Source organism: Moschus berezovskii, chromosome 1 (assembly GCF_049115385.1).
Source record: "Moschus berezovskii isolate FMDL1 chromosome 1, NW_MosBer_1.0, whole genome shotgun sequence".
Classification (NCBI taxonomy): domain Eukaryota; kingdom Metazoa; phylum Chordata; class Mammalia; order Artiodactyla; family Moschidae; genus Moschus; species Moschus berezovskii.
Window position 1 is genome coordinate 23,046,772 of NC_142460.1, and position 72,089 is coordinate 23,118,860.

General features: G+C 40.0%; 3 protein-coding genes across 3 annotated transcripts; all 3 read left to right on the forward strand.

Moving 5' to 3' along the window:
* The first annotated feature begins 21,950 nt into the window (after positions 1-21,950).
* On the forward strand, positions 21,951-22,214 carry KRTAP7-1 (keratin associated protein 7-1). Its single transcript, XM_088835539.1, has one exon. The coding sequence runs from the start codon at positions 21,951-21,953 to the stop codon at positions 22,212-22,214; it is 264 nt and encodes an 87-aa protein (XP_088691665.1).
* A 21,739-nt stretch (positions 22,215-43,953) lies between these two features.
* Positions 43,954-44,334, forward strand: LOC148778688 (keratin-associated protein 8-1). Its single transcript, XM_088835581.1, has one exon. It carries the CDS (start codon positions 43,968-43,970, stop codon positions 44,154-44,156), a length of 189 nt encoding a protein of 62 aa, XP_088691707.1. The 5' UTR covers positions 43,954-43,967; the 3' UTR covers positions 44,157-44,334.
* Positions 44,335-54,479: 10,145 nt separating this feature from the next.
* LOC148778689 (keratin-associated protein 8-1-like) lies at positions 54,480-54,671 on the forward strand. The gene has a single exon (XM_088835620.1). The coding sequence runs from the start codon at positions 54,480-54,482 to the stop codon at positions 54,669-54,671; it is 192 nt and encodes a 63-aa protein (XP_088691746.1).
* Positions 54,672-72,089: the final 17,418 nt, after the last annotated feature.

Here is a 72,089-nt window from a genome sequence, read left to right on the forward strand (position 1 = left end):
TCTGAAATGTTTTCTTACTTTTTTCTCCCAAGTTGCAAACATAAATGCAATTTTTTTCAGTCTATGTTCTTTATCTACATTTATCTTAGCCTAAATATTTTAATAAGAGTTATGTATCTAATTGAGTCAAAATAAAAGTACTTATTTAAATCAGATTCATTTGTTTCACATTGCTTTCAATTTACAGATTCGTTTTGTCTTTCAATTTAATATTTGAAATTTATTAAAATAGTTACATGATTTCAAGTTGCCTCAGTTCAGTTCAGTTCAGTTCAGTCGCTCAGTCGTGTCTGACTCTTTGCAACCCCATGAGCCGCAGCACACCAGGCCTCCCTGTCCATCACCAACTCCCGGAGTCCACCCAAACCCATGTCCATCGAGTCGGTGATGCCATCCAACCATCTCATTCTCTGTCATCCCCTTCTCCTCCTGCCCTCAATCTTTCCCAGCATCAGGGTCTTTTCCAATGAGTCAGTTCTTCGCATCAGGTGGCCAAAGTATTGGAGTTTCAGCTTCAGTATCAGTCCCTCCAATGAACACCCAGGACTGATCTCCTTCAGGATGGACTGGTTGTATCTCCTTGCAGTCCAAGGGATTCTCAAGAGTCTTCTCCAGCACCACAGTTCAAAAGCATCAATTCTTCAGTGCTCAGCTTTCTTTATAGTCCAACTCTCACATCCATACATTACTACTGGAAAAAGACTAGGCATGTTATAATGTTGCACAAGGTGATATGGCCCTTAATACTTGTGCTCCAAAAACTTAGATCTCTTTGTATATCAGCTCAGCATTCTTTCTATTCTGCTTCAACCCTGCTTAGGTTTACAGGATCCAGAATCAATAAGATTTCTTCCTTCACTGTAAACAGTGTCGCAAGCTACTAGGTGGCAGTGGTTGTTTAAAATGGATAAAAGTCAAGAATATTCTGTACTCATTGTACCTCTTTTCAGTTTGGTCACATTTGAAGACTCTTACATGTTTTAAAGCTTCATCTGAAAATCTAGCCAGATCTTTGTTTTCTATACGCCATTGTCTCAATTTCTCAGGTAAGGATATCTGAATTATATTTCACACTTCTAATTTTTTTATTATTATCCTGGATGCTGCTAAATACACATCATACAATGTACAGGGCAGCCTGCAACCAAAGAATGGGCTCCAAGTGTCCACAGTACCAAGGGTGAGAAACCCTGATCTAGAGGCTTGGTTAGACTTAGGCTGTTCCTTTTACTTTCTTCCCCCACTCCTGCCCTCCCCTCCCCTTTCCCAGTCACATAGATGTCTGTGGCTCATTTTCTACATTTCCTGCCAGACCTGGAATCAGTCATTTCCCTAGGAAATTCTTTCCTTTTAGTTCAAAATGGTGCTGAGAGCACACAATCTGAATGCTGTTTGCCCTCATTGCTACTGAGCTGTCATTGTAGACAATTTTAGTAGACAAAACCAGGAAGTTTGTGATTTTTAAGGAGAAAAACAGGCACTGATTTTCCACCCTGATATTTCTAATTTGAATTTATAGGATTTTATCTTACTTCTTTGGATTTAAGCTTCTCCAGCATCTTAAGCTGAAAATCTTTGCTTTTTATTTACATTATCTGATAGCTTTAATAGTTTCAGAATAACAGAACAAATGTTATTACTAACAATGAGATTATTGAATATGAATTTAAAGCTTTTTAAGCAATTTCTTTTCAGTTTAGGATTATTTTACCTCCAGGGATGTGCAGTACAAACTCTGTATGTTGAAAATTACTTGAAATAATTCATTGAGGGGTTACACCACCATCATGAGATGTAGTTAGATTCATTTGCTTCACATTGATTTCAATTTCCAGATTCCTTCTTTCTATTCAGTTTTTGAAATTTACTAAGTTCAGTTCAGTTCAGTTCAGTCGCTCAGTCGTGTCCGACTCTGCGACCCCATGAATCACAGCACGCCAGGCCTCCCTGTCCATCACCAACTCCTGGAATTCACTCAAACTCATGTCCACAGAGTTGGTGATGCCATCCAGCCATCTCATTCTCTGTCGTCCCCTTCTCCTCTCACTCCCAATTCTTCCCAGCATCAGAGTCTTTCCCAGTGAGTCAACTCTTCCCATGAGATGGCCAAAGTATTGGAGTTTCAGCTTTAGCATCAGTCCTTCCAATGAACACCCAGGATTGATCTCCTTTAGAATGGACTGGTTGGATCTCCTTGCAGTCCAAGGGACTCTCAAGAGTCTTCTCCAGCACCACAGTTCAAAAGCATCAATTCTTCAGCAATCAGCTTTCTTCACAGTCCAACTCTCACATCCATACATGACCACGGGAAAAACCATAGCCTTGACTAGATGGACCTTTGTTGGCAAAGTAATGTCTCTGCTTTTTAATATGCTATCTAGGTTGGTCATAACTTTCCTTCCAAGGAGTAAGCGTCTTTTAATTTCATGGCTGCAATCATTCAGATATATACATGAAGGTATATCCTATGCCCTGCATCCTGTTCTCCTTGTACTGGTAACTATTTTTACAAGTTTTTGATTTATTTTTCCACTCTTGTAAACATTATAAGCAAATGTGGGTAAATATTTGTTTGTGTGTGTGTGTGTTAGTCGCTCAGTCGTGTCTGACTCTTTGTGACCCCATGGACTGCAGCCCACCAGGCTCCTTTGTCCATGGGATTCTCCAGGCAAGAATACTGGAGTGGGTTGCCATTTCCTTCTCCAAAATACCTGTCTATGCCTTTTTCTTACCCAACGTGTAGCATGATGAAAATGTGCTGCACTGTGACACTCTTGCTTAGAAGTTCTAGATTAACTCCTTGTGAGCACACAGGGATCTTCTCCCAATCACTTTAGAGCTTCTTGACTTCAAAATTATATAGATGTAGCATAGTTTATTCAGCCTGTTTACTGTTGGTAAAAATGTGAGTTGTTTTCAACCATTTACCTTTAAAAATAGTGAGGCAATGAATAACTTGCCATTGAATCATCAAGACAGATACTTAAGAAGTATCTTAGTCAAAAAGCAAATGCATGTGAAATTTTCCTAGTCAGTGCCAAATTGCCCTTTCTGGGAACTGTGCCATTTTTCTTTTCTGATGGTGACATCATGAGTCAGTCACAGTATTAAACAAATACTTCTATGAAAGCTGCACAATGAAAGGCTACTCTCCTCTCCCCTACACGCCCACCCATCAATTCGGTTTTACCTAGATACCTCTGTTGCCCAATCTACTTGGCTTTTCTGAGATAGTCCAGTACCTCTCTCTCCCTCTGTTTCTTTTCTTCTCGGTGGCACATGTGGGATCTTAGTTCCACACACTCCCAGGGAGTCCCTTTTCTTTCATTTTTGTGTGCAGCATCTCTTGCTATCTTTATCTCCTTTCTTTGCACTAGAACCCAACCTTGGGGAACACAAGCATTTTTAAGCCACTGTTTTCTGCTAAAAGGCACAACAAAATCGTAAAACAAAATACAGAGTCACGTGATCTGACTCAAGCTTTTACCTTGATTTTTGTCCTAAGCTATTGCTTTATTGGACTCTTGCTTATTCTAGCACTTACTCTTATCATTTCACCCGTGCCTCTCAGATGGTACTTTGAACTCTGACAACATAAGAGCCGCATGACCCTGGATAAATTACTCCTCTTTTCCTCAGTGTCCTCAACTAAAATTTGGCATAATAGTAGATGGTGATTCCTCATCAGGATTTTGTGAAGATTATGAGAAATAATGCATGCAAAACACTTAGAGGAGAGGCAGATACATTAAGTATTAAATAAATAATAATTTTTGTTGTTATTCTTACCAACTCAATGGACACGAATTTGGACAGGGGAGACTGGTATACTGCAGTCCATGGGAATGCAGAGAGTTGGACATGACTGAGCAACTGAACAGCAACAACTTATTGGTGCTAATTATAATGTTAATAAGGACCAGCCAGTCAGAATAGTCCTTTCTGGATCTCTGGGAATTCCATAGATGTTCCAAGTGCAGTGGAAGGTATTGATGTCCAGAAGAAAGTATAATTTTTTAGAGGTTACAAAATCCAGGTCTTAAACTTGACCAGTGGTCATAATTTTATTTTTTCTTTTTCACAATAAAGTTTATTTAATGGCACCTGTGATCATAATTTTAGTTTATTTTTTTTTAACTTCTCTCTACTTTTCTTCTTTCCCAAGGAAATGGTGATATTAAGTGATATATCACTTCCTTGCATAAGGGAACAGTCTGAATTTTATGGGCTTTTATAAGGGTTTCACAAAGGGTTTTAAAATATTAATCCAATACTCAGACTCTTCATATAGGAATAGTTCTATTGTATAGTTCTATCTATCTATTCATAGATATATGCCATAAGAGAGTGCTCAGAAAAGAAAAGATGAAAATAGCCTATGGTTTTTCCCATGGTCATGTATGTATGTGAGAGTTGGACTGTGAAGAAAGCTGATCACCGAAGAATTGATGCATTTGAACTGTGGTGCTGGAGAAGACTCTTGAGAGTCCCTTGGACTGCAAGGAGATCCAACCAGTCCATTCTAAAGGAGATCAATCTTGGGTATTCATTGGAAGGACTGATGCTAAAGCTGAAACTCCAATACTTTGGCCACCTCATACGAAGAGGTGACTCACTGGAAAAGACTCTGATGCTGGGAGGGATTGGGGGCAGGAGGAGAAGCAGACGACAGAGAATTTGATGGCTGGATGGCATCACTGACTCGATGGACTTGAGTTTGAGTGAACTCCGGGAGTTGGTGATGGACAGGGAGGCCTGGCATGCTGTGATTCATGGGGTTGCAAAGAGTCGGACATGACTGAGTGACTGAACTGAACTGAACTGAAGAAACATTTGGGCAACTTGCCTGGAAGTAGTTAAAAATAATTGTGGTTTTATTGGTGAGAAGATGTCTCAATTCTCTGTTAGACCTGGGAAGGCAGTTTGGTTCTCTAGGCTTAACATGAATACTTTGTTTCTCTGTAGGTTCATTAATTCTACTATTACTGTTATTTCAAAGATAAAGCTTTTTATTGCTCTTGGCTGGACTCACTATTTCCTCTACTTTATAGAAAGGACAGTTTATTTACTTATAATTTTTATTTCTTTCATGATTATTGTCATGGCATCCTTCATCATGGCTTTTCCCATCTATTTTCATGACTCTTAGGTCTCCAGTCTGACTCCATCATCTCACTCTAAACCCAGATCGGAGAATTTACCTTCTGATGGCTCTTGGTGTTCTTAGGTATCAGCACGATTCATTCATCTCCTTTACCCACTGCCTCTGCAAACTCCTGAAAGTCTGTGACTATATCTTTAATCTTTATATTTTCAACAGTGACTGGGAAAGTACTTTCTACATAAAGGATACTGAATAGATATTTGTTGACTGTCTGAATAAATACATGGACTAATAAGATAAAAACTTTAAAAAGTACTTTTTCATGGTACTTTAGCTACAATCTTTATTTATTTACTTCTGGTTTTGAAGTTATCTCCAAATTTCTGACTTTCAAACTTCAGTTATATAGAGAACATTAAGCTTGATGTCAGGAAAATTCTTGTTTGATGCAATGGTTGTGCGCTGACAAAGGAGTATTCTATTGAGTCGTATATAAAATAATCAACAGAAGCACAGCAATCACTAAGAAGGCACTAGGGTCCACTGTTTTATGACATTTAGGAGCCCTGATGATATTTTAAATTCTTTATTTATTTAGTATTTATTTTAAATTGGTTTGCTTCTCTGCTTGGGAAATAGGAAACATATTCTTGGACGAACTGTGCCAACAGGCGCCTCTCATTTCTTTCCTAAAGCCTGTGTTATGTTCTTCTCTGATGAAACTGAGGAATGGAAAAATACAGGAAGTAATGATAGTCAAAGGCCGCATTAGAGTGATTGTTCTCCAACAATTGTTCTAGGACAATCTCTGCTCTAACAGATGGACTCGGAATTCAGAAACAGTGGAGATTCCCAGCTGGTGCAGTGGTAAAAGAATCTGTCTGCCAATGCAGAAGATGCACATGCGATCCCTGAGTCGGGAAGGTCCCCTGGAGGAGGAAATGGCAACCCACTGCAGTATTCTTGCCTGGAGATTCCCATGGACAGAGGAGCCTGGTGGGCTGCAGTGCAGGGGCTCTCAGAGTCAGACACGGCTGAGCGCACAGAGCACACAGTTAACGAGAATCGATGGGTTGCTGTTTTGGGAGCTAACAATCCCTGGTACCTCTCTGTTGGCCCCAGTCTACATTATCCCTGTGAAGATACTGGGACAAACAGAGCGGGGGTGGTTCAAAGTGAGATGACTCATGCACAGTGATGCAGGAACTGGACGCAGACCAAGACCCAGGCTTCTCTGAGCAGCGCCTGTTACGTTGACAGCCTGCAGAGGGCAGCAAGCTTTAGGACATGGCTCCCAAGACTGTTCGAGGTTGACGCTGTTTGGCTGCTATAAAGATGCTACAATATCGATTTCATTTAGAACTTTTTTTCTTTTGCTTTATTAATTAGTCCATTAGTATCAATTAATTAATATATTTAAAAATGCTTGTGAAAAAAATGCACCTTTTGTGCCAGATTCTGTGATTTGAATGTCTCAGCACGTAAAATTTACAATGCTTTTCTCATCCTCTTCTTTTACCTCCATTGACCCTTTGATCAGTAATTCCTTTGCTCACTTCTCTTGGGTCCTTTCTACTCTCCTGTAAGAATCAGCCACTTATGTCCAACTCCAGGAAGCCTCCCAGGATTTCCAGTCTTGTTTACTGCTTGTTTCTCTCTCTCTCTCTTTATATATATATATGTGAAAAAGGAAAGAGTTAGTTACTCAGTTGTGTCTATTTGTGACACTACGGACTGTAGCTTGCCAAGGTCCTCTGTCTATGAGATTCTCCAGACAAGAACACTGAAGTGGGAAGCCATTTCCTTCTCCAGGGGATCTTCCTGGGTAGAACCTCGGTCTCTTGCATTGCAGAAGATTCTTTACCGTCTAAGCCACCAGGGAAGCCCCCTCTCTCTCTGCCCTGCTGCTGCTGTTGCTTAGTCGCTTCAGTTGTGTCTGACTCTGTGTGACACCATGGACTGCAGCCTGCCAGGCTCCTCTGTCCATGGGATTCTCCAGGGAACAATACTGGAGTGATTTGCCATGCCCTCCTCCACAGGATCTTCCCAACCCAGGGACTGAACCTGGGTCTCCTGCATTGCAGGCAGATTCTTTACCACCAAGTCACCAGAGAAGTCCCTCTCTGTATATATGGTTGGCCAAAAAGTTTGTTTGATTTTTAAGTAAGAATAAAAGACACGTTCTTCATTTCCACCAAGAACTTTTTTGAAAAATGTATTCACTAACTGAATGAATTCTGGGGCCAAACCAATATATATGTATATATGTGTGTGTGTGTATATATATATATATATATATATTTAGCTTTCTCTCTTTCTACTCTGAAATTTCTCAAGGCCTGTTTCCAACTCCTTTTCTATTTTCCTTTGAATATCATTCAACAGTATGGCTTAAAATTTTGCCTCAAGGAGAATGAAGACTCATACAGCTTTATACTGCCTTATTACTTACATTATAGTGTGAAAATTTGGTAATACCATTAAATATTCTCCATAAATATAATTTGCAGTGGCTGTATAGTACTTACTAGAACCATTATAAAAAGTCCCTGCCAGAATTTAGTTCCAGGAAAAATGTCCATAAATGGAGTTGGGGAGAGGCAGCATAATATAGCGAAAATTACTATGGAAAGGGTATTGTAACAAATGACAGATGGAACACAGGCATCTACCTCCTGCTCCTTCACCACGTCCCTAGAAATAATGCAGAAAAGATAATTTCTTTTTTTTTTAACAATCCTGGAAAAATAAAAAAAGATTGATATCAGAGGAGAACAGGAATAAGGCATCTCGTAGAGATGGAAAGAATCTGCCTGTGGTACAGGAAACCCGGATTCGACCCCTGAGTCAGGAAGATCCCCTGGAGAAGGGACTGGCAACCCACTCCAGAGAATCCCATGGGCAGAGAAGCCTGGTGGGCTACGGGCCATGGGGTAACAAAGAGTCGGACACGACTGAGCCACTAGCAGTTTCGCTACAGTTTAAAGGTGGGAAGCAGAGAGGACTGGTCACATGCAGAACCATTGAAACAGGCGGGAGCAGTTGTGATAACCTGATGCAGTGGTGAGGAGGATAGTTATCTAGGAGCAAGTGGGTGAGCAGATATCTACCCTTTCTTCCTTGTGCCAAGCAGGGTGCAGAAGAGGAATTCACCTCAAATGTGAAGCAGTGAGTAGAGAGCAAACAGATAATGTCTCCTGGAGACTGGTGACGGTGGTGATGGAGAAATATGAGAGGATTTCAGATATATTTTGGAGAATTTTGGATCAGTGACAGATTGCATCTATGCTTCTGTGAATGCGTGTGTGCATGCGCGTTGGTATGTGAGGTGTACTAGTTTTCTCTTGATGTGTAACGACATCATCACGAACTTAGAGGTTCCAAAAAACATATATATATATTATCCCAGTTTCTGTGGGTTGGGATTCTGGGCACTGCTTCACTGAGATCTGTGTTTCAGTGTCTCATCTGAAAGCTTCAGCCAGAGTGCCTGCTGGGGCTGCAGCCTCACCTCAAGGCTCAAATGGAGAAGGATCCACTTCTGAGTTCACACCGTTGTTGGTGGAATTCAATTCCTTGTGGCTTATTGGACTGATGTTTCCCAGGTGGCTCAGATAGTAGTGTCTGCCTGCAATGTGGGAGACCCAGGTTCGATCCCTGGGTCGGGAAGATCCCCTGGAGAAGGAATGACTCCACTACCCTTGCCTGGAAAATCCCATGGACAGAGGAGCCTGGTGGGCTACAGTCCATGGTGTCACTGAGTCAGACACGACTGAGTCTGACTTTCACTTTCACTTTATTGGACAGAGGGTCTCCGTTTCTTTGGTTGGCTGCTGGCTGGAGTTCCCTGCCATGTGGGTCTGTGCAACGTGGTACTTGTATTTATCAAATCCAGGAAGCGAGAGAGCCGCTCACCAAGACAGACGTTACAATCTCATGTAATGTAATTACAGAAGAGGCATCCTGTCACTGTTGCTGTTCAGTCACTCGGTTGTGTCTGACTCTTAGAGACTGCATGGACTGCAGCACACCAGGATTCCATGTCCTTCAGCATCTCCCAGAATTTGCTCCAACTTCTGTCCATTGAGTCAGTGATGCCATCCACCCATCTCATCCTCTGTCTCCCCCTTCTCCTCCCACCTTCAATCTTTCCCAGCATCAGGGTCTTTTCCAATGAGTCAGCTCTTTGCATCAGGTGGCCAAAGTATTGGAGCTTCAGCTTCAGCATCAGTCCTTTCAATGAACATTCAGGACTGATTTCCTTTAGGATTGACTGGTTCATCTCCTTGCAGTCCAAGGGACTCTCAAGAGTCTTCTCCAGCACCACAGTTTGAAAGCAGCAGTTCCTTGGCACTCAGGGTTCTTTATGGTCCAACTCTCACATCCATACATGACTACTGGAAAAACCATAGCTTCAACTATACATAGTTTTGTTGGCAAAATGATGTATCTGCTTTATAATACACTACTGAGATTTGTCATAGCTTTCTTCCAATTCATTATAAGCAAGTCACAGATCCCACATGCTGAGAAGTATTTCTCAAGGGTGTGAATACCAATAGTCATGGATCACGGGGGAGAACTTAGGTCTGTTCATTATAGCAGGTAAGGTAGAGAAAAGGAATCAGTTTTTTCTTTTTCCTGAGAAATTGGTTCGTTTCAAGTCTCTAATAGACAAGGACTCAAAACTTCTTGATTTATGCATCAAGCAAAACTGATAATGTAACATTGGATATTTCACTTTCTTCCTTGGATCTCATTTTCTCTGTGTGTAAAATGAAGAGAGAGTTGGACCAATGTTTCTTCCAACTCTAACACTGAGGATTTATATATATATATGTATATATATACACACACATACATACGTACATGTGGATACACATATATATCACACAGCACATAAAAATATCGCATATATCTAACATACATATCACCAAAGCAGAAACTAATGCTTGATCGTTCTACCCTTCAAGCTTTATTTTGTCATCACTTTTCTCTCCTTCCTTGATCATCATCTGTAAGTAAGTAAATAAAGTTGCTCAGTCGTGTCCGACTCTTTGTGACCCCTTGGATGGTAGCCTACCAGGTTTCTCTGTCCGTGGGATTTCCCAGGCAAGAGTACTGGAGTGGGTTGCCATTTCCTTCTCCAGCATTTGTAAAGGATAGTCAATGTTTATTCATTAAAAAAAAAAATCACTGCTACAATTCTTAATCACTTGTGGTGCAGATTCTCCCCTTTCTTTTACTGAAATTTTTCTCTCAAATGTCATCAGCAAACTCTTTTTGCCAAATTCAGTGACATGATCCCAATCTCCATCCTCCTTGACTCTGTTTGCAATTAAGTAATATCAGCTTTTCTGACTTTAAAAGTCCCCACCTGTTATAGCACCTGTTAGCTTAGTTATCGGAGAAGGCAATGGCAAGCCACTCCAGTACTCTTGTCTAGAAAATCCCATGGATGGAGGAGCCTGGTGGGCTGCAGTCCATGGGGTCGCTAAGGGTCGGACATGACTGAGCAGCTTCACTCTCACTTTTCACTTTCACACATTGGAGAAGGAAATGGCAACCCACTCCAGTGTTCTTGCCTGGAGAATCCCAGGGACGGGGGAGCCTGGTGGGCTGCCGTCTATGGGGTCACACAGAGTTGGACACGACTGAAGTGACTTAGCAGCAGCAGCAGCAGCAGCTTAGTTATCTTGACTTCCCCACCACACTCCACCCCTCTGACTTCTGTTGGTCCTCATCCCCCTAAAAACCCCTGTGTCCCCAGTGTTCTGTTCTTTCTCTTGTTCTATCCAGTGGGTTTATTTACCAACACTGCTTGAAGTATTACTTTAAGAAAGATGAAACCTCGATCTTTGTATTACCTTCTTTCCTTTCAACAGAAGAACATTTTCCCCCAAATATTTATAATATCTTTGAGTGACCCCTCAAAATTAAACTCCTTCTCTTGATGTGCCTATGCCATTGCTAGACACACATTTTACCTAGGTACCAGAGGTAAGTCTTTGGTTTCCTGTCTTTCTTTCATAGATGACATTTTATTCATTGCTAAATAAATCCCATACATTCCTCCCCACCATGATGCCACTCAAATCTGCCTTATTCCCAATTTTATTTCCACAAGCGTCACTCAGAGGCTCAGTTTTTTTTTAATTGACAATTCTAATAGAATACTGATAGCTCTCCTCCACAGCTCTCTCCCACAATCCATTATTCACACTAAGCCAGTTCTAATCACACCATTTCCTCAATTAAATCCATTAGTAGCGGACTTTATCTCTTCCCACACCTGCCCTGCATGTAAGGCGATCTCTCCTCTAACTCTGGTATGGCTATGCTGGAAACTGCCTTAATTTCCCTCCATATGCTCTTTCCTCCATCTAAATGGATCAGCTCTCCAATCCCTAAACAAACATGTGCACTTCTGCGATGTCTTTGCTGATGCTGTTTCTTCATCCTGAATACCTTTTTATCTCTCCTTGTTCAAATCATACTCATCTTTCAATGCGCCCTCCTACAGCTCTCATTCATTCATTCATCTGTTCATTCATTGAAGAGATTCAATTCAGTTCAGTTCAGTTCAGTTGCTCAGTCGTGTCCGACTCTCTGCGACCCCATGAATCACAGCACGCCAGGCCTCCCTGTCCATCACCAACTCCCGGAGTTCACTCAAACTCATGTCCACAGAGTCAGTGATGCCATCCAGCCATCTCATTCTCTGTCGTCCCCTTCTCCTCCCGCCCCCAACATTTCCCAGCATCAGAGTTTTTTCCAGTGAGTCAACTCGTCGCATGAGGTGGCCAAAGTATTGCAGTTTCAGCTTTAGCATCAGTCCCTCCAATGAACATCCAGGATTGATCTCCTTTAGAATGGACTGGTTGGATCTTCTTGCAGTATAAGGGACTCTCAAGAGTCTTCTCCAACACCACAGTTCAAAAGCATCGATTCTGCGGCGATCAGCCTTCTTCACAGTCCAACTCTCACATCCATACATGACCACGGGAAAATCCATTGCCTTGACTAGACGGACCTTGGTTGGCAAAGTAATGTCTCTGCTTTTTAATATACTATCAAGGTTGGTCATAACTTTCCTTCCAAGGAGCAAGCGTCTTTTAATTTCATGGCTGCAATCAGCATCCGCAGTGATTTTGGAGCCCAAAAAAATAAAGTCTGACACTGTTTCCACTGTTTTTCCATCTATTTCCCATGAAGTGATGGGACCAGATGCCATGATCTTTGTTTTCTGAATGTTGAGCTTCAAACCAACCTTTTCACTCTCCTCCTTCACCTTCATCAAGAGGCTTTTGAGTTCCTCTTCACTTTCTGCCATAAGGGTAGTGTCATCTGCATATCTGAGGTTATTGATATTTCTCCCAGCAATCTTGATTCCAGCTTGTGAATCTTCCAGCCCAGCGTTCCTCATGATGTACTCTGCATATAAGTTAAATAAGCAAGGTGACAATATACAACCTTGACGTACACCTTTTCCTATTTGGAACCAGTCTGTTGTTCCATGTCCAGTTCTACCTGTTGCTTCCTGACCTGCATACAGGTTTCTCAAGAGGCAGGTCAGGTGGTCTGGGATTCCCATCTCTTTCAGAATGTTCCACAGTTTATTGTGATCGACACAGTCAAAGGCTTTGGCATAGTCAATGAAGCAGAAATAGATGTTTTTCTGAAACTCTCTTGCTTTCTCCATGATCCAGCGGATGTTGACAATTTGATCTCTGGTGCCTCTGCCTTTTCTAAAACCTGCTTGAACATCTGGGAGTTCACGGTTTACATATTGCTGAAGCCTGGCTTGGAGAATTTTGAGCATGACTTTACAAGCGTGTGAGATGAGGGCAATTGTGCGGTAGTTTGAGCATTCTTTGGCATTGCCTTTCTTTGGGATTGGAATGAAGACTGACCTCTTCCAGTCCTGTGGCCACTGCTGAGTTTTCCAAATCTGCTGGCATATTGAGTGCAGCACTTTCACAGCATCATCTTTCAAGACTTGAAATAGCTCAACTGGAATTCCATCACCTCCACTAGCTTTGTTCGTAGTGATGTTTTCTAAGGCCCACTTGACTTCACATTCCAAGATGTCCGGCTCTAGGTCAGTGATCACGTTATCGTGACTATCTTGGTCGTGAAGATCTTTTTTGTACAGTTCTTCTGTGTATTCCTGCCACCTCTTCTTAATATCTTCTGCTTCTGTTAGGTCCATACCATTTCTGTCCTTTATCGAGCCCATCTTTGAATGAAATGTTCCCTTGGAATCTCTAATTTTCTTGAAGAGGTCTCTTGTTTTTCCTAGTCTGTTGTTTTCCTCTATTTCTTTGCATTGATCGCTGAGGAAGTCTTTCTTATCTCTCCTTGCTATTCTTTGGAACTCTGCATTCAGATGCTTATATCTTTCCTTTTCTCCTTTGCTTTTCGCCTCTCTTCTTTTCACAGCTATTTGTAAGGCCTCCTCAGACAGCCATTTCGCTCTTTTGCATTTCTTTTCCATGGGGATGGTCTTGGTCCCTGTCTCCTGTATAATGTCACGAACCTCCGTCCAGAGTTCATCAGGCACTCTATCTATCAGATCTAGTCCCTTAAATCTATTTCTCACTTCCACTGTATAATCATAAGGGATTTGATTGAGGTCATATCTGAATGGTCTAGTGGTTTTCCCTGCTTTCTTCAATTTAAGTCTGAACTTCGCAATAAGGAGTTCATGATCTGAGCCACAGTCAGCTCCTGGTCTTGTTTTCGCTAACTGTATACAGCTTCTCCATCTTTGGTTGCAAAGAATATAATCAATCTGATTTCGGTGTTGACCATCTGGTGATGTCCATGTGTAGAGTCTTCTAAGAGATATTTATTGAGTTTCAACTGTGTATCAGCTATGCACAAGCAAGACAGACAGACAAAGAGAGGATTGACCACAGTGGCTGGATCATCAGAAAGGAGGAAAAGAAGTACGAAATGAGGTTGGAAACCAGGCCACGTCAGAAGTTTGAGCTTTTACTTGTCTTAGAGCAATAGGAAGTCACTGATGGGTTTCTAAGTAAAGTAAAGCACAATTTATTTTATCACATTAGCTGATGTGGAGGTACAGTAAAAGTGGGAAAAGGGAAACCAGAGGGGATGCTATGGCAGTTGTGCTGGGTAAAAATGGCAGTGGTTTGACTAGATGACAGCAGTCAGAATGGAAAGACATGTGTGGGTTTGATAGGTATTTGGAGGCAGCACTGACTTATTCTGATGGATAAAGGAGTTACATGAAAAAAGGAGTTAAGTTTTTGTTCTGAGCAATTAGATAGCAATATTATTTACTAAGGTGCAAAAGACTAGAGGAGGAATAGGTATGTGGGAGAAAATTAGGAATTCAAGTTTTAACATTTAAAATAATCATTCATATGCAAATAAATGTTCATGACAGCATTAATCATAATAGCCCAATACTGGAAAAAACTTAAGTCTCCAATCTTTTCTTATTGGTCAGTTGCTCAGTTAAGTTGGACTCTTTGTGACCCCATGGATTGCAGCACAACAGGCTTCCTTGTCCTTCACTATCTCCCAGAGTTTACTCAAATTCATGTCCATTGAGTAAATGATTCCATTCAACCATCTCATCTTTTGTCACCCTCTTCTCCTCCTGCCTTCAATCTTTCTCAGTGTCATGGTCTTTTTCAATGAGATGGCTCTTCACATCTCGTGGCTGAAGTATTGGAGCTTCAGCTTCAGCACCAATACTTCCAATGAATATTTAGGGTCTATTTCCTTTAGGATTGACTGGTCTGAACTTGTAGTCCAAGGGACTCTCAAGGGTCTTCTCCAACACCACAGTTCGAAAGCATCGGCGCTCAGCTTTCTTTAAAGTCCAACTCTCACATCCATACATGACTACTGGAAAAATCATAGCTTTGACTAGACAGAACTTTGTTGGCAAAGTAATGTCTCTGCTTTTTAATATGCATCCAAGGAGCAAGTGCTTTTCAATTTCATGGCTGCAGTCACCATCTGCAATGATTTTGGAACCCAAGAAAATAAAGTCTGTCACTGTTTCCATTGTTTCCCCATCTATTTGCCATGAAGTGATAGGACCAGGTGCCATGATCTTAGTTTTTTGAATGTTAAATTTTAAGCCAGCTTTTTCACTCTCCTCTTTCACCTTCATCCAGAGGCTCTTTAGTTCCTCATCACTTTCTGCCATTAGGGTAGTGTCATCTACATACCTAAGGTTATTGATATTTCTCCTGGCAACCTTGATTCCAGCTTGTGCTTCATCCAGTCTGGCATTTTGCACGATGTACTCTGCATATAAGTTAAATAAGCAGGGTGACAATATACAGCCTTGACATAGTCCTTCCCAATTTTGAACCAGTCTGTTGTTCCATGTCCAGTTCTAATTGTTGCTTCTTGACCTGCATGCAGGTTTCTCAGGAGGCAGTTAGGGTGGTTTGATATTCCCATCTCTTGAAGAATTTTCCACAGTTTGTTTTGTGCCACACAGTCAAAGGCTATGGCATAGTCAGTGAAACAGAAGTGGGTGTTTTTCTGGAATTCTCTTGCTTTTTCTATGATCCAGTGGATGTTGATCTCTGGTTCCCCTGAGGTTGCCATTAACCCCATTACAGAGATGCCTGGTGTGTGATCCACAAATTGGAGAACAATGATACTAAAGAAGTTCTCACACTGTTGTGAAAATTCTAGACCTCCCAACAGACTTCTCAACCTGGGGATCTGGCAAAGGGACTGAGAATCCCCAGGGAATCTGACTTTGAATGTCAGTGGGATTTGATTACTGAACTTCCACAGGACTGGAGAAACAGAGACTCTTGGAGGGCACGAACAAAACCTTGTGTGCACCAGGACCCAGGAGAAAGGAGCAGTGACCCCATAAGAGACTGAGCCAGACTTGTGTGTGTGTGTTTGGGAGTCTCCCGTGGAGACATGCATGAGTTGACAGTGGCCTGCTCTGGGTTCAGGGGTACTGACAGCAGCAGTCCTGGGAGGCATGGTGTGCTGGCATAAGCCCTTTTAGAGAAGCCTTACCCATCCTATACTTTTGTCTCAGGCCAAACTACAGGGAGGGAACACAGCCCCAGCCATCAGCAGAAAATTGGATTAAAGATTTACTGAGCATGGCCTTGCCCACCAGAGCAAGACTCAGTTTTTCCCAAAGTGAGTCCCTCCCATCAGGAAGCTTGCACAAACCTCTTATCTTCCTCCAACAGAGGGCAGACAGAATAAAAACCACAGTCACAGAAAACTAACCAAAATGTTCACATGGATTACAGCCTTGTTTAATTCAATGAAACTATGAGTCATGCCTTGTAGGACCACCCAAGACCAACGTGTCATGGCAGAGAGTTCTGACAAAAGACGGTCCACTGGAGAAGGGAATGGAAGCCACTTCAGCATTCTTGCCTTGAGAACCCCACAAACAGCATGAAACATCCATCTACTGAGGAATTAAGAAGATTATGATGTATCCATTCAATGAAATGCTACTTGACAATAACAAAGAATTAAATATTGATTCATGCTACAATATAGATGAACCCTGAAGACATTATGCTGAGAGAAAAAGGCCAGACCCAAAAGCCTGTAAATCAGTCAGTTCAGTTCAGTCGCTCAGTCGTGTCCGACTCTCCGCGACCCCATGAATCACAGCACGCCAGGCCTCCCTGTCCATCACCAACTCCCGGAGTTCACTCAAACTCATGTCCATCGAGGCGGTGATGCCATCCAGCCATCTCATTCTCCGTCGTCCCCTTCTCCTCCCGCCCCCAACCTTTCCCAGCATCAGAGTCTTTTCCAGTGAGTCAACTCGTCGCATGAGGTGGCCAAAGTTTTGCAGTTTCAGCTTTAGCATCAGTCCCTCCAATGAACATCCAGGATTGATCTCCTTTAGAATGGACTGGTTGGATCTCCTTGCAGTATAAGGGACTCTCAAGAGTCTTCTCCAACACCACAGTTCAAAAGCATCGATTCTTCTGCGATCAGCTTTCTTCACAGTCCAACTCTCACATCCATACACGACCACGGGAAAAACCATAGCCTTGACTAGACGGACCTTGGTTGGCAAAGTAATGTCTCTGCTTTTTAATATACTATCAAGGTTGGTCATAACTTTCCTTCCAAGGAGCAAGCGTCTTTTAATTTCATGGCTGCAATCAGCATCCGCAGTGATTTTGGAGCCCAAAAAAATAAAGTCTGACACTGTTTCCACTGTTTTTCCATCTATTTCCCATGAAGTGATGGGACCAGATGCCATGATCTTTGTTTTCTGAATGTTGAGCTTCAAGCCAACCTTTTCACTCTCCTCTTTCACTTTCATCAAGAGGCTTTTGAGTTCCTCTTCACTTTCTGCCATAACGGTAGTGTCATCTGCATATCTGAAGTTATTGATATTTCTCCCAGCAATCTTGATTCCAGCTTGTGAATCTTCCAGCCCAGCGTTCCTCATGATGTACTCTGCATATAAGTTAAATAAGCAAGGTGACAATATACAACCTTGACGTACACCTTTTCCTATTTGGAACCAGTCTGTTGTTCCATGTCCAGTTCTACCTGTTGCTTCCTGACCTGCATACAGGTTTCTCAAGAGGCAGGTCAGGTGGTCTGGGATTCCCATCTCTTTCAGAATGTTCCACAGTTTATTGTGATCGACACAGTCAAAGGCTTTGGCATAGTCAATGAAGCAGAAATAGATGTTTTTCTGAAACTCTCTTGCTTTCTCCATGATCCAGCGGATGTTGGCAATTTGATCTCTGGTGCCTCTGCCTTTTCTAAAACCTGCTTGAACATCTGGGAGTTCACGGTTTACATACTGCTGAAGCCTGGCTTGGAGAATTTTGAACATGACTTTACTAGCGTGTGAGATGAGGGCAATTGTGCGATAGTTTGAGCATTCTTTGGCATTGCCTTTCTTTGGGATTGGAATGAAGACTGACCTCTTCCAGTCCTGTGGCCACTGCTGAGTTTTCCAAATCTGCTGGCATATTGAGTGCAGCACTTTCACAGCATCATCTTTCAAGACTTGAAATAGCTCAACTGGAATTCCATCACCTCCACTAGCTTTGTTCGTAGTGATGCTTTCTAAGGCCCACTTGACTTCACATTCCAAGATGTCTGGCTCTAGGTCAGTGATCACGTTATCGTGACTATCTTGGTCGTGAAGATCTTTTTTGTACAGTTCTTCTGTGTATTCCTGCCATCTCTTCTTAATATCTTCTGCTTCTGTTAGGACCATACCATTTCTGTCTGTCCTTTTTCTGTCCTATTTAAGCCTGTAAATAGTAAGCTTAAATTTATTTGAAATGTCCAAAATAGGCAAATCATAGAGACAGAAGTTAGATTAGTGGTTGTGAATGAGAGTGACTTTTAATGATTATGGGATTTCTTTTTGAGGTGATGAAGTTGTTCTGAATTAAATAGTGGTTATGGTTGACAACTCTGTGAATATAAAAATCACCGAGTTATATACTTTAAAAGGGTGAAATTTGTCATATGTGTATTGTCTCCTGCCAATGCAGAAGACACAGGAGATGTGAGTTTGATCCCTGGGTTGGGAAGATCCCCTGGAGAAGAAAATGGTAATCCACCCCTATATTCTTGCCTGAAAAGTCCCATGGACAGAGGAGCCTGGTGGGCTACAGTTCAAAGGGTCCCAAGAAGTTACATGCAACTGTGCACGAGTGCTTAGAAAAGTGCATAGTAAGTCTTCTTACTATGTTATCTATGTTCTGTATTTCAGCAGAACCTAGCACGGAAAGAACCATGCATGAATATCTGTTATTACTAACATTTAAAATAAAAATATTGAATAACAATCAAATACATGGCTGAGAATTTTCTCTGGGAAAGTCTAAAAGGAGACAGGAAGGTAAAAGAAACATGCCAAAGAGTTTTTTTTTTTTTTTTTTTTAATTGGGGGTAACTATTCAGAGACCCACCCAGGTGGATATTACCACCTGGTAAAAGATGCCCGCACACATTGCTATTACTTCCATTTCCACTCAGGCGTATCCTAAGAAAAGAATCAGAACACAGGGGAACGGAAAAGACAAACTAAGGTTTTTTCCTTAATTATCACCCAGAGAGAAAGGAAATAGGCCACCTGTGGCTGACACTGAACCCGCTCATCAAAGAGAGAGAAGCAGCTCGGGGCAATTTCACACAGCCAAGCAAAAAGACAGATTCTTTGAGATCTCATTAAAGACCGGGTCCAGAATTTATCAGGATTATTTATTTATGAGACTCACCTTACATACTCTAGATTTCAAGGATCTTATGGTGGTAGTGGGAAAAGAGAGCTCTGGAAATCTGAATTTCAAACAAGTTCCTTAGGGTGTTCTGCCTGTTTACATTTGAGACACTAACTCCAGTCTGGTCGTTCAGACTAATTGAAATATCATTGCCACTTAGTGGCAGTAGATCCAAATTATAGGTTCAAATGTCACCGCATAGTTTTGTTGTTCAGTTGCTAAGTTGTGCCCGACTGTTTGAGACCCCATGGACTGCAGCATGCCAGGCTTCCGTGTCCTTCACGATCTCCCAGAGTTTGCTCAAACTCATGTCCATTGAAATGGAGATGCCATCCAACCATCTCATCCTCTGTCGTCCCCTTCTCCTCCTGCCCTCAATCTTTCCCACCATCAGTGTCTTTTCCATTGAGTCAGCTCTTTGCGTCAGGTAGCTGAAGTATTGGGGCTTCGGCTTCAGCGTCAGTACTTCCAATGAATATTCAGGGTTGATTTCCTTTAGGATTGACTTGTTTGATCTCCTTGCAGCCCAAGAGAGTCTCGAGAGTCTTCTCCAGCAGCACAATTCAAAAGCATCAATTCTTGGGCACTCGATCTTCCTTATGGTCCAGCTCTCACATCCATACATGTCATTACATGGTAGAATCAGCAGTTAAAAATTTCAAGCAACCACAAAATTGTCAAAATTTAATGAGAGCAGTCACCTTTGTCATCTACAACCTGCAGACATATTTTCCAGGTTTCTGGGATTAGCTTATGCAGAATTTATACCATTTGGACTCTTGTGGATGTAACCTCTATTTTTATTTATTCATTTTGTTAAAAACTGAATTTGAAAATAGACCTTATCTCTTTGATTTTAACTATAAATTCTCATAACATGCAGTTTTTAGAATTAAAAAAAAATGTCCAAAAATAAGTAATATGATCTGTAGGAAATTCTTCTGTCAAGGAACCTGACAGAAGAGGAATTTTAATACAGAAAATGTCTGGAATGATTAGTTTTGCTCTTTGGGCTCTATAGTTGTCCATTAAGGGGAGAATATGCAAAAGGAGTTGGTATCCAGGATGTTTTCTTTATCTATTTTCAGAGAATCTAGATCTTATAAAAACCAGTTCTTTTCTGAACATTTGAATTAGAATAAACTTAGCTTTGCTGATCTCAAATTCTTTCTGGTTTACTTTTGTCATGAGAAGTGGCCATACTTCTGCAAAATGGGAGCAGAAATAAGTGCTGCATCTTAAAACACAACTGGTATTACATAATAGATCATGGTATCAAAGCTTGTTTTACTAGGAGTGAATAAGAACAAAGCATGGTATAACACGACTTTAAATTGGGCACCATTCCACTCAGTGTGGCAACTTCACAACAAGACAGCTTGGCAATGTTCAACACGATTTACAACCAAAGATTGTGTGTTCCCCATGAAAAGAAAGCGTGTTAACGAGGATAATGCTCATAAATGAAATACATGAAAATTACAACCACTTTATCCATAGCTCTCCTATTATTTAGTGTTCTTTCAGCTTCTGTAAAAAGTCTTGTTCTGATGGATTTCTGTAGCAATGTTTAAAAAATTTTAAAAATTTGAGATGAAATTTACATAACATAAAGCAAGTCATTTTAATTGGGAGATAATTTTTTTCCAAGTTGTGTTGCTTTCTGCCTTACATAAATCAGCCATAAGTATACATACATCCCCTCCCTGCTGAACCTCCCTTCCCCTCATCCCTCTCCTTCTAAAGTGTTAGCGTTAGCCACTCAGTGGTGTCTGATTCTTTGTGACCCCTTGGACTATAGCCTGCCAGGCTCCTCTTTTCGTGGAATTCTCCAGGCAAGAATGCTGGAGTGGGTTGCTATTTCCTTCTCCAGGGGTTCTTCCGTACCCAGGGATTGAACCTGGGTCTCCTGCATTGCAGGCCGATTCTTTACTGTCGGAGCCACCAGGGAAGCCCATGTTGAGCTCCCCGTGTTACACAGCAACTTCCCTTCAGCTATCTATTTTACATATGCTACAAAATGCAAACACAAGATAAGCTGTTTTTAAAGTGAATAATCAGTGGTGATGCAATCACCACCTCTGGTTACAAATAATTTTCCTATTCCAGAAGAAACCCCATACCCATTAATATACCAATGTCTTTGAATGACATATGGAGATAATTTCAAGCTATAGAAGTGTTTACATTGTTGCCAAAGCTTTTTTCAGTTTAGCTGTGTCAGCTAGGAGGAGTTTATAATCAGACAATTTAAACAGCCTCACAGAATGCAATCAGAACAGTTGTTAAACCATGGGACACTGATGAAAAGAATTCAATTGCGTGTCAAGGAAGGCGCTGACTTTGAAGATACAACACATTCCTTTGCAAATAGAAAAGCCAACAAAAATGTGGGCAAAGAGTCTGTGGGTTGCTTTATGTGCATTTTATTAGCAATAATAGAATTATCTATGCAAATTTATGGCAAGATGTCTAGGCAAGCATGTCATGCCCACCAGCTTGAGGTATAAAAGGTCCCATGCAGGATGAGAACTTCATTCCTTCTTGGGTAACTTGCTCTTCTCATTCTATCCAAATCCTTCCCAACTCCTGCCACCATGACTCGTTTCTTCTGCTGCGGAAGCTACTTCCCAGGCTATCCTTCCTATGGAACCAATTTCCACAGGACCTTCAGAGCCACCCCCCTGAACTGCATTGTGCCCCTTGGCTCTCCCCTGAATTATGGTTATGGATGCAATGGCTACAGCTCCCTGGGCTACGGTTATGGTGGTAGCAACTTTGGCACCCTGGGCTGTGGCTCTGGGGGCAGCTTTTACAGGCCATGGGGCTCTGGCTCTGGCTTTGGCTACAGCACCTACTGATGGACCAGGACTCCAGATGACTACGGGACTCGTCCTCAATTCTCTGTGTGCAGAACAACCTGAAAAGCCATGACTGTCTTCCTGCCTCCAGAAACACTTGGGAGAGATACATCTTCCATGTTTCTGTGGTCTTCTTGCTGAGATCCTGATCTTTGATGTTGTTGAACAAGTCACCCAGGAATCAGATGCTGAGCTGATACTCATCTACAGCCAAAGCAAGATTTTGTATTTCTCTAACATACTTGAATTTTACTAATGAAGCAGACAGTCAGTCTCTTATGGTGGCTCTGCCCATGTATCATTAAATTCTGCATGAATATTAATGCTTTACTATTAAATGTTTGAGTAGGAAGGGGTTTTGCTGTTCATCACAATAAATCCAATTCATTCAGCACAAACATTTTTGTTCTGGTTTTATTGTGCCTTTTTGTTTGTTTGTTTTGCTCTCATCAACCAGTTTCAACCTGTGAGGGTGGACTTCAATCACGTCTTATTATGATTTCAGACTGTACACACAAATAGGGTGATGCCTAACAATTTTGTCCCTTTATGTTGAGATTTTCAATTTTTAAAAAAATTCTTTAAAAAGTCCTAAATTTAACCAGAATCAGATGACTCTTGAACAGTGTGGGAGGTTAATCCATGTACAATTTATGTTCAGCCCTTTGTATCTGAGATTTCTCTGCATCCATGGATTCAACCAACTGTGGAGTATGTAGCATTGTAGTGCTTACTACTAAAAAAATTCTGCATGTAAGTGGACTTTTGAAGTTCAAACCCACTTTATTCAAGAGTCAGTTGTATAGTCTGTACACTGCGATTGTTAGTGTTTCTCTATGCTGATTATAAATAGGAAATTTTCTTAGCTGTTGAGTGTTAAAAGAAAATTCTTTCCTCTTTTCATTATTGACACAATTCCATTTAGCTTCTTCCTCTTTTCCTGCTGTTTATAGAACTCATTATAGAGAGATTTAAACCCCATAAACTCTTGGAAAAATTTCCTTAAATGGAATGAGTTATGAAACTTTTTAAGACTTCCTAAGATTTGTTCAATAAAGGCAAGCCAGCAACTAAAATCACATAATACTTTTTTCCCTTTTTGATTGATAGGTTTTATTTTTCCCACCTTCTTCACTTCTGATTATATATGTAGGCATATTAAAAATGAAGTATTTATTATTTGGAATGATAGTTGCCCTCAAAAGCACTTGAAATGATATGTGATCTGCATTTAGAAAATGCTTCCTGAGAAAACTGCTCTGTTTGAATTAAAACTCATTCATTCATGCATAAAGTATTTATTGAACCCCTACCTGTCTCAGAAAAGATGTTCAATAATTGTTCGTTGACTTGTTAAATCTCTGCTTTATGGGTGTAAAATATTGTATAGTCCGATACAAGGTTCATTTAGTATGTATGAAGTTACTGGGCTCTGGTCACTCTGTTTAAAACTAGGTGGCTGTAAAAACCTGCCACGATCTCTGGACTGAGACACTCATTCAGGAGACACTCACCAAGAAGCTACAACACCACACACTGTCCTAAAATGTGGGGACAGAGATAAATAAAACATAATTCTGACTCTCAAGAGTTAAATATATTTTTGTTGTTGTTCAGTTGCAAAGACTTGTCTGACTCTTTGCGACCCCATGCACTGCAGCATGCCAGGCTCCTCTGTCCTTCACTATCTCCCGGAGGTTGTCCAAATTCATGTCCATTGAGTCTGTGATGCTATCTAACCAACTCATCCTCTGCCATTCCCTTTTCCTTTGGCCTTCAATCTTTCCCATCATCAGGGTCTTTCCCAATGAGTCAGTTCTTCGCATCAGGTGGCCAAAGTATTGGAGTCTCAGCTTCAGCATCAGTCCTTCCAATAAATATCCAGGACTGATTTCCTTTAGGATGGACTGGGTGGATTTCCTTGCAGTCCAAGGGACTCTGAAGAGTCTTCTCCAACACCACAGTTCTTCAGCACTTCAGCCTTCTTTATGGTCCAACTCTCATATCCATCCATGACTACTGGAAAAACCATAGCTTTTATTTTATGATAATTAATGTTATATTTGTGATCCACACAGTCAAAGGCTTTGGCATAGTCAATGAAGCAGAAATAGATGTTTTTCTGGAACTCTCTTGCTTTCTCCATGATCCAGCGGATGTTGGCAATTTGATCTCTGGTGCCTCTGCCTTTTCTAAAACCTGCTTGAACATCTGGGAGTTCATGGTTCACATATTGCTGAAGCCTGGCTTGGAGAATTTTGAGCATGACTTTACTAGCGTAGGAAAAGGAGTACGTCAAGGTTGTATATTGTCACCCTGCTTATTTAACTTATATGCAGAGTACATCATGAGGAACGCTGGGCTGGAAGAAGCACAAGCTGGAATCAAGATTGCTGGGAGAAATATCAACAACTTCAGATATGCAGATGACACCACCCTTATGGAAGAAAGTGAAGAGGAACTAAAAAGTCTCTTGACGAAAGTGAAAGAGGAGAGTGAATAGGTTGGCTTGAAGCTCAACATTCAGAAAACAAAGATCATGGCATCTGTTCCCATCACTTCATGGGAAATAGATGGGGAAACTGTGGAAACAGTGTCAGAGTTTATTGTTTTGGACTCCAAAATCACTGCAGATGCTGATTGCAGCCATGAAATTAAAAGACGCTTACTCCTTGGAAGGAAAGTTATGACCAACCTTGATAGTATATTAAAAACAGAGACATTATTTTGCCAACAAAGTTCCATCTAGTCAAGGCTATGGTTTTTCCAGTGGTCATGTATGGATGTGAGAGTTAGGCTGTGAAGAAAGTTGATCATCGAAGAATGGATGCTTTTGAACTGTGGTGTTGGAGAAGACTCTGGAGAGTCCCTTGTACTGCAAGGAGATCCAACCAGTCCGTTCTAAAGGAGATCAATCCTGGGTGTTCATTGAAAGGACTGATGCTAAAGCTGAAACTCCAATACTTTGGCCACCTCATGCGACTAGTTGACTCACTGGAAAAGACTCTGATGCCAGGAGGGATTGGGGGCCGGAGGAGAAGGGGATGACAGAGAATGAGATGGCTGGATGGCATCACCATCTCGATGGACATGAGTTTGAGTGAACTCCAGGAGTTGGTGATGGACAGGGAGGCCTGGTGTGCTGTGATTCATGGGGTCGCAAGAGTCGGACATGACTGAGCAACTGAACTGAACTGAACTGAATGTTATATTAATAAATGATTATCCAAAGACTCATTTTCTTCCAAGGAGCCAAAATAAGAGATAGCCTATAATAAGATATATATCCGTTGATTTTGGTTTATCCAACTTTCCTCATGATTAGATCCATACTTAACATTTTTTGGTACAAATGCCATAGAAGTAATGCTGAATCCTTTTCAGTGCATTGAATAAGAAGACACTTTATGTTGGTTCATGCAAATTTGGTTGTTTGGTTACTTTGATCACTTGATGAAAGTAGTTTCCTACAAGTTTCTTCACTGCAAATTTGCTGTTTTTCTCTTTGTAATTAATAATTAATTTGTGTTGAAACCTTGACTCTATGCAAATATTCTATTCCTTATCAAGTTTTCATCCACTGTTTTAGGATCCATTCACAATTTTTAAATTTTATACATCCTTCTACATTTATTGTTTGGCAATCTACTGTAAGAAAGAAATTTCTCTTCTCCCCATTTATTTTTGCTTGCTTATTTATTGCTATCAAAAGCTATATCAGTGTGGGCTTGAGGATTCTTATGTTACTCAATGTGTTACCATCCATTAATATTATTTTTTCATTAATAATATTATTAACTTTCACGCTCTAATTGCCCCAGATTTGGAGAGTGGGAACATCATCATTCTGACTCCTTTGTCCGTTAGAAATGGTTCCCATTGCTGTTTGATCAATGCTTTACTTTCTGACTCAATGAGATATTCCAGGCTCATCCTGAACTCTTCTGCTTCAATCAGTGGAGCACTAGATCCCTTTGGTAAAGACTGGTATTTAGAAAATATATATAGGTGTTAGGTGTACTCATTGCTATGGTATCATTCCTACATATGCTAATTTCTATCCTCCCATATTAAACCAGTTAATCTTAAATCAACCCTGGTCATTCATCAGAAGCTGAAGTTCCAATACTTTGGCCACCTGATGTGAAGAGCCAACTCATTGGAAAAGACCCTGATGCTGGGAAAGTTGGAGGGCTGGAGGAGAAGGGGAAGAAAGTGGATGAGATGGTTGGATGGCCTCACTGAATCAATGGGTATGAGTTTGAGCAAACTCTGACAGATGGTAGACAGGGAAGCCTGGCGTGCTGCAGTCCATGGGGTCACAGAGAGTTGGACACAACCTAATGGCTGAACAATGTGCAATAACATACGTGATAACAGTCATTGCTATGGTTGTTAATCATTCTTTCAGACTTAATAATGACACGCTGACAAGCTGCACTGGAGTTCTGGGTTTGGGGAAAGTCATTGACAGGAGGAATTCACATTAGGGTGAGAGAAGGATGACTTACCTTTAGGCTGAATGAGGTCTCCAAATGCCAGGGAGTAAAGGTCTCAAGTTTTGCTCTAAAGTTGAAATGACAAGTTGCCCTAGTACTCCCTTGTTCTTCAATGAGATTTTCATTTAACTACTTTATCTTTGTTTCATTCCCAAAGTTGCTTTTTTTTCCCCTAATATTCTGAGTCCCAATTCTCCCTGTGAATTTGAAGGGAAGGTCTGCTTAGTTTCACTTGCAGACTCCTCCTCTCATAGTCTCTGCCATGACTTTCTCCTTGCTTTTCCTTCATTTCTTTTCCATCATCCAGACATTTAGCTATCTCTCCTCCACTGATATTGTCCCCGCAATTCTCCTTGTCATTGTTGGCTTCCAACATTTGCTTTAATTTAATGGATTCTGGGGAAAAGGAGGGGAAGAAATCTGGTTCATCTGCCAACCTAAAAAATATAAAATCCTTAAAGAGTTATGGGAAGGGATTAAGAACAGCAATAACTACCTGTCTTCTTCTCCCGCAGTAACTATACAATAGATACAACAATAGATAATCTCACTATTTATTTGCATACACATTTTTTGAGATGGATTTCTTTATTGTGTTACTAAAGGGGAAACCAGTGTTGAAAATGTAGTGATTTGTTTGGGGTTACATCATTCATTTGTAAAGAAAAATGCCAAGCTATTGCTAGCCAATGGGCACCTGACTGTAAATCCATCCCTCCACTAGAAAACAAGTCATGTAGTATTTTAAAAATTATAGAACTCTTTCCCAGAAATATCCCTGCCTAATGCACTTATGCTATTAATAACTATATCTAACATAGTTATTATATTAGATATATATTGGATTTACATTTTGCAGAGTATGTCTGTAAAATTTTATTTAATTCTGACAATTATCTTGGGAGATGGGTATCATGAAAATATTGATGGAAATTAAGTAATTTTCCCAAATGGGAAAATATTTATCAACTGGGAGCTTTAAGCTTTGAGCCAAGGTATCAAACTGAGGTCTTCTGACTCCTTTCATGAACATTATTCTACCACTGATAACAAAGGCAAAACATTCATTATGTGTTTAGTGATTTGACCCTAATTGAGGTTATCAAGATCCTCCAGTATTTTCCTAAGCTTGTCAAATAAGTTTAATAAATATTATGCTTCATTCTTTAACTTGATACCAAGTTCTTGGATTTTCCCCATCTCAGTATCTCTAAGAAATGGTGGCAGATCTTCAATCCCCATTTCTGCATCATTCACACCCTTATCATTTCTTGCCTGGATTAAAACACCAGATGCCTGTCTGGTGTGCCAGGCAGAGTCTAGCCCACCTTCTACACTACAGATGAAATCGTCACTCAAAATGAAAATCTAATAACATGACTTTCTTCACAGACTCTGGCTATTTTGTGGTTACTTACAGATTTTGGGATAAAGATCAGTCAGTGGTACACAAGAACATCAGTTTCTCTAGTCTCATTTCCTACTTCATTATAACATGCTTCCCTGTCTCCTGCAAAGGGACATACTATAGCTCTTTGCTGTTTCTGCCCTAGTCTTCATCTAGCGAACTCCTACAGAGCCTTCAAAAGGACTTCCTCTACCCCAGGGGTCCTCCCTTGTTTCAGTTGGAAAGCTTCACCTCTGCTACAGTGCTCACACGGCTCTGCTCACTGACCGAGACCACCGGGAACACACTGCAATCAACAAAGTTGGGCTTATTAACTTATTGTGACAATGCAGATCATGCAGCATGACAAACTGTAGGATGTCTCAATAAGAGGGTGGAGGAGGGGCTTGTTCTAGGATTTGCACTGGAGGGATTCGATATTGGAGATGATTAAAGGAGTCAGGTGGCTTCCCAGGTTGCTCAGTGGCAAGAATTTGCCTGGCAATGCAGGAGACACAGGAGATGTGGGTTGGATTGTTGGGTCAGGAAGATCTCTTGGAGGAGGAAAGGGCAACCCACTCCAGTATTCTTGCCTGGGAAATCTCATGGACAGAGGAGCCTGGTGGGCTACAGTCCATGAGGTCACAAAGAGTCAAAACGCAACTGAGCGTGCATGTATACACACAAAATAGGCAGGGGTATCTTCTGGATTGGGTACCTTCTGCAACAAATTTTGACAAAGTTAGTGGTTTAAAAACAACATAAATTTACTCTTACAATTTTGGAGGTCAGAAGTTCCAAAATCAAGATGGTAGGACTGCATTCATTCTGGAGGCTTTAGAGAACAACCTAATTCCTTGCTTTTCCAGATTTAATAGGCTGCCCAGTTCCTTTGTTTGAGTCTTCTTCCTTTATCTTCAAAGGCAATAGCATTGCATTTTCAAATCTCACGCCCTGATTCTGACTCCCACCCTCCTATTTTGCTCTTTCACTTTAAGGATCCTGTTGATTATTGGAACGACCCAGATAATCCAGAATAATCTCCCTACCTCTAGGCTGGTGGATTAGCAGCCTCAATGCCCTCCTGTCATATAATGTAACATATTCACAGGTTCTGGAAATTGGGATAGTGGCATCACTGGGGTACATAGTCTACCTTCCACAGGAAACAGACTTAATTCTATGGTTGGGTATTTTAACAAAACTTTTATCGAAGAAATGGAAAAATGCTGAAGCTGTCATTGGTAAAAAGGGCAGCAGTCACTGTAAATGATGTTTAGTCACTTTTTTTGGTTTGAATAGTGTTCTTGTTTTCATCTGTTTTTGGGTGTGAATACACAGTGGTTTTGTTTTTGTCTCTCTCCATCTCTCACTGCCTGACCCTGTCTTATTTGATGCTCTTTCTGAAGACTGTGTGTGGGGAGCAGGGAATGCTCTGGTTTACCATTTGTGTTTTCCGGGTTGCTGTTTATCTTTCTCACCATCATTAGTTGGCAGGTCAGATTCCCTCATTGTGGCCTGTATGTTGTAAGGTTTTTGAGAGAAAGCCCCATGCTTTACTCAATGCTCTATTGCCAGTGCTGTATCCCAGACACTTGATAAATATTTGTTGAATTAATAAAATTATTTAAAGCCTTAGAGAAAAAGCCCACTCCCTTTCCATTTAGAATATGGTCAGCAGACAATAAACATGGAAATCCTCTGGAAACGTCTTCAGAATGCACGGTCATGGGCCTTCCTTGTCAGAATCGTACTCTGCACACAGACAAGATCTGCAGGTGATTTGTGTGCTTGTAAAATTTAAGTATTGGGTGGGGGGACTTCCCTGATGGTTCAGTGATTAAGAATCTGCCTGCAATGCAGGGATGGGAGTTCCATCCCTGGTTGGGGAACTAAGATACCCCCTGCCAAGTGGTGACTAAGCCTGAGAGCTGCAAACCCTGAGCCTGCGTTCTGCAGCAAAAGATCATGCCTGATACACTGAAGAGCCTCATGCCACAAGTAAGACCCAATGCAGCCAGAACAAATAAGCAAATATATAAATCCAAACAAAAATAAATAAAAAATTGGTATAAAAAGATTTGAGTATTGGTCAAGTCTGGTTAATTCTTTATCCCAAAAGAAGGAGAGAAGGAGACATTCCTCACTGTTGATATTTTAAAGTGTTGATGAGACGGTATTAACATTTTCAGCAACAAGGAAAAGTTAAAAAATTATTTTCCCATACTTTTGTTCTATTTTTTTTTAATTACTACTTACAGAAAAACTAGTTCCCTTTTCTTCTTTTTATTTCTATTGAGGATAGAGAAATAGCTCTTAAAATTAAAGCAGGAGAGCTTTCTACTACATAAATAAATGGAAATATTTCTTATTTCTATGGCCTGCCAGGCAGAGACTGCTCAGAATGTTCTATGACTCCAGAGTATGTTGAGTATGGTTGTCTCAAAAATACCCTGTTATTCCTCAGACACCGATTCCTTTTCAGTGACTTGCCTCTGAGGCTCCTATTATCTTTGACAATGATAATCGAGTTAGAGTGTCCTGTTCTGTTTTCTTCACTTTCAATCATCCTCCTCTTTTAATAGCCTGCTTTACACATATGCCTCACTGTTTCCATTCTGAATCTTTTTTGTCCTATGCTCTTGGTTGCCACGACAGAATTTTCAAGGCTTTCCTAATGAACAATCTTAAATGTTAAGAGAAATCTTTGGGACAAAAGCCCTCATTTTTTAAATCTAAATTTATTTTTATGTTCGTTTTTGGTTAGCAGAGACTTTGAAGTAATGATGATCTTGGTAGATTGAACTCATCATCCTTTGTAGTTTGGCTGTAATAGGAAACACTGTTTTCAATTCAAGTCATCAGATGAGCATGACCTCAGATATTCCAAAGGGAAACCAACAAGTAAATATGTTGAAATGTCAGCCTTCCACTCATCAGCAAGTCTGCCTTAGCACTGAGGTAGCATGGCAGACCATAATTTCTCATCCTTGATCCTTTTCACTAACTCAGCTTGCTGGTTGCTGCTGTGGCTTAACTGTATATACATTTCCAGTTTCTGACTCTAACTCTCCCTTTACGTCACAAGAAGTAGGCCTCAGCTCCTCCGTTTTGCATCAACAGGAATAGAACGTAGATGCTCAAAAAGGACCTTCAGATCCCAGTAGAGGCTAAAATCTTGCAGCAAAAAAGGTAACTTCCTTGGGAATTTCTTTTTCATGTTGATTCTGAAACACATGTGAGATGTTTCTGGCCAGAGTCAGTGAGCTTTTTATGCATCTAGGCATTGTTGTGGTATCACATTATTTCTTAAAACCACATGGGTTCTACATCAGATAGCAAACTTCACTAATTAGTTGCTTGCTCTACCATTAACCTAGTAGCCTCATAAACATGGCTTAGCCCCAAGAGTGCTGAGATAGCAAGGTAGTGAAATTGTGTCTCAAGTTGGTCCCAGGACCTCGTCAGCAAGTTCTGATCCATGTCTGGTGACCATCTTGGAGTATGCTGCCTGGCAGTCACATTTGACTGCATGTGACCTTGACTTCAGACCAGCGTTTTTGACCTTGGCTCTGTTGACATTTGGGGCTGGATAGTTTTTGGTTGTTGAGGGGAAACAAGTGTTCTGTGCGCTGTAGGATGTTTGGCAGCATCCTTGGTCTCTCTCATTAGATGGAAAGCAACAACCTACCACCTACAAGTGACATTGTCTCTAGATAGTTGCCAAATGTCCCCTGGGAAGCAAAGTTGTCCATGATAATAAGTTATATCAACACTGCTTATTTAATCTGGCTAAGAAGGTGTCAGGCTTCCTGGAGAGCTCAGCTGGTAAAGGATCTGCCTGCAATGCTGGAGACCCTGGTTTGATTCATGGGTCAGGAAGTTCCCCTGGAAAAGGGATAGGCTACCCACTCCAGTATATTTAGGCTTCCCTGATGACTCAGACAGTAAGGAATCTACCTGCAATTCAGGAGACTTGGGTTCAATCCCTGGAGGAGGGCATGGGAACCCACTCCAGTATTCTTGCCTGTAGAGTACCCATGGACAGAGGAGCCTGGCAGGATACAATCTGTAGGGTAGCAAAGAGTCGGACATGACTCAGTGACTAAGCACACGGCAGAACACAAGAAGCTTTCTCCATTTTAAGCTCATCCCATTTTAAGTCGTGTGTTTTCTTAATGAGGACACCTTTACAGATGGCTTACCGGAAAACAGCACAGGTTTCTCCAGGAGTGGCCAAAACACTTAATTTTTTCACGGCACCACTTGGCTTATGTGGTCTTAGTTCTCTGATCAAGGATGAAAACTGGGCCACAGCGATGAACGTGCTGAGTCCTAATCACTGGACAGTGAGGGTTCCCCAAAGCACTTTATGGGGATGATTTGGGCTGCTTATTCAAAATACAGACTCCTCAGCCCCAGCCCAGACCCAGGGAATCAGAATCTATAGGAAGATGGCTCAGTAATAAGTATATTAAATAAGTATTCAAGGACATTTTTACAGTTTAAACTTTGAAACTACTGCAGTGGAATGTCTTGTAGAAATTTCAACATTTCTATTCTGAGATTCTATTGCTACATTCTGTGTTTTAAATTGATGGCCCTGAGTGTGTCTTAGCAGGGGTGTGTAATACAGTTAGCAGAATTACTCTGTACAGTTGCATGCTTAATTGACCAGATCCGATGGGAGATGTTTGAATTGTAATCTTAGCTTCTCAGTGATTTTGATGTTAGTATCATACAATGGCTAAGGTGGTGAGTCTCAGGGAATCAACTTACCTCTTGTTACAGTAGAACGACTTGGGGCCCAGCAAGTGATTTGCCTAAATTCTTTCAGCAAGTGAGGGGCCAATTTAGATTTAGAATACAGTAAGTCCTCTACATTCAAGCGAGTTTCTTTCTAGGAGTGCATTTATGAGTCCAATTTGCTCATACATACAACAAAATTAGCCTAGGTTCACAACTAACACAATTGGCTATTTAGTGTTGCTGTCGTTGTTTAGTCGCTCAGTCATGTCCAGTTCTTTGCGACCCCATGGACTGTAGCCCCCCAGGCTCCTCCGTCCATGGAATTTCCCAGGTGAGAATATTGGAGTAGGTTGCCATTTCCTCCTCCCAGGGATCCTCCCCACCCAGGGATTGAATGCGTGTCTCCTGCATTGGCAAGTGGGTTCTTTACCGCTGCACCACCTGGGAAGGCCATTCAAGGGTTCTACATAATACTGTACTGTAATAAGTTTATAATAATTTTCACAAAATAATATATAAAAAACAAACACAACAGATAAAACATTTTTAATCCTACCATAAAGTACCTTGAAAGGTATAGTAGTACAGTGGAATGGCTGGCATTTCTTAGCAGTACCGACTGCATCACTGCCGCTTTTACACTTGCTTCTGGACATCCTGGGCTTGAAATAAAGATACTGTACTACTGTACACTGTAAAGTACACAAAAGCACAGCCACTTGCAGGAGATGCACAGCATGACGATGCACACCAGACACGTGAACTAACTTACGTGATTGGACATGGGAACACACGCTCAACAATTGGTAGGCAGAAAACTTACTATATTTGTTCATTCACTCATTAGCTCAAGTAATATTAATTAAAAGCTTACATTATGCCCAGTAGTGAGCTAGGCGCTGAGGAATCAAGCCTGATGGAAGACGTCATATTTGCTCTCCTAGAAGCAAGCACATTGGTGGGACAGGTGCCAATCACACAAAGACAGTTAAAGGACTACAAACAGGAGGGAGACAGTGGCCCTTATGATACTGTAAGTAGACTTTATCTCCTTAGAGACCACAGAAAGACCTCCCAAGGGAAGTGATTGAACTAGTATCTGAAGGATGATGAGAGTTGGGGACGAGATAATAATTCCATGTAGAATAAGCAAGTGACCAGACATTACACATTTGAAGATCTAAGATAGTCAGTGATGTCTAAGCAGAGAGAGTTGGGGAGTTTTAGGTCAGTTTAAACATAAAATATCTAAAATCAATGGGATGATGCTGAAATGTTTTTTGACATGTGTGTGCTTGTATGTATGTGTGTGTGTGTATCATAACCAGATCTACATTTTTAAACTGAGAAGCAGTTTGTAAGGAGGGAAACTGTTGACTCAGTGAGTTTTGCAGTCACTGTAGCAGTGTCAGTTCAATTCAGTTCAGTCGCTCATGTCCAAGAGTCATGTCCAACTCTTTGAGACCCCATGGACTGCAGCACACCAGGCCTCCCTGTCCATCACCAACTCCTCAGAGCTTACTCAGACTCATGTCCATTGAGTCGGTGATGCCATCCAACCGTCTCATCCTCTTTCAACCCTTCTCCTCCTGCCTTCAGCCTTTCCCAGAATCAGGGTAGCAGTGTAGGTATGGAAATTGGTACCTTGGATTAGATAGTATGGCAGGATTAACAAGGAGCTCCTAAAGTTGTCCACTCTGAATCCCTACGACCTACAAATATGATACCTTCCATGGAAAAAGGGGCACAGCAGAAGTGATGATGAAGTTGAAGATCTTGATGTGGAGAGATTATCCTGGATTTTCCAGGTAGCCCAACGTACTCACAAGGGTCCTTATAAGAGGGGAAGGCAGAAGGATCAGAGTGAGTAGCAGCAGATGGGATGACAAAAGCGAGACTGGAGTGATTAAAGGAACTGGCCACAGGCCAAGAATGAGGGCCACCTCTGGAAGCTGAAGAAGGCCAGAAAACAGATTCTCCTCTCTAGAGTCTTTACGAGGAAATGGCCAAGTCAACACCTTAATTGCAGACTTCCAACTGCTGGAATTGCATGACAATACATTTGTGTCTTTTTAAATCAGCAAGTTTGTGGTAATTTGTAGCATTAGGAAACAGTCAGGAAAACAATAGAGCAGTGAGGAAGAGATTGATAGAAATTAGTGGGTTCAAGAGAGTGTTAGCAAGAGAGTGTTAGAAGCTAAAGTGACAGCACTCCATGACAGAATGCATTTGCAAATTTGGGAGGGTGTCAAAGGTGACTCCTAGGTGTCCATTCTTATTATTCAGATGGCATCATCTCATGGCTGTAAATCTTAATTTCATATCAAAAACAAGATGCAATTTCTGAATGTGAGGCCTTAGACAACAATAATTAAATTTTGTATGCCAATTAGTAAATTACCTGAAAGGAAGTCATATTTTGAGACTCACAGTATCTGGTTACCAGAAAGTAGTAACCCAAAGGCGTTAGAAGGATTTTAAATCAAGAGCCTGGAGGATTTTACATCAAGAGTCTAAGAGAACCTCCACTTAACATTCTGGAAGTATGAAGATTTTATTTTTTTCTTGTAGCAATGATTAGATGTAGTATCTACTGTCTATTTTATCATCTCTAATTGTCCCAAATATCTTACAGAGCTTTGCAATTAGAGGATGTCAGCGGAGAATTACAGCTGTGCCAGGGTGTTGCTGCTCTTCAGTCTCCAGCTGATCTGGGCAGCATCTGGGGTTTCAGAGCTCATGGGGTGGCCATCTCTTCGAGTGAATCTTGCCAGATTATCCCACCATATCCTAGAGATGTGTAATGTACTTTGTGTGCTATTATGAGAAAAAGAGATCAAATTGCCAACATTGGTTGAATCATAAAGAAAGCAAGGGAATTCCTGAAAAACATCTATGGCTTCATTGACTACACTAAAGCCTTTGACTGTGTGGATCACGATAAACGGTGGAAAATTCTTCAAGAGATGGGACTATCAGGCTATCTTACCTGTCTCCTGAGAAACCTGTATGCAGGTCAAGAAATAACTGTCAGAACTTCACATGGAACAAGGTACTGGTTCAAAATTGGGAAAGGAGAATGACTAGGCTGTATACTGTCACCCTGCTTATTTAACTTATATGCAGAGTACATCATGAAAAATGCTGGGCTGGATGACTCACCAGCTGGACTCAAGATTGCTGGGAGAAATATCAACAACCTCAGATATACAGCTGATACTACCCTTATAGCAGAAAGTTAAGAGGAACTAAAGAGCCTCTTGATGAAGGTGAAAAAGGAGACTGAAAAAGCTGGCTTAAAATTCAACATTCAAAAAACAAAGATCATGGCATTCAGTCCCATGACTTCATGGCAAATAGAAAGGAAAAAAAGTGGAAGCAGTGGCAGACTTTATTTTCCTGGGCTCCAAAATCACTGCGGATGGTGACTGTAACCATGAAAGTAAAAGACACTTGCTACTTGGAAGAAAAGCTATGACAAACCTAGACAGCATATTAACAAGCAGAGATATCATTTTGTTGACAAAATTCTGTATAGACAAAGCTATGGTTTTTGTGTGGTCATGTATGGATATGAGAGTTGGACTATAAAGAAAGCTGAGTGCTGAAGAATTGATGCTTTTAAACTGTGGTGTTGGAGAAGATACTCTTGAGAGTCCCTTGGACAACAAGGAGATCAAACAAGTCAATCTTAAGGGAAATCAACCCTGAATATTCATTGGAAGGACTGAAGCTGAAGCTCCAATACTTTGATCACCTGATGCAAAGAGCTGATTCATTGGAAAAGACCCTGATGCTGGGAAGGACTGAAGGCAGGAGGAGAAGGGGAAGACAGAGGATGAGATGGTTGGATGGCATCACTGACTTAGTCGATTAATTTTATCAAACTCCAGGGGATAGTGAAGGACAGAGGAGCCTGGCATGAGGCAGTCCATGGGGTCACAAAGAGCCAGACATGACTTAGTAACTGAACAACAATGAAGAAAAAATTGACAAGCACTGCCCTTTGTTATTTCTTCTCCCAGTGTCTTCCATGGATGTCCTGCAGTTGAGTTCCTAGCAGGGATATGATCCTGATAGATGACTGTTAACTCACTTGTTATCAGAAATCTCTCTAGCAGTTCGTTTTTAAAAAAAACCTAAGCAAAGAAGGATATTTACTGGTTCACATAACTGAAAAGTCCAGGGAATATACTAGCTTCAGGCATGGTTGGATCCAAGGCACAAACACTGTCATCGGGACTCAAGTCTCTCCATCATTTGGCTCCTCTTTGCTCTGTACTGACCTCATTCTCTGACAGGCTCTTTTGATATGATGGGTCCTGTTGGCTTGAGATTTTCCATCCTACAGAGCTAAGCAACCTCAGCAAAAAGATTCTGAGTCTGGACTAAGGATATAGCCTTCTCCAAAGCTGAAATTTCTTGGTCAGGTAAACAGGAAAAGGAAAGTTCCTGCACCTGACCACCCTTTAAGATCAGAAAATTGTATCCAGAGTAAATGCTGTAGATTAACTCTGGAGTACTCAGGGTTAAAACTTACTTACAGAGCTTTGACATTAGACTGTCGTTCTTCCAGATTATGGCCTGGCTATTTATATGGCTGGCCCTGAAGAAGAAACCTTACTTACTTGACTATATACCTGACTCAGCCTTTCCTTTCCCTTTGACATATTATTGCAAACCGATTGGCTGTCCTTGAGAAGACTACAGCTAACCCCAGCCTATCTTACACTTAGTTACACCATGGACTTTTGAATAGAAGCAACTTGAACCTCACCCCACTCAGACTTTATGTTCTCTGGTGGTGGTGGTAGTTTAGTTGCTAAGTCTTGTCTGATTCTTTGTGACCTCATGAATGATAACCCACCAGTCTCCTCTGTCCATGGAATTCTCCAGGAAAGAATATTGGAACAGGTTGCCATTTCCTTCTCCAGGGGATCTTCCCAATCCAGGGACTGAACCTGTGTCTCCTGCATTGCAGGTGGATTCTTTACCATTGAGTCACGAGGGAAGCCCTAACAATTCTTAAATTCATTCCCTTACTAACACTGCCACCTAGTTAGTGAAATGACTTTTGTGTATTTCTTCTGATTATCTATCCAATGACTATTCCTCCCCCTCCTTCTAGGTTGTCAGAGCCTGCTTTACACAATACAAGCAGAAAATTCCCCACGTGTACTTTTTAGGCTTCCCTTGTAGTTCAGCCCTGGGATATTGCTCAATTCCAAAATGGAAATTGGAATTTTCCTGTGGGAAATCTATAGGAAGACAAATGTGAAATGAATTTCTTCTTATTGCACAGTGAAAAAGGAGCTTTGAGGAAAGTCCTTATTTTACTCCTCTGTTTCTGGATGGTGATGTGTATGAATCTGAAGCGTTGACTTTCTACAATGATCTTGAAACCGTGAGAAGACAGAGAATCACACACAGCTCTGAACTCTGATGTTGTCAAGCCCTGGAGTCATCTGCAAATTGCTTATGTTCTTGTTTCTTATTATTTGCAAAAAAAAAAAAAACAAAACAAACCCCAAAAAACCCTTTTTATTTAAGTAACTTTCAACTGGTTCTTGTTGTTACTTGTAGCCAAAAGCATTCCTAATGGATACAATTTTAAACCTGGTCTTCCTTGGTGGCACAGTGGTAAGGACTCTGTCTGCCAGTGCAGGAGATGTGGGTTTGAACCTTAGGTGGGGAAGATACCCTGGGGAAGAAAACGGTGATGCACTCCAATATTCTTGCCTGGAGAATCCCATGGACAGAGGAAACTTGTGGGTTAAAGGTGGTCGGTCTACAGTCCATGGGGTCATAAAAGAGTGAGACATGACTAAATAGCTGAGCATGAGCACTTTGTACCTCCAGAATTGTTTCTCAATTCTAATTCACCCTCTACACTGTCAGAGTAGTGATCTCTCTAAAGTGCAGGAGAGTGTAGGAGTGGCTCCCTTTGCTTCCATAGAACACACAATCTCATATGTCTCCTGACTGTCTCGCCAGCTCCATACTCCATTAATTCTTCTGTTATAAGCAATTTTATAACCATTGAATTTTCTATGCCTCCTGGAAGACACTGCACTATTTAACACCTTTGAGATTTTACTTCAAATACTTCTTTCTGGAATACCCTCTAAATCTACCTCTTTCTAGCTGATACCATTTTCAAGTCCTAGCTCAAATATCTATCCCTTTCATAATGAAGCTTTCTAAGAACATTACCCTCTACATCAGGTAGAATCGTCTGTTCTCTGTTTCATCCCCTGAAGGCTACAAGAGGGAAATGTGGACTTCCAGTGCAGAACATATAACATTGTATTTTCATCACTTTCTACTTAATTTTCCATTTCTAATTCTAAATGCATGTTTTTAGATTTCTGACACTTAACAACACACTTGGAACACAGGAGATGCTCAATAAATATTTGTAAGAATAAATGAAAAGATGAATGAAATATAATGTTTATTTTAGAGAGTAACCACTGGTGTATATTCTAAAACTCACTTAAAACATTTCCTTGTAATTTCTCTCTCATTTGTAATGAATTATGGTATTTTGAAGCTGGAAAGTTTATATTTGAAACTGATAAGAAAAGAACTGTTTTATTGTGCACACTGGAATTGACTCTTTATGACCTGTACATAATACAGTTCTTGCTCCTTTTCAGAAAATCAAAGAGCAAGGTTTTCTCCTATCTTTGTTCATGTCAGACCTTATTTGAAATGAAAGAAATATGAAAGAACAAATCAAGTGATTTATTACATAACAACTTAACATTGGTATTAAAAGAGAAAGGGTCATGGGCTTTATCCAAACCCATAGATATCTAGTAATGATGTTGTTGTTGTTCAGTCACTCAACCGTGTCTGACTCTTTGCAACCCCATGGACTGCAGCAAGCCAGGCTTCCCTGCCATTAACAATTATTGGTCCAATATTGTGTCATTTCATACCTGAGAATATAATATTTTTCTATTTTCCAAACGCCCAAGTCAGAAGACCTTTTTTTTTAAGAAACTCATAAGTAAGACATTTTAGCTCCAGTGGTTTTAGCCTGCTTCTGCTTTTCACCTGGGGTTCCTACAATCACACTTCCCTTCATGTTGGGAGGCATTAGTGAGCCACGGACCTTTCTTGGATCTGGCTAGGGAGAAGTGAAAGTTGGATATCAGTTCAGTTCAGTCCCTCAGTTGTGTCTTACTCTTTGTGGCCAATGAACTGCAGCACACTAAGCTCCCCTGTCCATCACCAATTAATGGACCTTGCTCAAACTCATGTCCACTGAGTCACTGATGCCATCCAACCATCTCATCCTCTGTCATCCCCTTCTTCTCCTGACGTCAATCCTTTCCAGCATCGGTCTTTTCCAATGAGCTGATTCTTTCACATCAGGTGGCCAAAGTATTGGAGCTTCAGCATCAGTCCTTCCAATGAATATTCAGGACTGATTTCCTTTAGGATGAACTGGTTGGGTCTCCTTGCTGCCCAAGGGACTCTTAAGAGTCTTCTCCAACACCACAGTTCAAAAGCATCAATTCTTCGGTGCTTAGCTTTCTTTAAGGTCCAGCTCTCACATCCATAATGACTACAGGAACAACCATAGCTTTGACTAGATGGACATTTGTTGGCAAAGTAATGTCTCTGCTTTTTAATATGCTATCTAGGTTTGTCATGGTTTTTTGTCCAAGAAGCAAGCTTATTTTAATTTCATGGCTGCAGTCACCATCTGAAGTGATTTAGGAGCTGAGGAAAATAAAATCTGTCACTGTTTCCATTGCTTCCCCATCTATTTGTCAGGAAACGATGGGACTGGATGCCATGATCTTAGTTTTTTGAATTTTGAGTTTTAAGCCAGCTTTTTCACTCTCCTCTTTCACTTTTCCCAAGAGGCTCTTTAGTTCTTCTTTGCTTTCTGCCATAAGGGTGGTGTCATCTGCATATCTGAAGTTATTGATATTTCTCCTGGCAATCTTGATTCCAGCTTGTGGTTCATCCAGTCTGGCATCCAGTGGAGTCTGGATATGGGAGATAGATTTTTGTGTCTAATTACGGTGTTTTGGCCATTCTTGTATGGTGATGGATTCCAGGAACTCTCTCCCATCTGCCCTTCCAATTCAACCAGAATTTGTGACATGAAATGTGCAGCAGCAGAAGTCATATCTCAGTGTGAATTTGCCCCATGGCATCCAGGGTAGAACACTGGAGGAGTTAGCCTTTCCCTTCTCCAGGGGATATTTTAGTGAGTGAAGCTAATTTTAATTCCTTGGCCTTATTTAGCTATAAGTCACATGAAACGTTTGAATTTTAAATGCTGAATCACCCTAGGAGCCATAAAGCTTTGTTTATGAACAAGAATGGTGCAATAACACTGTACATTTTCAAAAATGCTTCTGCTGTAATTAACCAATTAGTGGTTGGAACTCTATTATACTTTTGCATTTTCCAAATGTTTCACCTTGCCCTTGGAGTCTACCTGTGAGAGCTACATACCTCCAGAAATTTAGGTCTTAGCTGCCGGTAACAGGAAGGAAAATTACCTCTGAGATCTAAAGTAAAATTTTGGAGGCTAGTGTGTAGTGCATATCTGTCCTGTACGTTTTAAGAATGATTCCCCTCTAAGCAAGGTGAAAAGGCAGCCTTCAGAATGGGAGAAAATAATAGCAAATGAAGCAACTGATAAAGGACTAATCTCCAAAATATACAAGCAGCTCCTGCAGCTCAATTCCAGAAAACTAAGTGACCCAATCAAAAAATGGACCAAAGAACTAAACAGACATTTCTCCAAAGAAGACATAAAAATGGCTAACAAACACATGAAAAAATGCTCAACATCCCTCATAATCAGAGAAATTCAAACCAAAACCACAATGAGATACCATTTCACACCAGTCAGAATGGCTGCTATCCAAAAGTCTACATGCAATAAATGCTGGAGAGGGTGTGGAGAAAAGGGAACCCTCTTACACTGTTGGTGGGAATGCAAACTAGTACAGCCACTTTGGAGAACAGTGTGGAGATTCCTCAAAAAACTGGAAATAGAACTGCCATATGATCCAGCAATTGCACTCCTGGGCATACACACCGAGGAAACCAGAATTGAAAGAGACACATGTACTCCAATGTTCACTGCAGCACTGTTTATAATAGCCAGGACATGGAAGCAACCTAGATGTCCATCTGCAGACGAATGGATAAGAAAGCTTTGGTACATATACACAATGGAGTATTTTTCAGCCATCAAAAAGAATGCATTTGAATCAGTTTTAATGAGGTGGATGAAATTGGAGCCAATTATACAGAGTGAAGTACGCCAGAAAGAAAAACATCAATACAGTATACTAACACATATATATGGAATTTAGAAAGATGGTAACCTGAACCCTGTATACGAGACTGCAAAAGAGACATAGGCATATAGAACAGTCTTTGGGACTCTGTGGGAGAGGGTGAAGGTGGGATGATTGGGGAGAATGGCATTGTAGCATCTATATTATCATAAGTGACCAGTCCAGGTTTGACGCATGATACAGGATGCTTGGGGCTGGCGCATGGGGATGACGTGGAGGGAGGATATGGGGAAGAGGGAGGTGGGAGGGGGGTTCAAGAAAGAGAACACATGTACACCCGGGGCGGATTCGTGTCAATGTATGGCAAAACCAACCAATATATTAATGTAAGGTAATTTGCCTCCAATAAAATAAAGTAAAAAAAAAAAGAATGATTCCCAATAGCTCTGTGCCTTTCTATTTCTGTCATGTGTCCTCTGGTGCTGCATCTTCTGTAAATTTTCTATTAAGTGCCATTCAGAAGAATCTCAAGGCAGGTATCTGAGAATAATTTTTCAAGACTTCCATTACCCAAGATAAGTTTGATCAATCTTGTTCCTCCTTTAATTCATATTTGAGAACAAAGTTTCCATTTAGAGAGAAGATTTTCTTTCCCAATCCTGGGGTGCATGATCACCCTTAAAGTGATATAACTTAGATTTAATATTGTCATCTGGCTCTTTACAAGATCATCATATTTGTTACATAATCTGGCTTTATCAGATCTAATGAAAAAAATATGAACATTTTAAGGTAAAAGTTCCAATTCATTATTCAGTTTTTACCCTGTTATTATTTTCAACATTTATTTTAAAAAGTATATTCGACCAACATGATATTTGACAGTTAATTTCTAGGATAAATCCACAAGCTTAATTTTTTTTACACTTATAAGATTATTAGTTCAGGCAGTGGTTTAGAAATGTGATATTAAATATAGTTCAGGTGGGTACTATAATTAAAATAGGAATTTTATTCAGTTTTGTAAACACGAGTCTTTTCAATGAACTCTTTGGTATTTGTCTTGGATAAAGCCAAAATAAATTATTTAATCAGATAAACACAAAGAATATCTCAGTCTCGAGGTGGTTTCACTATGTATGGGCTTCCAGGTGGCACAGTGGTAAAGAATTCGCCTTCCAATGCAGGAGATGCAAGAGATGCAGGTTGGATCTCTGGGTTGGGAAGATCCACTGGAATAGAAAATAGCAGCCCATCTTAGTGTTCCTGCCTGGAAAATTCTATGGAGAGAGGAACTTGGCAGTCCACAGTTCACGGGGTTGCAGAGTTGGACGGAACTGAGCACGCACATGCACGCACGTACACACACACACACACACAGTATGTATATGTTATTTCATTCACTTTTTTTCAACACGTATTTATTGAATTCCAACTGTGTGCTGTGGAAATTCAGAGAGCAAGAGGACTGGATAACAGTTAACAACCTCAGAAAATGTCATAGTACTGTAAAGCCTGCTTCCAGAGGCTTGTACTTAGGACTTTATAAGACCCAGGGCTTTGAAGACTCTGCAAAGCGTATTTTAATAAAGGACACAATTTACCTGAAGGACTCCAGCCCCTGTTGTTTTGTCACATGAGAGCTTTCTGAAGCAACTGTAAAGACATCTTAAGCAAGCAACACAAGCTAATTAGCAAATTGGTGTCAAGAATGAAAATGACGCCTTGTGTCTTGCACCGCATCCCGTAGCCAGGGTATATAAGGAAGGAGGGAGCATAGGGAATCCATCATACTGAGGAAATTCATTCCCTGATCTCCAAGCCGCCCGACCCAGACACCATGAGCTACGGCTTCTCCAGCACCATCTTCCCAGGTTGCTACTGGGGCAGCTATGGCTACCCCCTGGGCTACAGTGTGGGCTGTGGCTACGGCAGTACCTACTCCCCGGTGGGCTATGGCTTCGGCTATGGCTACAACGGCTCTGGGGCCTTTGGCTACCGAAGATTCTGGCCATTCGCTCTCTACTGATTTGCTGAAATACGGGAGGCATGGAATCTTCTCCCCCAAATCCAACAGGTGCACTTCCAGGTCCTCAGAGACTCATCAGCCTCCCAGTTGGCCGTTTTTCACATCAGCACTAGAGTCTCAAGGGAAGAAGATGAAAAACCACTTGCCTCCAGCTGCCTTCCCTGCATGATGTTTGTTGGGACATTCTGAGAAACTTGACACACAAATATGTTTTACTTTTGAATTTTTCACCATGCTCATGCCTCTTGTCATTATCAAGTTGTGGATGTGTCTGTCAAATTCTCAATAAACTTGTCTCAACTGCCATGATAGTCTCACCTGAGTGGAGTTTCCTTTCTTGGGTCTCACCTGAGTGGAGTTTCCTTTCTTGGTGCTTGCATGTTTCTTGGAACAGGCAGTGAGGAGGGGTAGTGGATTTAGTTTTCTCATGTGGGTGTTAGATGCAGTGAGAAAGCAAATAATCCTTGCTCTTGTGTGAGAAGCAGGCAACAGGGTTCTGCTATAATTTTTAAAAAGTCCTATCTTAACCTTCCTTTAATTCTGTGACACCCTCCTCCAATTCTGGGGCCAGTGTTACACCATCCATTGCTTGGTGTCCCTCGGCATCTCGCCACTTCTGTCCCTCACAAGGGAGCCCAACACTGAAGGACTCTGTCAACTATTTCTGCATCAATACAAGTCAAACCCACTATTTGCCCTCTCAGGAACCAAGGACTGTAGAATAAAATGCCGTGTCCCTTATTTAAGGATTCTGAGGAATCTAGAATAGCTGTCGACATAGTTTAGGGATCTGAGAGTCTTTTAAGGGAAGGATAGATCCCCCATCTCAAACCACCTAGGCTATCTACTTTACAACTTAAAAGGACCAGTTTAGAAATGACAGAAAGCTTCTTAATCTTTGAAGAATCAACATCTGGTAGTGAGTTTTACTCTTAAAAGAGCACTTCTTATAGACCTGAAGATACATCAGCCTTTCTCTGTATTCCTTTAGAGAAGAGAGTAATGTTCTTTTTATAAGCCAAATCAAAAATTCCTCAATCCTTTTGTTGAAAACATTTTATGCAGAGTACACATATTCTTGGGGACAGAAGGGTTTGGCTTAAACTCTGCTCCTCTATTGAGTATCTGCAAGTGGTATGTTGCATATTCTCCACATTAGCTATAAATATAATGGCTATTTCGAGAGATCATTTTAGGAAAGAGTATTTTCTACACCATATTTCATCCAACAAATATCTTAAAAAAAAATTCAAAAGACATCATGTTCAAGAATTGACTTAGTAGATTCTTTTCCAGTGGGCTATTATAACCTAGAAACTCTCTATTTTGAAACTTTCTAGCAGCTGTAGGTTGATTCACGCTGAGAATTGTAACTTAATCAAACATGTAGGTTAGAATAGAATAATAAAAGAAAAAAAAGGGGGTTTTCAGGAATTGGAGGGTCAAATTGAAGTTAGAAGGTGTCTGTTTGATGGTTCTAGAATAAGGACTGAGTTATAAAAATTTTGCGCTTGAGAAAACTGCACAGAACATCTAATTCAGTGTTTTTGAAGCTGCAGGATATAGGAGCATCACCTGGCAGCTGGCTTAAAATGTAAATTCTTACGCTTTAGGACCAGGAATTCTGGCGACATTTCTGATATGTGATCCAAAAATACAATTTTTTTCTCAGCTTGACTGAGCTATAATTGACAGATAAAAATGTTTGTATCTTTAAGGTGTAATAAGTAAGTATAATGGATGTTAGATATGTGTATACATTGTGAAATGACTACCATAATCAAGTGAATTAATGTATCATTCACCTCAGATATGCGGATTCCCAGGTGGAGCACTGGTAAAGAATCTACCTGCCAGTGCAGGATACACAAGAGACATGGGTTTGATTCCTGGGTTGGAAAGAGTTCCTGGAGGAGGAAACAGCAACCCACACCAGTACCTTTGCCTGCGAAGTTAATGGACGGAGGAGTCTGGTGAGCTACAGTCCATGGGGTCACAGAGTTGGACATGAATGAGTGACCGAACACACACATCACCTCAAATTACCAATTTTTTTTTCAGATGTATGATGTTGGCATCATTAATCTTCAGGGAAATAAAGCTACAAAGAATTATCACTTCATGCCTGTTGGAATGGGCATCATCCATAACATAAGAGAAAATAATTTTTTTCCGGGATGTGGAGAACAGGCACCCTGTTAAACACTGCTGATGGGAATGTAAATGGATTCAGCCACTATGAAAAACAATATGGTTTCCTAAAAAATTAAAAATAGATTTATCAAATGATCCACCAGTCTCTCTTCTAGGGGTATCTTCAAAGGAAAGGAAGTCATTATCTTGGAGAGGGATATGCACTCCTGTGTTCATTGTTCAACATTATTCATAGTGGTTAAGGTGTGGACACAGCCTATGAGTCTGTTGAGAGATGAATGGATAAAGAAGGTGTCGTGTAAATACAATGGAATATTGTATTTGTTACATTGTATTGCATCCAATCTTTAAAAAGAAAGAAATTTTGTCACTGGAAACATCATGGATGAACCAGAAATCGAAAGTGTTTAGAAGTGCCCAAGGATTCTGTTCTATCTCCCCAGAGCAAATTCTGGGAGATAGTGAGGGACAGGGAGGCCTGGCGTGCTGCAGTCTATGGGGTTGCAAAAAGTCAGACACCAGTTAGCTACTGAACAACAACAGCAACAGGATTCTGTATCAGATGGTCTGACCCCCATGCTTCAAGAAGCACTGTTTCAGGACATTACACACACACACACACACACACACACACACACACACACACTCTTATTTATCTATTCATTCATTTATGCTCAGATAACTTAATCTTGATAGAAGAATATTATCTACATCTCAACTCAACAAGATTAAGGCCAGAAGAAGGAATCCTTTACAGACCCAGAGACATACAAGAGGTACACTGAAGTGTGACTACTGTGCTTGGCAGTTTTAACTGCGGCATTGGGGTTGAAGTTTCTGATTATATACTCTGCTTAAGAAAAAATGTTTCACAGTCACGGCAAGAATGGTCTAAGTATAGAGGACAAAGTTTTAGAGAGCCAAGGGGAAATTAGTGTGCAGGAATGATGGGCTATGTCATTAACAGAAACTGTTGATGAATGAGGGAGTGCAGGAATACTGTATTATGAACAAAAGGGTTAGCTTTCCCTCCTCAACTGTATTACTCTGTTATGTAAAATATATAAAGCTTATTGAAATAAGTCAAGGAAACAGATTATATCAGAAATCACTTAGCATTTCTAGTAGGTTCTATTTTATTTATTTCTGCATAGGGAACGGGAGGAGAAGGAAGCAAGGAGAGAGAAAACTTCCAAGAGGTTTCCCGCAACTCCTGCATCTCATTACACAAGATTACCCACAAAACATCATGCAGTATTGTAAAAATATTAATAATAAAATCGAGAAAGACACACACAAAAAGAAAAAAATGTACTTTGGGATGATTTTATAAATTTGTATTTTTCCGTGTAATAACATGTTCTGCATTACTTCATGTTGGTTATTTTTAACTGTAGTTCGCTTTTATTACTTATGTTTAAAAAATTCTTGTTCTCAGATCCCACCCTTGGAAATCTTGACAAGAAGATCTTCTATGGGCTCTGGAAATTTGTAAAAAAGTTCTCCATAAGTAGTTTATCTTTGTGCTACCGGTTTGGGATAGTTGCAAAATTCTTATTCATGGCTTTTTATTTCCCATCCTTTTCAGCTTCCTCCATTTATTTTGAATCTAGGAACCAAGTTGTTTCATCTATATTTACATAGAATTCAATAGAAACAAAATAAATGCATTTTACACACAAGTGAGAAGAAAGAGGAGGAAGAACATTTGATGCTACTACATTTGGGCTTGGCTGTGGTCTGTAGGGAATATGGCTAGATATTTATTTCTAATTGTACATGAGTTTTGGTATTGAGCTGGGCCAGTTTAGTGTTCTGCACATAGTAGAAATTTAGTAAATATGACTGAATTATCTGACAAATTTCCTCAGTAAACATGAAAGAAAATACCAAGCACTCTTTTGCTAACATCCTATAACTATTCTTTAATTCATTTTCAGCTTGGAAGCCCGATGTCTGTGCATTTTACGATTTGGATTCATTGCAGAAGTTCACACGTGAAGCAAAGTATTGTTTTTCTTTACTGTTTTCCTATGAATTACTTATTTCTCCTAATTACCTGAAAAACTGATCTATTATTTTTAAGATTTCTGTGCTGAATAAAGCCTGTAGCTGAGAAAGGTGACTTGAATACTTAATAGACACCTTATCTATAGAGGAACCTGTAAGAGAAAGAGAAAGGCATACATATTTTCCTTTTATATTTTAGGATGTTTCAGAGCAATGTTTCCTGGAAGAAAAAGGCATGGCTAGAGAATACCCTCGAATGATGAGTCTGTTGCACTCAAAATCACACTGCGTAACCCTCACTTGAATTCAGAGTGCAGCGTTGCTGTTGCTCTGCTTACTGTTTTCTTAATGACTTATTCCCATAACCAACTTGTCTGCATAAAGATGGGGGTTTGAATGCTGAAAGTTTCTTCAGGAATTTGTTTTTGGCATGTGTAATGTACTCTGGTCTTTCACTAATGTCTGCCACATGGATTCTGACTTTCTGCTGCTACTGCTGCTGCTGCTGCTAAGTCACGTCAGTCGTATCCGACTCTGTGTCCCCTCTCCTAAAACTTCTATTCTAGACATTAGGCTTTCCAGTTTCTTGATTCCTTGGAAATCATGATTCATTTGTTGTAGCCGAATGTATGACTGTTGATTTGTATCTACCCATTCATAGGACAGGTTTAAAGCCTCAGGGAATTTTCCAAGATTAACTGCAAAAAAGCTTCATTGGAGCAGAGTTGCTTGACATTGTTGTGTTGGTTCCTACTGTACAATGAAGTGAGTCAGCTCTGCAGATATATCCCCTCTTTTTTGAATTTTCTTCCCATTTAGGTTACCACAGAGCAATGAGCAGCCTTCCCTGTGCTATGCAGCAGGTTCTCATTAGTATTTTATACATAGTAGTGTATATATGTCAATCCCAACTTCCCAATTCCTACCTCCCTACCCTTCCCTCCACACCCTACCTCCACCCCCCTCCCTGGCCTTGGGATTTATTCTCTACATCTGTGTCCCTATTTCTGCTTTGCAAATAGGTTCATCTGTACCATTTTTCCGGAGTCCGCATAAGTGTCAATATAACTTTTCTCTTTCTGGCTTACTTCACTCTGTATGACAGTCTCTAGGTCCATTCACATCTCTGCAAGTTCATTCCTCAGGTATGGAGGCTCCTTAAGGAGCTACCATATGACCCAACAATGCCACTCCTGGGCATATACCTGGAGAAAATCTTAATTCAAAAAGATATCTGCACCCCAGTGTTCATTGCAGCACTGTTTACAATAGCCAGGATATGGAAGTAGCTTAAACATCCATCAGCAGAGGAATGGATAAAGAAGATGTAGTACACATATCCAAAACTAACTTTGATAATAAATCTATTAGTGATGCTCCCTTAAACAGTTTCCTAGTATTCTCTTAAGGCCATTTTGGAGGCATCTAATATCTGCCCTCTGTCACAGAGTTGGTAGAGAAATGTTCTCCAAATGTGGCTCTTTATGAGACCAGAGTATTTGATTACACCATCCCATAAAGAGGGCTTACTTGATAGCTCAGTCAGTAAAGAATCTGCCTGCAAAGCAGGAGACCCTGGTTCGATCACTGGGTTGGGAAGATCCCCTGGAGAAGGGAAAGGCTACCCACTCCAGTGTTGGGCCTGGAGAAGTCCATGTCCATGGGGTCCCAAAGAGTTGGAAACAACTGAGTGACTTTCACTTTCATCCAATAAAGATGTTGGCCATGAAATTATGACAATGGAGAATGTGAAGATGACAGAGTCTTAGCAAGCTTGGTGTGGGTGGGAAATTTTATACCATATTTTCATTGTTCTTGAAAATAAGAAAAGATCAATGATTTTGCCTCCCTCCTTCATATTTTTTCTCTTGTCTGCAGCTTTCCCTCTTTTGCTTCTATATCTTTGTCCTCCAGTTTTTACTTTTTAGAGGACCACAAATTCACCTCTATTCCCAGAGATCATATGAAACCAGGGTAAATTTCTAACTAGATGTATGAGCAGTTTCTCAGAAAGTAGAGAGATCAAGAGAAGCACCTTCCCAGCACAGAGAAATCTCACAGTTGCAGTGAGTCATCATTTTCAAAGACTCACACCAGCTCTGCCATCCAAACTCAAAAAAGCCTTTCAACTACAATGGATACCTAAGGAAGATGTCAGCTACCTTATAAGCCAGAGTTCTTCTTCACTTGCTGAAGATGCTAAAAGAACATAAATGTAAAATACTGGAGAAACAATGGATGACACTGGTATTTGGCAAAGTTATTCAAAGTGAATTTTACTTATCCAAAGAAGGTTTTGCTCACTCTTTTGTCCAAAACTTCAGACACAGGAAGCAAAGCAGAACGGGGAAAAGTTTCATACTTACATGGCTGGGATTTTTGATTTCCCTCATTTCTTCTGCTATCAAAGGAACCATCCAAAATGTGATGGTTGCTTCCCAGTGGAAGCATGTGCTTCCCATGTTCAACTCATGGCTTTACAATGGCAATCGTGCAAGTAAATTTTACTTAAATCCAACCACCCACCCAACCTTGTGTATATCATGTGGTCAGTTGCTCAGTTGTGTCTGATTCTTGATGACTCCAAGGACTGCAGCCCGCCAGGTTCCTCTGTCCATAGGATTTCCCAGGCAAGAAAACTGAAGTGGCTTATCATTTCCTTCTTCAGGAGATTGTTCTGACCCAGGGATCAAATTTGAGTCTCTTACATTTCCTGCATTAGCAGGCAGACTCTTTGCCACCGAGCCACCAGCTCCCTAGTGCATCCTACAGCAGCACAGTAACTTTTGAATTAAATGTTTGGTAAAAAGCTGGAAAGGGTTGGGGGCGGGAGGAGAAGGGGACGACAGAGAATGAGATGGCTGGATGGCATCACCGACTCTGTGGACATGAGTTTGAGTGAACTCCGGGAGTTGGTGATGGACAGGGAGGCCTGGCGTGCTGTGATTCATGGGGTCGCGGAGAGTCGGACACGACTGAGTGACTGAACTGAACTGAACTGAACTGAAGCATACTTTCATCCCATTGCTCTCCCACCACACTAAACCTTCTGAAGTGAGGTTGAGGGTTTAGATGAGGTCATCTTCTTGAGCATAGTAAGATTTTTCAGTCACTTCAATGATAAAAATGATTAGGCAAAAGAAGTAATATTTCATTTATTCCTAAGCTTGTAATACATTACTCTTCTTTACAACCCCATGGCTTTAGTTTTGTTCTAGATTCTGTTATCCTCATTTTGTACAAGAGGAAGCTAGAATTCAGAAAGTTCAATGATATTCTCAAAGCTGGAGAGTGGCAGAACTGGATTTCTAATCTGGTTGTGTTTGATGCTGAACCCTTGCTGCCTGCCTACCACTAACAGGAGTTGACTCTAATTGCATTCTATAGAACTGTATGCTCTATAAAGGGCTATTATCTGTCTTGCTCACCACTGTGTCCCCAAAATAAAGCACAGCATTGGGCTTATATTGAGTCCTGGATAAATGTCACATGAATGAAAAGACATGATGCCATTTTCAAATTAAAATAAAGAATCCCTAATCATGGCAATGAGAACCTTTGAAAGTCTTTTGTTCAAATCTGAAAATAGCACTATTTTATTTGTTTTTTGACACTCACGAGAGATTTCATGAATGTAGTGACTATGAGCCCAGAAACATAGAGATGGAGGAGTGGGCTGTGGATGCCATGTAGTCAGGATCCATTGATAGGATGAAGCAATGATGTCATGCAGCAATTTCACACACCCCCAGCATTCTCAGTGACATTCATTCAACTGTGTCTCTTAGAATTTTAGAGATATCAATTATAGGGTATTTTTCCAGTACAATTCTTTGTAAATGTAAAAGCTGAATCGATGTTATGCCTTTAATGAAGAGGTGAGTGATTTATGTAAAATTGCAGTCTAGGAGAAGGAAGTAAAGGAAAGGGAAAGAGGGTCATTATCTGACAAAGATTTTCTCCTTGATCACACTCTAATCAGACTTCACTGAATTTTCTTCTCAACTAGGTTCTGACTTTTGGTTTTCTGTGTTTGTCTCTGCATCGTCCAGTTTTAGCAAGACATCTGCTAATTCAGCTAAACCAGAACGCTTCCATCCACTCTCCCAACCTCAATGTCTGATGGCCCTCAATAATGCATGTTACAGGATACTGAGGGCTGGTGTGCGGGGATGACCAAGAGGGAGGATAAAGGGAGGAGGGAGGTGAGAGGGGGGTTCAGGAGGGGAAACTCATGTACACCTGGGGCGAATTAATGTCAGTGTATGGCAAAACCAACCAACATAATAATAATAAAAAAAATACATGATCCGATTGCTCATCTTCCGCCATCTCCCAGTCCGATCTCTCCAGAACTGAATTCAGTAAGAATCCTGTCAGATTGGTTTAGCCTGAATCAATCCTCTCTCCTTTTAGCCTCAATATTTTCTCTTAGTAATTTTTCATCCACTGATTCTCCCTTGCTCCTTGGCTAAAAATTCCCACTTTTCCTTGTATTCCAAGTTGAGCCCAATCTCTCTATACTATTACAAAACCTGTATGACTACATTGTAGTAGCTCTCTTTGAATAAAGTTGGCTTTATCATCTTTGGATGGCATCTGGATCCAACCAACTGGATGGACCCAACCAATCCATTCTAAAGGAAATCAGTCCTGAGTGTTCATTGGAAGGACTGGTATTGAAGCTGAAGCTCCAATACTTTGGCCACCTGATGTGAAGAACTGACTCTTTGGAAAAGACTCTGATGCTGGGAAAGATTGAAGGCATGAGAAGGGGATGACAGAGGATGAGATGGTTGGATGGCATCACCAACTCAATGGACATGAGTTTGGGTAAACTCCAGGAGTTGGTGATGGACAGGGAATGCTGCAGTTCATGGGGTCACAAAGAGTAGGACATGACTGAGTGACTAAACTGAACTATTATCTTTAAAATTCATCCTGAACAATTTTTAAAGCATTTTCAAATTTTAAATTTTCAAAGTATCCTTTGAAAGAATTGCTACTGTTTTGTTAAATTTGTACTTTGATACAATAATCTAGGTTCTTCTTATTTCATTCAGCTTAATGGGTATTTTTTCTGACAATATTGATCATATGCTAAGGAAAAAATAAGTGAAAACCAGTTGGTTTAATGATTTAAATATATGTAAGGTGGAAAGCAGGTTCAGAAATTCTTTAAGTTTCTGTTGAAAGGCTAATGTTATATTTCTTTTTTTAATGCAGCATTTATGATTTATTCTTCTCATTCTCAGTACAAGCTGATAGTTAATCATGCAAAGTCATGTTTCTTGAGGGTAGATTATTGACAGAAACATGAGGGAAACTACATTTGTAATTTATCTCACTTGGTTGACCCTCTGAAGTACTCTGTTCTTCCAATTACTTATTTTCTTATGTATAGTAGATATTGGTTAACATCAAGGCTATTTAATAAACTTAGAGCTTAAACATGGTTCATTATCCCATGACAAAGGAAGAACAGTGAAGACATTGAAAATTCATTGAAAATTTAGTTGAATGTAGTGGCTATTCTAGAAAACTGATTACTTATAAACATAAAAATATGTTTCCTCATCACTGATAGATGTCAAGGGATCACTGAACATAAAATAATTGCAGTTAAATTGTGGAATAGATTCTCAATGAGAAATAAAAATTTCTATATCTCATGAGATATTACCAGAAGATTTGCCTTAGTTTTGAAAATATCTATAAAGGGCTCAATCGTACATCAGAAGTTTCTTGGGAGAGCAATCTCTGGTATATTTAGTCACAGAGTTTAGACAGCATTAATAGTCCCTTTTGTGTGGTCAGAAAATGCCTGCAATCTCACAGGCCATGTTAGGTAATATACTAAGAGTATTTCTGGTTGTTTGAAAGCCTGAGTTTTGAAGGTTAAATTGGGAATCTGCTTTTACCAAAGACTTTGATGACTCTTCAGTGGCTTCCCCATTATAGGGTCTAAATTAATTCAAGGAACACTAGGCAGTCAGTCATCCTCAAACAATTTTAAAGAGTAATGAAGAAGCCTAGGAACAAGGGTGGGTATTTGTTGCCACACCCCTTAGTGGCGGTGTATAAAAGGCTTGGACAGAAGGAGCAAGTCATTCCCAGGAAACCTGGTCTTTGCCGCTGAACACCCATCTCTTAACAAAAATGTCCTGTGGCTTTTTCAATGAGGGCATCTACCCAGGTTACTACTGGGGCAGTTGGGGATACCCCCTGGGCTACAGTGTTGGCTGTGGATATGGTAGCACCTATTCCCCAGTGGGCTATGGCTTCGGATATGGATATGGTGGCTTCCGCCCATTTGACTACAGAAGATACTGGACATTTGACCTCTATTAATCAACTTCTAAGCACATGAACTGTACAATGATCTGCATCCCTCAGAACCAAACTTGAAGCAGTATTGTACTGACAGCTTTCCAGAGTATAGAACGTGGACTTCAGATTCTCCATGTATTGAACTGTGCAAAGTAGATTGATCATAAACTTTGTGAACTGAACTATAACTGAATCCTTAACTTTTCTTGATGGAGTACTTTACCTCAGGATTTTCAATGGCCTAGTGCAGTATATTTGATTTTCATGTTCCCCCTAAATTCTGGTTGAGTTTTTTCATTGATTTCCTTATTCTAATAAATATACTTAATTTAGCCTATAAGTGTGACTTTTCAATTTTGTGGTGTTCTGTTGATTCATTCTTTGTGGATAGATATATTTTCCTTCTGCATTTTGCAGTGAGGGTAATGTTTTGCTATTATAAGCATTCTATCTACTAGAGGGATATTGATTTAAGACAAAAGGAAGCAGTGCATGGTGAATGTTCATGGACTCTTCTTTCATTCTTTTATTCATATTATAGTCTTGAATGAGAAATCTGGGGATTACAACTAGCCATAACCTCTTTAATCTCTAGTGTGTTAAGTGTCTCAATAAGGTTTTGACTTTTTAAGAATACTCTCTGGTTTCCTGTTATCTTCTTGATGTCGACAATGCCAACTAGAACAACTAGTGTACAGGAGGAATCTTAAAATTTACATCCCTTCTATGTCCATTTTATTCTAAGTTTGGTTATGGTTTGTATGGCTACTTTCTTGAATCCATGAATTTAATAGTTAAACTATTACTAACAAAAGGACAAAGTTGTGAATTAAAATAAATCCCAGTGATGTTACAGTGGTATATGCCTCACACAGCAAGTTAAGAAAATGTTATTCAAGGAAGGTGAATTTTCTTTACAATAAGTTGTAGTTCACATTCTGGTTTATTCTTGAACCACCAAACTTGACAAAATGGACATGGAAGAGAAATGGCAGAATTTACTGCATTAGATCAAACTTGACCAAAATGACAGTCCCCTGTGTAATAGCCACAACCTCCTGGGTCCCTAACTGTGAATTCATGAATAATTCAACTGTGCACTGAATTAACTGTTAATGCTTTTTCTAAAAGGTGTTGTTGTTATTATTATATATCACTTTAAGAACACTTCTAATATTAACATTATAATGAGTTTTTAATGTCTATTTCTTGTAACCTCTCCCAATGTAAGCCTATGAAGCAACATAAAAGCTAATCCAGGAGAATGCATTTGTATAGGTCTGTTCTCCATCACCATGCGTTGTCTTTTTGACAAGGACATACACATGAAATGATTCTTTAGGAAGTTCCTATATGGGGTTTGCTAAGCTTCTTGAACCTGTTTTGGCTAGCAGTAAGCTAAGAGCACAGTCTACCCAGAATTTGGGGTAAGCCTGGATCTCCAGGTTGATTGAAAGAGAGGGAATGTCGGGAAACACAACCAGGCAGTTTCTGAAAATATCTTACCAACCATGGTGGGTATATAAAATATGTGAAATTCATTTTATAATAACCTAGATTTTGTGATTTTTGAATCTGAACACACATTATAAACTATTGCCAAGCTGTTAAAGAATGCACAGTTCGCGGTTCTGCCTCCACAGTTTTTGGCTTAGAGTCTGGCGCATACCCTATTTTTCTGCATGTTTAACCAGCACAAGATGATTATAGAGTCAGAATCACCGTTTAGAAACACTGATCTAGACAAAGATTTTGATATGTTCACCACATTTTCCTAGTGTCACTAACTTGAGTGGTATTCCCAAACCTTGAAGGTTAGGAGTAGATTTCAAAGGTGACCTAAACAGTGATCAGCAAGCATGAAGGTTGGCCTGGGAGAAATAAGCGCAAGTCAGTGCCAGGGAAAGGCTGGAAAAATCCTGGCTCAGGAAAGTATTGCAGAAACCAAACAAGCCATACACTAGGAATGAATCAGCAGTGTAGTATATAATTAAAAAAAAAAACCTGAGACAAATATGAATTACTGGAAGTATGACACATAGGTGATAATTAATCCTCCCGCTATATGGCTCTGTCCAGACCGGTATTAGAATACTGATTTCATATTTATCATATGAATTTTATTAAGACTGTAGGAAATTGAGGGGAAAAGAAGCATTTGAACGCATTGCTTAGAAATAACTAGAAATTTCTCTATATTAGAAGTAAGGGGAGAGAAATTGAGCTCCATAGGAAAAGATTAGAAGAATATGGGTTGTTATTTACTTTCGTAGAAAAATTTTAAAAAAAGTATGTTTTTTCTGTGAATAATCACTCATTGCAAACAGTATGGAAAATAAAATAAGAAAAATCATGATTATTATTCATTAATCAGGAGTGACTAATGTCTTATCCCTAGTGACTGAAAGTAATTTTTTATACTTTTAAGAGTGTGATTATTTTAAATACTCTTTTATAAAATTAAATATTTGAAAACATAATTTTAAAATGACTGCATCATGTTTCTCTAAAAAGTACAGCATATTTAATTGTTTAATCACAGTTTTACACAATTTGGGGTGTTTTCAAATACCCCTCACTTGAAATAGTGTTTTAATGAATATCACTAATAATCACTGTTCCCATCTGTGATTATTCCTTGTTTTAGACTCCAAGTAGAACCAAGATATGAAGTCAAAGGTCATAACATTTTTAGGATTCAGGATATATGTTATCCTCCAATGACAGGCCATTGCAATGAACATAAATTCCTTATTCCTTACTGTGTCCAACAAGATCCTGGAGAGAACTTTCCTGAGTTAGTTAGTGTGTCTTTATGTAAACTTTGTGAGATCCTACATTTATGAAAGTATGTTTATTTTACACTGACAGTTAATTTATAGATTGACTGGCTTTCTCAGCTAGAAAAATTTTAGAAAATTTGTCATATTGTTAAAAATATTGCTTAATTTTTTTCTGGCTTTCAATTTTGCTTTTGAGATATCTAACACCATTCTAATCTCTAGTCCTTTATATGAATGCTTTTTTCCTCCCCTCTGTGAAAGTTTTTAGGATTCTCTTCATAGGTACTATTTTAGAAATAATTTTAAAGATAAATTTTACTACCAGGTTAGGATTAGGGTTAGGTTTGGGAATGGTTTTCCTGTGATTTTCTTCCAGAATGTTACCTTTATTAATATACTTATGTTCTTTTAAATGCTGTATATTTTGATACTCAATCTTTTAAAAGCTTCTATTTCTTTCTTAGGAGATTCTTGCCACTACTTATGACCCATAACACAGACCAACTAAAGGAAAGTGAAAACAGTACAGGGTGAGAAGAACAGGTGATAAAATAACAGCGACTTTTCTTGTAAACGGACTGACTGGTTGAGCAAAACAATCAGCTGACAAAACTGACTGTTTTGTCAACCAATAAAATGAGGAAGCCGACACTCATTGGCGACACGTGGGCGACATGACACAGAGGTTAGCACTACTCCATGGGGAGTGAACAGTAAAAAATATTTTTCATTAACTGCTAACAAAAGGCAGGATTGGGCAAGAGAGCAAAGAAGTGTTAGTGATAGCGTGGAAGAGGATCACATTCAGACATGTCATTTCTAGGAAGCCTTTTACAAATATTGTCGTTAAGCCTTATTTAATTCTTGCAATCTTTTATGTAGCTCTAGCAACCCACTCCAGTGTTCTTGCCTGGAGAATCCCAGGGACGGGGGAGCCTGGTGGGCTTCCGTCTATGGGGTCACACAGAGTCGGACACGACTGAAGTGACGCAGCAGCAGCAGCAGCAGCCTTCCTTTTATAGTCCTTACACAAATGTGCCTGGTTTCTGTCATTTCTATAAGCTATAAGATGTTTTTATTGAACATAATGTTAAACAATACTACTGGCTCTAATTTTGCTTGAAAGGAAAATTGTTCTTCGCTTTACTAAATTTATTGATATATGTATAGTTATTTCTATTTGCTTTCTAAACTTAAGCTTGTGATAGCACAAATGTTTACTTTGCGTTTGCATAGCAATTCAGAGTATTTTATTGATCATTCCTGCACTTTGGTGACCCTTTATGAGTATATCAGCACATCGTACTTCTCAACATAATATAAGAACAAAAAGAAAAGTAGGATTCTGGAGCCAGAATGGGATTTCTGGAGGTTATGATGTCCAGTCTAGAACCTATTGAGTAGATAAGCTTTGTTTATGTTGCTTTACTGTTATGATGACAAATCAAAGTGTAGGATAGGTTGCATTTTCAAAAACTTTTCTAGACCAGGGTCTTGAGGTCTCTACTTGAGCTTTCATCAATTCAGGGACAAGCAACTGTTAAGATTAATATGATTCCTATAGCACAGAAGTATTCACTGAAACACTTGCATATCCTGAAAAGTGGGTGAAACCATTTACTATTGTTACAGAGTATAAGCTCATATGGCTTGCTGCCTGGCAGGTCAATAAATTGAGACTAGTTGTTGGGACAAGGAATAAAGACTTTGTTCAGAAAGCCAGTAGACTGAGAAAATGGTTGACTACAGTCCCAAAGAACCATTGTACTCAATTTTAGAATTCAGATTTCTTTCATACTAAAAGGGAGAGGGGGTATGGTTGGTTGGTTGTTGTTAACTTCTTGACATCAAAAGGAGACACGGGTTTGATCCCTGTGTTGGAAAGATCCCCTGGAGAAGGAAATGACAACCCACTCCAGCATTCTTGCCTGGGAAATCCCATGGACAGAGGAGCCTGGTGGGCTACAGTCCAGGAGATCACAAGAGTCAGACATAACTGAGCAATTAAACTACCACCATCAGAGATGAAAAAGTTGCAGAAGAGAGAATCACATTTGCCTGTTTACAGGGACATCCTGACCTGACCTACACAGGGATTGAACCCATGTCTCCTTTTTCATCTTTATATCGATGCAAAAGTGTTATGCCTTTAAAGGTCAGAGTCTTGAGAATGGGCCATCCTGTATACTTCAGGCTACCGGCAACATTCTCAACTTGTAGCAAAGCAATAGAATACAAAAGTTGAAGTAAAAGAAACAGACACAATATGGAGTCAGAATTGTTCTTCCTTATTACCTTATCTGGGTGCTTTTTGAGAGAAATAGGTATTTGACTTTCACTATAAAGATTCAAGGCAAAAACCTTAGAGAAATGCTTAAAAAAGAAAAACACTGCCTTATGATTTTGAGTCTATGGAAAATGTATGTTGAAATGAAAACCACAGACTTTTAGGCTGAAATTAGTGCTACAGACTCAGGCTTTTTTTTTTTTTTTTTTAAGATTTTTGAGATTTCCCCAAGTTACAACTGTAAGGCACATAATTTCTTCTAGAAAATATTTAATTTTAACTTAAGTTTTCTTTTTCTGAAGTAAGTTCTGTGTTTCCCAAAGGATTAATGATGTAATTAAATGTGCTATTCTATATCTTGTATACTAGATAATGACTATGATGAAGCAATGAATAAAATCTTTCTCAGGTTGATAATATGTTTGTGTTAATAATGAAACATTGTGATTCTGTTTTACTCTTTTGCTGAGAAATCTCTGCAACTCACACAGTGAACAACATTAGGAATCTGGTGGAAAAATATATTTAGAGAAAGGAAAATCAGTAAAAGAAAGTGATTACAATTGCCAGTGATGGTGGGAAAAACATGATGAAGGCTCTAAGTGATTTAGTAATTACATATATCATGATCTTTGTTCTCACCCTTTAGTTTTATGTTCAGGGCATAAATACAGCACATGGTAGAGAAACAGAAATACTGTCTATAACTCATGAGATAGTAAGCTAATTAAATTATTATTGTTTAGCCACGGACAAACTATATGACACACAGAATTTTGGAACTTTTTTGTGCTTATATAAGATGTTCCAAACAAGATGGAATAGCATTTATTATGTTAAATGATGTTTGAAGAAGCATCAAAATTTCACTTGTCAGATTACACCAATATAACTCAGTCATTTCCAACTCTTTGTGACCCCATGGACTATACAGTCCATGGAATTCTCCAGGCTGGAATACTGGAGTGGGTAGCCATTCCCTTCTCCAGGGGATCTTCCCAACCCAGGGATCAAACCCAGGTCTCTCGCATTGCAGGCAGATTCTTTACCAGCTGAGCCACCAGGGAAGCCCAGATTATACCAATATAGCAGGATATCTGACTACTTGCAGATAGTTTATCTATTGCTGGAATCTGCTACCAAAGAATCTGTTGCCTCATACTCATGTATGTATGTCTCCCCTCATATCTGTTTCCCACTGTTCTATTCTAGAGGAGATGCTAAGCTTAGTGTCCTTGCAATGAAATCTGAGGTATGGATAATTCATAAATCGTTTGCCTTGAAACTTAATAATACTGCTCATTACCATCCAGTGTTGAAGGAAAAACTTTTCCTCAAGTTAGGGAATGAAGCAACAAGTATATGTAAATGTATTAGCCAAATCCTTTATTTTCTGTATTCTGATGCTTTGATAACTGGGTCTTGCTAACCCTGGAGGGACTCCTCCTCCCAGACTTAGCCAGTTTCTTGAGAAAACAAGCAAATCATCATGAGCTTATTACATATTCAATGCAAATCAATGAATCTAGAAGCTGCAACCCAACCAATTCTGCTATCTGGCTTTCACACTCTGGGCCACTATCCACCTCTTCAAACCAGCCTAGGACCACATACCAGATAACTAGGGATAGTCCCAAGGCCCCAGAGCCCACTGAAATGATTCACACTAGACATTCCTAAGCCTGTTGACCCTGCCTCCCTGTTCCTTCCTGTGGAAACTATAAGAAAGTCTCTTATCCACATTTTACATCTTCCTACTCCTGACTGACCCTAGTGCTTCTCTATGTGGCCTCTTGTGACATGGCATGCCTAACTAACTAAATAATCAATCCTTACCTTTTGTCCATATAATTTGTAATAATGTGATAATAATACTTAAAAAAAGTTAGATTTACTTCTATGAATAGGAATTATATTCTGTATTAGTGATAGATTACATTGACCTCAGCTTCAGTTGAAACTTGATTTTAACCATGGCCGTTTGACTTTGGTCAAAATGTGTCTTTGAAGTGCACTTCAAATACTAAGCTTATAAGTGAACATTGAGGACTGCTGTGAAGTACATTTTTTTTTTTTATGGTAGATTTTTCTGTATATCCATTAGATGAATTCAGACTGAATATAAACATGTTAAGGATGAATAATTGAGCTAAAAGGAGATAAATAAGTGTCATCAAGATTTGTGTCTTCATAAAAAATGAATTTCCAGTGTGCAATATATTTTGGAAAGTTATCAAAAATATTTGTCTGGATAAATGTTTAAGAAAATGCATAACTAACATCTGTGGTATTTGATGCTTTCCCTTGAAGACATGAGTGATTTATTGCAAGTAAATATGGAAAATTTTTCCTCATCAATTATATCAGTCAAAATATGCAATAACACATAGACCAAGACATATCAAGTTTCCAAATGCACTTGAACACTTAAATCTGTATCTTCTGGCCTTAAAATTCTTCAGTATTTGCATATTTCTTTGCTTCTTTTTTTGCTAAAAGTGAAAGTCACTCAGCAGTGTCCCACTGTTTGTGACCCCATGGACTATACAGTTCAGTTCGGTTGCTCAGTCGTGTCTGATTCTTTGTGATCCCATGGACTGCAGCACACCAGGTCTCCCTGTCCATCACCAATTCCCAGAGCTTGCTCAAATTCATGTCCATCGAGTAGGTGATGCCATCCAACCATCTCATCCTCTGTTGTCCCCTTTTACCCCCGCCTTCAATCTTTCCCAGCATCAGGGTCTTTTCAAATGAGTCAGTTCTTCTCATCAGTTAGCCAAAGTATTGGGGTTTCAGCTTCAGCATCAGTCCTTCCAATGAACACCCAGGATTGACTTCCTTCAGGATGGACTGGTTGGATTTCCTTGCAGTCCAAGGGACTCTCAAGAGTCTCCTCCAACACCACAGTTCAAAAGAATCAATTCTTCAGCACTCAGCTTTCTTTACAGTTCAACTCTCACAACTATACATGACTACTGGAAAAACCATAGCCTGGACTAGATGGACCTTTGTTGGCAAAGTGATGTTCCTTCTTTTTAAAATGCTGTCTAGGTTGGTCATAGCATTTCATTCAAGGAGAAAGTGTCTTTTAGTTTCATGGCTACAGTCACCATCTGCAGTGATTTTGGAGACCCCCCAAAATAAAGTATCTCACTGTTTTCATTGTTTCCCCATCTATTAGCCATGAAGTGATGGGACTGGATGCCATCATCTTAGTTTTCTGAATGATAAATTTCAAGCCAACTTTTTCACTCTCCTGTTTTGCTTTCATCAAGAGGCTCTTTAGTTCTTCTTTGCTTTCTGCCATAAGGGTGGTGTCATCTGCATATCTGAGGTCATTGATATTTCTCCCAGCAATCTTGATTCCAGCTTGTGCTTCACCCAGCTTGGCATTTCACGTGATGTACTCTGCATATAAGTTAAATAAGCACAGTGACATTCTGCAACCTTGATGTATTCCTTTCCCGATTTGGAACCAGTCTATTGTTCCATGTTCAGTTCTAACTGTTGCTTCTTGACCTGGATACAGATTTCTCAGGAGTTGGGTAAGGAGGTCTGGTATTCCCATCTCTTTCAGAATTTCCCACAGTTTGTTGTGATCCACACAGTCAAGGCTTTGGCAGAGTCAATAAAGCAGAAGTAGATGCTTTTCTGGAACTCTCTTGCTTTTTTGATGATCCAGTGTATATTGGAAATTTGATCTCTGGTTCCTCTGCCTTTTCTAAATCCAGTTTGAATATCTGGAAGTTCATGGTTCACGTACTGTTGAAGCCTGGCTTGGAGAATTTTGAGCATTACTTTGCTAGTGTGTGAGATGAGTGCAATTGTGCAGTAGTCTGAACATTCTTTGGCATTACCTTTCTTTGCGATTTGAATAAAAACAGACCTTTTCTAGTCCTGGGGCCATTGCTGAGTTTTCCAAATTTTCTGGCATATTGAGTGCAGCAGTTTTCACAACATCATCTTTTAGGATTTGAATTAGCTCAACTAGAATTCCATCACTGCCACTAGCTTTGTTTGTAGTGATGGTTTCTAAGGCCCACCTGACTTCACATTCCACGATGTCTGGCTCTAGGTGAGTGATCACTCCATAGTGGTTATCTGGGTTATGAAGATCTTTTTTGTACAGTTCTTCTGTGTATTCTCGCCATCTCTTCTAAATATCTTCTGCTTCTGTTAGGTCCATACCATTTCTGTCCTTTATTGAGCCCATCCTTGCATGAAATGTTCCCTTGGAATCTCTAATTTTCTTGAAGATATCTCTAGTCTTTCCCATTCTATTGTTTTCCTCTATTTCTTTGCATTGGCCACTGAGGAAGGCTTTCTTATCTCTCCTTGCCATTCTTTGAAACTCTGCATTCAAATGGGAATATCTTTCCTTTTCTCCTTTGTCTTTAGGTTCTTTTCTTTTCTCAGGTATTTGTAAGGCCTCCTCAGACGTATTAGGTCCATGAATCAAGGCAAACTGAAAGTGGTCAAACTTTGGCAGGAGATGGCAAGAGTGAAAATCGACATTTTAAGAATCAGCGATCTAAAATATACTGGAATGGGTGAATTTAACTCAGATGAACATTATATCTACTACTGTGGGCAAGAATCCCTTAGAAGAAATGGAGTAGCCATCATGGTCAACAAAAGAGTCTGACTGCATGCAGTACTTGGATGCAATCTCAAAAATTACAGAATGATCTCTGTTCGTTTCCAAGGCAAACCATTCAATATCAGTAATCCAAGGCTATGCCCTGACCAGTAATGCTGAAGAAGCCGAAGTTGAATGGTTCTATGAAGACCTACAAGACCTTCTAGAACTAACACCCAAAAAAGATGTCCTTGTCATTATAGGGGACTGGAATGCAAAAGTAGGAAGTCAATAAATACCTGAAGTAACAGGCAAATTTGGCCTTGGAGTACAGAATAAAACAGGGCAAAGGCTAATACAGTTCTGCCGAGAAAACACAGTGGTCATAGCGAACACCCTCTTCCAACAACACAAGAGAAGTTTCTACACATGGACATCATCAGATGGTCAACACTGAAATCAGATTGATTATATTCTTTGCAGCCAAAGATGGAGAAGCTCTATACAGTTAGCAAAAATGAGACCAGGAGCTGACTGTGGCTCAGATCATGAACTCCTTATTGACAAATTCAGACTTAAATTGAAGAAAGTAGCGAAAATCAATAGATCATTCAGGTATGACCTCAATCAAATCCCTTTTGATTGTACAGTGGAAGTGACAAATAGATTCAAGGGACTAGATCTAATAGACAGAGTGCCTGATGAACTTTGGATGGAGGTTCGTGACATTGTACAGGAGGCAGTGATCAAGACCATCCCCAAGAAAAAGAAATGGACTATACAGTCCATGGAATTCTCTAGGCTAGAATACTGGAGTGGGTAGTGTTTCTTTTCTCCAGGGGTCTTCCCAACCCAGGGATTGAACCCAGATATCCCTCATTGCAGGGGAATTCTTTCCCAGCTGAGCCACAAAGAAAGAAGTTCTCTTCGAGATGTACACAGATATGTCTCAAAGTGATAGCTCAGCTGAGTTCAGTGTTTTCCCACTCAGTCTTGATCATCCTTCTGCATCCACTGCTTCAGTGAATAGCCTCCTGATCGTCACCATTCCCCAGGTTAAAAATCACTCACCTGGCCTTGACCTGTTATCTCCATAATGCAATGAATCCCCAAATCCTGATGACAGATCTCTATCTCAAAATTTCACTTTCTCATACCCTTCACAGCCTCTCACAGAGTTTAGACAATTTCAGACTTGGGAGGCTTGTATTGGCTTCCTCTTATATTCCAAATCTACCATCCTCCATTCAGTTTCATTCATTTAATTTGTATCAAAATATCTTTTTAAAACTCATGTTTGCTTATGCCACTTACCGGTTTTAAGTCCTCTGATAGCTTCCAACTGCTTTTGAGAAAAAAAATCCAAATTTCCTAGCATGCCTGCCGTATAAGGAGGGTATCTGTATAATTTGCCAGGCAAACTGGAATATTTTGGATGGCTTGAAGGATGCTGCTATGGTTTGAATGATTGTATCCCCCCATATTCATATGTTGAAATCCTAATAAATGCTCAAAGTGATATTATTAGGAAGTGGGGCTTTTAGGTGGTGTTTAGGTCATGAGAGTTGAACACACCAGAATGGAATTGGTGTTCTCATAGAAAATGTCCAAGAGAGCTCCCTAGTCCCTTCCACCACATTAGGATACAAAGGAGAAATCTGTGACTGGGAAGAGGACCCTCATCTGACCCTGCTGGCACCATGATCTCATACTTCCACCCTCCAGAACTGTGAGAAATAAATTTCTATTGTTTATAACCTACCCAGTCTGTATTTTGTTATAGCAGCCAGGACAGACTAAGACAAAGCCTATTCATACTAGAACTAGAACCACTGGGTTTGTCTTTGACAAACCAGAAAGTATGATCATCGACAGGTAGTTAACTTCATTTTTATAGATAAGGCTTATATTTATTTCATCTTTATGAAACTTTGCCATATGCTTCATTCACCCACTAATCATTCATTCCACAAATTGGTTTTGGAAACCTCTCTACTAATTATTATTCCAGATGAAACTCACTGTAATGGTAGAGCTTACATTTCAGCACTGGGGGAATTTACAATAAATAAATGGAAAACGTATCAGTTGGTAGAAAGGGCTTTGGAGAAAAACAAGGAAGGTAATGAGACAGAGTACAAGGGGAGGAGAGCAGAAATTTTAAGCAAGATGGTCAGTGAAGGTCTCCCTGAGAAGATGGCATTCAAGAAAATCTTAAAGGAAGACAAAATATGACTCATGTTTTTGTGGGAACAACATTTGAGGAGCGTGAACAGTGAGTGCAAAGCCTGAACTTTGATGAGTGTGTTGAAGAAGAAACAGTTGCAGTTTGGCTGGGAGGAGTTAAGTTGGTGAATGGGTAGAGGGAAATGAGATCAGAGAACCTAAAATAGGGGTTTTAGTTTTTATTTTAAGATGGGAGTCATTGCATGGCTTGGGGCAGAGGAGAGGCACAAACTGACATATTTTAACCAGACCTCTCTGGTTGCTGTGTTGATAATATCTTGCTAAGCAGTAGGGACAGGCAAGTCTGGGAGCAGGAAGACCAGTCAGAAGGCTACTGGCTATTGTAGTTGGCTCTTGGTGATAGCAATGGAAATGAAGATATAGTTCAAAGGTTGAATTTACCAATTTTGCTGAATGATTGGATGGTGAGGTGTAAATGGTGTTAAGGATGATTCCAAACTCTAGGCTGAGTTACAGGAAAGATCAGTCAGTTCAGTTCAGTTCAGTTGCTCAGTCGTGTCTGACTCTCCGCGATCCCATGAATCACAGCACGCCAGGCCTCCCTGTCCATCACCAACTCCCAGAGTACACTCAAACTCATGTCCACAGAGTCGGTGATGCCATCCAGCCATCTCATTCTCTGTCGTCCCCATCTCCTCCCGCCCCCAACCCTTCCCAGCATCAGAATCTTCCAGTGAGTCAACTCGTCGCATGAGATAGCCAAAGTATTGGAGTTGCAGCTTTAGCATCAGTCCCTCCAATGAACATCCAGGATTGATCTCCTTTAGAATGGACTGGTTGGATCTCCTTGCAGTATAAGGGACTCTCAAGAGTCTTCTCCAACACCACAGTTCAAAAGCATCGATTCTTCGGCAATCAGCTTTCTTCACAGTCCAACTCTCACATCCATACATGACCACGGGAAAAACCATTGCCTTGACTAGACGGACCTTGGTTGGCAAAGTAATGTCTCTGCTTTTTAATATACTATCAAGGTTGGTCATAACTTTCCTTTTAAGGAGCAAGCGTCTTTTAATTTCATGGCTGCAATCAGCATCTTCAGTGATTTTGGAGCCCAAATAAATAAAGTCTGACACTGTTTCCACTGTTTTTCCATCTATTTCCCATGAAGTGATGGGACCAGATGCCATGATCTTAGTTTTCTGAATGTTGAGCTTCAAGCCAACCTTTTCACTCTCCTCTTTCACTTTCATCAAGAGGCTTTTGAGTTCCTCTTCACTTTCTGCCATAAGGGTAGTGTCATCTGCATATCTGAGGTTATTGATATTTCTCCCAGCAATCTTGATTCCAGCTTGTGCTTCTTCCAGCCCAGCGTTCCTCATGATGTACTCTGCATATAAGTTAAATAAGCAAGGTGACAATATACAACCTTAGGAGAGTCTTAAACAGAGATAAAATAAATAGATAAAATAAATTGTGAGAGGAGTGGGTCTGTGGGGCAAGATCAAGAGGTCAGTTTTGGACTTTTTATGTTTGAGATTCTCATCAGATACCCAAGTGGAGATATTGATTAAGCAATTGGGCAAAATCATCCAGGAAGCAATCTGGTCAGACTTTTAAATTTGGTAGTTGTCAGAAACATAGATAAGTATTTAAAGCCATGAGATTGGATGAGATCACAGAGGAAGTGAATGTAGGCAGGAAAGGGAAGAGTTCCAAAGAGAGAATTCCAAGTGCTCTGTGTCAAAATGCAGCTTCACTCAAAATGCATCACAGTTCTCTTTATTCTCTACCCTCATATACTTTTTCTTTCTCCCTTGAATATTTTCCTTGATTCTTGCCCTTACTTAGCCTTTTGGAGAGTCTCAGAACCCTCTGGGTTAACCTACTACCCATCTCTGTGTTCTCCTTGTCATATTACCTTGGATTTGCCTATTTAGATGTTTATTCATGTATGATCCTTGAGGACAGGGATAATTTTGCATTTCCAGGACTTACCATAGGAAACAGTTGACATTTATTGCACAAATAAATGGATACTTTAGCTCATGTAATGCACCTGCTTATCAGAGAGTAGTAATGAAAAGCTAGAACCAAGATTTTGATTATATGATCCAGTATACTATTTCAATGATATTAAGTATTTGAAAGAATATGGTCTTGTGTTACTGTAGAGATAAACATATTTAGAACAAGGAGAGTGAGTGAAGTTGCTCATTCTTGTCCAACTCTTTGCAACCCCATGTACTGTAGCCTGCCAGGCTCTTCCGTCCATGGGATTTTCCAGCCAAGGATACTGGGGTGGGTTGCCATTTCCTTCTCCAGGGGATCTTCCCAACTCAGGGATCGAATATACGTCTCCCTCATTGCAAGCGGACTCCTTACTGTCTGAGCCACCAGGGAATCCCATTAGAACAAGGAAACTAGGGGCAATTTCACCCTTTGTCCACTATTTGACCATCTGCAAATACTTTAATGTCTCCAAACCTTAGTTTTCTTTTCTGTAACAAACAGTTCATAAATTTTAATCACTGTACAAAATTAAATCATGAAAGTGTTACTGACCAGGGTTCTTGACTGTCTTTAGTAAATAGAATGACTGTCTTTTGTAAATAGAAATTGATAACAGGTCAGATAAGAAGTTCAGGCAAGGCTTAACTGAGATTCTGTTACAGCAGTGGGGGAGTGGAAATAATAACAGATTCCCTGGCTCTCTCCTCCAGGGTGGGGTGAGCTAGTTCCTTATATGGGGTGAGGGTAAGAGTGGGTCCAAATTTAGGGCCAGAGGGGTGGCTTGGGTGGCTTAGGTGGCTTGCCCGCCCCTTTGGTGGTGTCTTGTGTAGGGGCCTTCTGCAGTACCTTCCTTTTGCTCCCAACAACTTGGTTATGCTCTCAGCTCTTCAGAAGTTGCAGCTGGGTTTTTTGGCCTATTGTATCTTGTTGCCCATAATTTGCCTCAATTGTGCACGCAGTCAGTTCCTTTTTGGGCTTCCCAGGTGGTGCAGTGGTAAAAATCTGCCTGCCAACACAGGAGATGCAAGAGATGCAGGTTTGACCCCTGGTTCAGGAAGATCACCTGTAGGAGTAAATGGCAACCCATTCCAGTATTCTTGCCTTTAAAATTCCACGGACGGGGGACCCTGGAGGGCAACAATCCATGGCTTTGCAGAGTCAACCCGACTGAGTAATTGACTTAGTCCCTTATAGTTTCTTTGCATTTCGTTGCTTGAGGAGACCTTTGTCCAGGTGCAAGCACTGCAGCAAAATGTCCCAGGTCTCAGGTCCCAACCTGTCTCAAAAGCACTTTGTAAATGGAAAACACTGTAAGATATAAGATGCTGTCATTATTTGTCTTTCTGGAAAGACAGCCATTATCAGCCTGTGTCTGCCCTTGGTGCTGAGTGTTAAGATAAGATGTGATTGGGGTTAGAGTGCTGTGTTCCAACATGCCACTTATGGCTGACGCAGAAGATGGCAATTGAGTTTCTATTAAGGCAAATCTCCTTTCATTTCGGGGACTGTAATGCTCTACCTGGCTCCTATTACATTTTATATGTTGTCAGTTACAGATTCCAGAGCAAGCTATCACAGTGATGTCAGATGCAGATTATAAGAAGGTTATACTGGCTTTGAATAAAAGAGATCCTTACGTTCATGAGTTGGATGCTTGAGTTGGAACATGTTTTCCTCATTTGTGGCTAACCAGTCCATGTTCTGAGGTGTTAAGCTGGTTTGAACCTTCATCCTCCTGCTGGAAATCAGAACACATACTGCTTCATAGAGTTGAGGTAAAATCAGGGAGCTGGATTCTCTTTCATATTTGAAATACACAAAGGCTATCTTCAAGGTCTCTCCCTAGGTCTGGTCTGCCTACATATAATGCAGGAACTTGCCTTTAGGAATGAAATCTCCTAAGGCTTCCTGCTCTTCTGTCAGGCTCATTTTCACATCTACTGCTCTTTGTTAGCCCTGTGGAGGAGTGTGATTTTCTTTTGTTAAAGATTTTCTGGTTGTTATGGGAGGGAAGATCTTTCTTAATCTTTTATATGACAACTGGAAATAGAAGTCTCTTTATTGAGTTCATTATTCACACTCTACCTTCAAATCAACTTAGGAGTTTTTGAAAGTTTCTGGACTTTCTGATAGTGACTCTTTGGGCTTATCTAAATTTCCTAGTATAACTGAATTCTCTTCTGGGGAAAACTCAGAACTTTGGAATAAAACTGGGTGTAAAACAGCATCTGATCCAATTAGTGATTCTTGTATATGACTCTCTCAATTATCTGGAGGTCATGGGCACAATTCTTATTGGGTGAATTGAGTATAATATAGTCCATCACCATGGCTTGGCAGTCAATCCTGGTTAATCACCTTTGATCTGCATGTTGTTTTTTCTAAAGGGAAAAAGTATGGATTAATTATTTCAAATCCTCTGTTGCTTTTACAAATAGTTATCAAGTATATCTTATATTGATGGCTTATTTCTGTCATACTTATAAAAAACAAAAATGGTATAAATGCTAATAGAAAAGACAAAGTTATTGAAAACTTGCCACATGCCTTCTGAAAAAATATTTTCAATTTTCAGATTTTTAGAAATATTTGTAGGTAGCATATTAAGCCATTTTGTAAGTGAAAAACTTGGGGAAAATTAATTCATTTCTTACTTTCCACAATAGCTTTAAAATCCTGGGGAAAAGATTCTTTAAATATATTACTTTATCTTTCAAAAAGAAAAAAATACATAAAGGATTTAATTAAAAACTACTTTATTAATATTAATAGTCACTTATTTATATATGCTTCATGCCCAGAATTTTCTAAAGGCATCTTATTTGTATTCCATGATTGTTAAACTAAAACTAATATTCAAGCCCAACTGTTAACATTTCTATGGAATGTTAACATTCATTTTGCCTCAGGTAAAATGTAGCAAAGCTAATAACTATTTTCTTCTAAAAGTTTCATAGTCCCAAAGGTCCCTATTAACATTCTCTGTCCTTAATGCTATGTATAATCAAACAGTACTGTTTTAGTTGGCTTTTCAACATTATATTTGGTTTTAATATATGGAATAATAACCACAGCTAACACTCAAAAATATAATTGCTATTTCCAGACACTGTTCTCAATACTATACATATATTAACTCACTTAATCCTTAACACTAACTTACAGATGAAGCAACTGAGAAATAGAGAGGTTACACCTGTCCAAATTTACACAAATGTTAAATAGCAAAGCTTGGATTTGAACCTAAACAAACAGACCCTCAAGACAATGATAAAAGGACACTGGCAGAATTTTGTTCTCCAAGCTGTAATTCCCTTGAGAATAAAGTGGTATTAATAATTATACCAATGAATTAGGTTCATGGTTCCACGAGGTTTTCTGTGTGACTGCACCATGATTATATGGTTGCTTAGTTTAAAAACACATTTAAAATGCTTTATGATTATGTTCTCCAGGCCAGGATACTGAAGTGGGTAGCCATTCCCTTCTCCAGGGGATCTTCCTGAAGCAGGGATCTTCTGAACGGGGTTTCCCGCGCTGCAGGCAGATTCTTTACCAGCTGAGCTATCATGTTATTTCTTCATTTGGGT

Coding starts and splice junctions, on each gene's coding strand:
- KRTAP7-1 (XM_088835539.1), top strand. CDS start 21,951: ATGACTCGTTTCTTCTGCTGCGGAAGCTACTTCCCAGGCTATCCTTCC.
- LOC148778688 (XM_088835581.1), top strand. CDS start 43,968: ATGAGCTACGGCTTCTCCAGCACCATCTTCCCAGGTTGCTACTGGGGC.
- LOC148778689 (XM_088835620.1), top strand. CDS start 54,480: ATGTCCTGTGGCTTTTTCAATGAGGGCATCTACCCAGGTTACTACTGG.